Below are 72089 nucleotides of genomic sequence, written 5' to 3'. Positions count from 1 at the left end.
ACTAACGCAAAAGCACGGGACAAGCTAGCATATCCACTCGTAAGAGCAGGCGATGTAAACAGACACAAACGAAGGCTGGCATACTGTAACCCGTCCTTCACTGCAAAGCAGTCCGTTGTAGTCCGACATGCAGATGGTACAAATGCAGGTAGAAGCGCCGCCGGTCGAGCCGATTCCCTAATCGCATTGGGGCGCCCATTGCTTCTCCCTGGATTCTGGCCGCACTCCCCCTTCGTCGTTCGCTGCACCGGGAATCCGCAAAAGCCGCTTGTGTAGCGGGAAAATCGGATTCAACTGCACGAAGGCACGCGCACAAGAAGGAGGCCCAGACAGAGAGAGAATTTTATTCCCCAACGAATACTAATAAGGTTACTCCGCCCATGGGAAGACCAATAGAATGATGGTCTGGAAGGGAAGTGGGGCAGCTTTCGCATCGGGCCCTGGGTTATGCGTAGGTGCTCCCGAGATTCTCTCTGCTGGCGGCATGAAAGCTGTGGCGCACGCGCGTGCAGTGGTGTATAAGCCGTTGCCTCGCCCAACGCCACCCTTTCACGGCTAATGAGAGCTCATGGCTCGCGACGGGTCAGGATGTCGTGACAGTGCGACTGCTCGCAGCACGTAAACCCGCTGGGTGGTTCAACTATCCCATTTGTATTATGGGGAAATCAGCAAGTGACCACGGCAAACAACTGTGTTCATTGGTTTCCGGAGCATGCGATAGCTTTCCACGCACGACGTCAATTCTATAGCCATAGGTATAACCATACTCGGCGACAACTTTTCTTGACAGTGCTGTGGAAGGTACAGAACCGAAGCGCGTGTCTGCAACCGCGCCAAAAATAGTACTTAAGTGTACCCATAAGCCTTGCTGAAATAAATGCTGCTTTATTTATTATGATACTCAAACAGTTGCGGGAAGTCGTAAGTAAAACACAGTTATTGTTCACTTCGCAAGAATGCGTTCCTTTTCTTTCCATTTCTTAGACAGCAACAGCTTTTCAGCACGCCCGTTTTCAAAAAGTATACATGGCGTCCATGACGTAGTGGGTCAGTGTGCGGCCGCAAACACGCCATCTCCAAGAAAAATGTGCTCGTAATGTGACAATAAAACGCACACTGAACAATTGAAATGTATCGCCCATTCACATTTTCCTTGTATATAATTTTCTAAACGCGTTGACGATGCGAGCGAGCAAAACCGAAATCAGCCGCAAGCTGCCGTACTACTTGCGGAGCAACACAAATGTGTGGAAGCCCCGCCTCCGTAGCCTTCTCTCCACTGTCAAGATAAGTTGTCGCCGAGTAGAGACCGGATTTTAGGCAAATGCCTATTTTGTTCCTTGAGTTCCTATCGACCCATTTCGATATATGAGCATGACCTACAGGTTAAGCAGGGCTTTTATATTGCTTCTATAGTGCTTTTATAGTGCCTATAAATGCCTATTTTTAAAAATCGGCGCCTATATGAACACTATTTAACCTCAACTTTCACTTTCGAGTGCAGTTTGAGACCATTATTCATGTTACCTGGCAACATTTAGTGTTCAGAACTCTATGGAGTTTTAACCTTGTCCTCTATATAGTTCAACGAACTTCCTGAAAACAACCGCTAGCACCAGTCAAAATGGGACTTACGTGCCGCGAGCGGTTGGCGAATGCGAAACCGTGGAGAGCCGTCAGTGGAAAGGAGAGTGCAGAACAAAAGAAGAAAAATGTGATGTGCATGCGGCTTTTGTTTTCTTGTAATTGATTTCTTAAGGTGTTCACCGACAGGGGAGAAATTTACTCTACGCGATTAGGCCCGATACGAGGCATCCCTCCCTTCTGGTTTTTTAGCGATCTGGCTATCTACTCGTGCTGCCCTTCACAGTCATGCCAAAAAGAAAGAGACCCCGAAATGTGTTGATGCGATAGTGGACACTTGAATCACCTAGTTACAGAAAAACTTGGAGGACGCTTGAGCTTCGCATTCAAGAGCAGAACGCGATAGCGTAATCGAGCCCCGCAAGGAAAGGAACGTTCGTGCCCACCACTGGCTGTTTCAAACTATCCTAGTACGCCTACTGAATGTACAGTTGCTAATTGCGCACCACGCCATAATTATTCTATTTGCAAATTGGCGAAGTACCCATTACGCGTCCGTAAGATGCCACGCGCACCCGAACATTTTGAAATGGGTTGGCAGCTTCAAACCCCCGACACGTTGCGCAATTCACTTGTGTTGACGCCTGGTCCGATTCTGCCACGCAATACTACAAGCGTTAAGGAGACCTCATCCACTTCATCACATTTTTGTAGCGTTTTTTTCACCTAGCAGTCTCAAGCACTGTCGTGACTCCGTGGTAGAACACCTGCTTGCCACGAAGAGGGCACGAGTTCGATTCTCTCGCACACCAAACATTTTTATTATTTAATTATTTGCATCTTTCTCTATTTTTCGCTCACAGACAACGCTGATTTTTAGCGCACGGCAAACGGCGCCGGAATTTATGCAGAACGAGCTCTTTAACGCTATCGCGTCAATAAACGTAGACGCTGTATTCTGCGAACCGTGCACCAAAAAGTTTGTCTCTCGTTGGACCTTCACGTCGTGTCTGTGACTGTATAAGGGGTGCGAACATTTGGTTTCAGCGCGAGTTTCGGTCTATGGAGTTTGCACATTCGTGTCGTCTCTGAGTCTGTGTGCGGTTTAACTCGGACCTCTCTACGCTGAGAATCAAAGTAGAAACAATCTAGCATCACCTAGCTAAAGCATAGCAACGACCTAGAAGACCTACAAACAGCCCTCATCACCTAGCTAGACCTACAAACAACCTTGAAGCAACCACGTTAGTCTTCGGAATCCACCAGTTTCACTGTTTCAAGCTTACGCGGCTTAGTGCTTACTGCAAGCCTCACAATATTTTTTTTTGTCAAAAATGCACCCACAATCACTTTTATTGCATTTGGATTCAACTTGAAACAACCAAAAAACACAGGATTTCCAAAGGCAATTGGCTTACCTTTTTTTTTTCTCAGAACTGCGCCCGCGATCCATTTTATGGATTTAGATGCAACTTCAAAATACCAGACAACACAATATTTCCAGAGGTTATATCTATAGACTTACGTGTCTTGTCACAACTGCACCCACCATCAGTTTTATTAGATTTGGATGGAAAATAAAAAAAACGATAAACACAAGATTTCCAAAAGTTATGGATTATATTTTTCATCAAAAGGCGCCCACCATCAATTTTATTGGATTTGGATGGAACTTGGACAAACTGCAATACACAAGATTCCATAGGCTTACTTTTTTTTGTCAAAAAGGCGCCCACCATGAATTTTACGGGATTTGTATGGAACTTGAAAAAACCTATGAACACAAGATTTCTAAAAGCTATAGGCTTACGTTTTTTTGTCAAGAGGCGCCCACAATCAGTTTTAATGGATTTGGATGCAACTTGGAAAAACCGAAATACACAAGATTCCAAAGGCTATAGCCTTACCTTTTTTTCAAAAGGCGCCCACAATGAATATTATTGGATTTGGATGGAACTTGGAAAAACCAAAAAAAAAAAAAACACACAAGATTTCCAAAGGCTATAGGCTGACCTTTTCTGTCGAAACTGCGCCTGCAATCAATTTCATTGGATTTGGATGCAGCTTGAAGAAAACATGAAACGCAAGATTTCCAAAGGCTATAGGCTTGCCTTTTTGTCAAAAGGCGTCCACGGTGATCTTTATTGGATTTGGATGCAACTTGGAAAATCCGAAAAACACAAGATTTCCAAAGAAAAAAGGCTTACCTTTTTTGTCAGAATTGTGCCCACAATCAATTTCATTGGATTTGGGTGCAACATGAAAAAAAATCCAAAACAAAATCAAGATTTCCAAAGGCTATATGCCTCCCTTTTTTGTCAAAAGGCGTCCACAATCAATTTTATTGGATTTGGATGCAACTTGAAAAAAAAACCGAAAAACACAAGTTCCAAAGGCTATAGGCTTACCCTTTTTTTTTTCATAACTACGCCCACAAAAAAGTTTGTTGGATTTGGATGCAACTTGGAAAAGCCTTACCTTTTTCTCAGAATAGCACCCGCAATCTCAGGACAGCGCCCGCAACCAGGTGAGATGCAGAAAGCTTGCAATACTTCCGATCCCGGTGCAGAAAGCTTTAGGCGGCGGGGTTGGGGGGGGGGGGGGGGGGGATAGGGCAAGGATCAATACACTGAAGATGACGAAGATGGCTCGCAGTTAATCACAAGTTTACCAACACAGCCAGTGCAAGTGACACTTTCAGTACCCTAAGTCTTGCATTAGGTTTTCTTTACTTTTTTTACACATGTTTCAAAAAGGCCTCCTTACTGCGGTACGTTGAAGTAGGGTGCGAGTGTTTGCCAAAAGCTGTTGGAGTGTCGAACCTTTATTTTGAAACTGGAAGGCTCGGTCCCTCTACTTCCCGAAGGCTTTGATCCACATACGTCATATCACACGGACCTACTCGATGCAGCGCACAGCGCTTTATGATGTTAAAAAAACGAAAGAAAGCGTGCGGGCCTTTTTCTGAATACATACAACAGTGAGACATGTGAATGAAAGACGATTCGGATAAAGAATTGAATAATAGCTTTTGTAGAATACTGACAACCGGAATAGGTCAATATGGCTGCTACATTGAAGAAAATCAACGAAGCAGAGTATTAGGAATGGAATGAATGGGCGGACATTGAGAGGTCAAGAAGGACGCTTGTGTTAGCCTTGAAATAAAAAGCAAATGCGGAAATTTTTTTAAATTTGTTATTCCATTATTATGACTCAATTACAGTGGCTTCTCTAAGCTTATTTCGTTCAGTGTACGTTGCTGGATTGTAGAGACCTGAGAAGATCATAAGAAAATCGTGATGACTGAGAAATAACAAAAGGCGCCCAAAATCAATTTTTCAACGCGAGGAAGATATTTGTATAAGAAGATCAATTAATCGCGCGTTCTTCTCCTTTGGTTGTTTGAAAGAATAAAGCATAAATTATAAATGCATACCTTACGTGCTAAAAGTTTAAAAAGGCAATAAGAAAGCCAGAAGGTAAAGAAAAAACAACAATAGTACATGTTTGAAGCTCGAAAACAAAACCGAAACGAAAACCATTTTTGAATGGATGGGTGGATGCTATGAGCGTCCCCTTTATAACGGGGCGGTGACAAGTGCGCCACCAGGCTCGACAATTAAAAAAAACTTTTAAATGCGAAAGCATTTTTTAGTCGGGCTATGTGAGGCATCCGGCGTTGTCCGCGCGCCTCTCCGCTCTCACTCCCTCTCCCATAGCAACAGCTGCGGGCGCACGTGCTTATCCTCGCCCCTAGCAACCGGAGCAGGTGCAGTGCTTCGCCGCTCCTTCTCTCGCCGTTCGCTCTCTCTCCTCTCTGCTCCACCGCCTCAATGCTGTGCGTTTGAAACGCGTTTGTGCTGCCTTGGCACAGCCTGAAAACAGCGCGTTCTAAACGCGTTTGTGCTGCATTGAAGGCGGTGGCAACATCCCTGAGGTGATTACGAACGCACGTAGGAAGCGTTCGTTGAAAGAGGTGCCCAAAAGGGGGACACTTGAGCGCGTCGATTTGTCCAGCTTTACGCCATTAAAATTACTACGCCGTCTACTCTCGGCGCAAGAAATGCATTCGCATTTCCTCACGATTCCCTTCGGGGTGGTGGGGGCATTTTTTCCTTTTTTTTTATGTTGGCCTAATGCCTCTACTTCGATTAAATCTATCCTACTACAGAAAAAAAAGACCGTAAACCCACAGCCCAGTTATCTGCCCTTTACGGCAGAGTGTCCTTTTATTTTTTCTACTATTTATTTTTCTACTATCTCTCTCATTTTCTGCCACCAATACTCTCGCCGTCTCTTACTTGTTTCTATCGCGGGCTTGTTGGCTTTCCATTGTTGTCCCTAAAACCGTGCCCAAACATACACCCGGGTGGATATCTCCACATTCAATGAAAACATGCTCCTCCGTTTCTTTATTTTCCCCGCAGCACGTGCATTGTTCTTCTTTACTGAATCTCGCTTTATAACTGCGCGTTCTAAGGCAACCCGATCCCACCTCAAACAGTAAAGCACTTCCCCTTGAATTATCGTAAAATGCCTCCCTCCTTATTTCATTTTTGCCCTTTCGGAAGTTACTCAGAGCCGGTTTTTTCTCCATAGCTGCCGTCCAGTAAATCCTCTCCGCCTCTCTGACCTTTCGCTTAACACTCTTTGTTGCCATATTGCTTACACTGCCAGCCGTATATTTACTAGTGAGCCTCCTAGTTCTTTTTTTTTTTTTGTATACGGGGCAAGTTTTGAGGCGAGGGAAGCTCAGATTAAAATGAGTTTCGAAGAGGGTCTAAGGAATGTGAAAGAGAGTAGATGGGCAGAGAAGGTGTTCCGGTATTTGTATAGGAAAGAGCGTTGACACACAGTGGAGAAAAAGAACTAGGAGGCTCACTAGTCAATATATGGCTGGTAGTGTAAGCGATATGGCAACAGAGAGCATTAAGCGAAAAGTCAGAGTTTGTTTTGCTTCGGTGGCGACCTCTTGTGGGATGCTGTCGAACTAAGTCACAAGCGGCTGAAAAAAAGAAATGGCAGCTCCGGCGTAAGGAATCGAACCGATAACGGCACGATGACGCCGTTCAACCCACAATTGCCGAAGTCTTCATGATATTTTTTTTTTCTTCATTGTGAAGTCTTCGTGATACGCAAGAGTTTATCAGTATACCACATGCATTTGAAGGACCGTGTTTCAAAAAACGCGTCAGGGAACAATATTACGCCAATTGCGGCAAGTTGAGAATGGCTTAAATCTAAAGCTGAGTGTCAGGACTACATCTCATTTACTGAACATTAATATAACCATCTTAGTTTTATCACAGTGAGCCTTTTTGTCTCGAAAAAACAGGCCAAAATTTTCGTCGTTTTTATAGACTTCCATTGTACGATCTTTAACTGCTCTGGAACAAAACGGAGGTTTACTACAACATGATTGCTGCAGTCTTCTCGTGCGTTTCGGTTCCCCAAAGAGCTATGTGGTCTGCGTTTTTCAACATTCACCCTCTACGTTTAATTATTCGCCAAAACCTCGCTTGTTCCATTGAAAACGCGCTAGCGTCGCGCCGCGGCCGCCAGGGGCGCTGGTTGTTACGTGGCTGAGGAAAATGAAGAAGAGTAGATGGGCAGAGAAGGTTTTCAGGTATTTGTATAGAAAAAGCGTTGACACGCAGTGGAGAAAAAGAACCAGGAGGCTCACCAGGAAATATACGGCTAGCAGTGCGGGCGATATGGCAACAAGGAGCATTAAGCGGAAGGTCAGAGAGGCGGAGAGGACTTATTGGATGACAGCGATGGAAAAAGAAGCCGGCTCTGAGTAACTACCGAAAGGGAAAGAACGAAATAAGGAGGAAAAGGTTTTATGATAATTCAAGGGGAAGCGCTTTACTGTTTGAAGCAAGGTCGGGCTGCCTTAGAACGCGTAGTTATAAAGCGAGATTCAGTAACGAAGAAGAACAATGTACATGCTGCGGGGGAACTAAGGAAACGATGGAAGATGTACTGATTGAATGTGGCGATATTCACCCAGGTATACTTGTGGGCACGAGTCTACAGGAAGCCTTGGGTTTTAGGGACAACAATGGAAAGCTGAACACGTCCGCGATGGAAATAAGTAAGAGACGGTTAGAGTATTGGTGGCAGAAAAGTAGAGATAAAGTACAAAAATAAATAATGGGGAAAAATAAGGTCATTCTGCCTTAAGAGGCAGAGAGCTGGACCGTGAATTTATATTTTTTGGTACAATAACATAGATTTAATCAATGTAGATAAGGTATTAGGCCAACATGAAACAAGGAAGGTTTTTTTTTTCTCTTTTTTTTTTTCTTCGAGCCTGGTGGCAGACATGTCACCGCCCCGTTATAAAGGGGACGCTCATAGCATCCATCCATCCATCCATCCACAAAAGCTGCATATGGTGGGAGGAGTCTCCTTAACGCATGTAATATTGCGTGGATGAATCGTAGAATCGCACCAGGCGCCAAGAAAATGTGAACTGTGCAACGAGTGGATGGTTTAAAGCTGCCCACCCATTACAAAGTATGCAGGTGCGCGTGGCACCTTACGGAAGCGTAGTGGGTAGGGTGGACGCGTAGTGGGAAAGTGGGCTCAGTGCACTTTCCTTGCGTAGTGGTTACTTCGCAAATTCACAAAAGAAAGAATGATGGCGTAGTGGGCACTTGGCAACCGTACTTGCGGAAGGCATTCTAGGATAGTTTGAAACGGCCAATGTTACGCGCACAAACGTTCCTTTTCTTGCGGCACGGTTGAAGGCGATGCGCAAGGGGCACGATTACGCTATCGCGTTCTACATTTGAAGACGAAGCTCAAGCGTCCTCCAAGTTTCTTTTTAGCTATAAGGTCTGTCTGTTCAACTCTTAGCCTTTCAATGTGTCCTTTGGCGTACTTTTCTTTTGTGTGTATGCACCAGCAAAGCAGGCAATGTCGCTGTTAACGACAGCTGCACACTTTCGCGCAGTACATGGAGCTAAATATCTAAAGTACACAACTCTGAATAAAACTAAACCTCGAATACCTACTGCTAAGAAACCAGCAATCGGCCACATTACCCCTGAGTAAAATTTTTAATTTGAATGAAGAAAAGTGGCGGGAATACATTCCATGCACTATCTGCTAATGGGCATTGAGAAAAAAAAGGCAAGCTTAAGTTCACAATAAAAGTACCGTCCGCGCTTCTAGGAACTTCGTGAAGTTGATCTGAGCCGATCTCATTCCTGACCAAAGCTCGCGCACTGTCCGCACGGCTAACTAGGCACGAGAGGGCCTCATCTATCTTGTTAAATACGCACGGCCTCTGTTTTAATTGGCTCCCAATCCACTCGCCTAATTACGTTAACAAATTTCTAGAGCCGTCTCTAAACCAGTTCAGTCGAATTTGCCGAACGATTCATTTCTAGTGCATGTCTTGGTTCTCAGTACAATTCATTAGGAGCGCGCAGAGTTTCCACGGCCCTCTTTCTTTTTTTTTTCCTTTTTTGTCCCGTTCCATCTCATCTCACTTGGGAATGCGCACCGGAAAAGAAAGCGACCTATTCCCTTTGTCATTCGATTTTTTTTACCCTTCTTTCGTCCTCAACGTTTGATTCTAATACGTCTGTTCTTAAAGAAAAAAAGATATAGAAAGGTCTACGGATCGGAGGTTCTCAAACCGCTGCTCATGGCAAGCCTACAGAATCCAGGGAGGGACGGTAAGATTAATAAATTCCGCTTCTTGTTTTCCCAACCATATTTGTTTCAATGCAAATCGCAATTCCGCAATCAAACTCTACGCAGCACTTTGCAAGCGCTCTCCCATACACGGGTAATCTCATCTAATAAGCTCTTTAGCTGCTGTCGTCGTAATCCTCGGAAATCCCTAATTTATTATAATAAGGCTTAGACGTCTCAATGCGGGACTGTCGCCGACGTAGGGTAGACTATCCTCGGCAGTGCGTGGTGTGTGGGACGTCATTCGGGTTCGCTGTAATGCTTGCTGCTTCTAGAAAGTTTGCGAGAATTCGAAACGAAGCGGCTCCGAATAGTTCCTGCTTTTTTTTCGGTCTGAATCTAATGCGCGCGCAACTTCAAAACCCTAAAGAAGCAGTATCCGTGGAACGAACGCGGCATACGAAGTTTTTAAGTGATGAGTCAGAGAGTTCAGGTGAATGTTGAGTCCTAATGTTCCGATAAAACTGAAATAAAACTATACTGAAGCGTATACTTGAGTCAGTTATTTTTTTATATAAAGCTGAGTCATAGGAACGTGTTTCTGCGGTACTACTGTTTTTGTTATGTATTTTTAATGTTTTTATTTGTTAATTCCTGCTTCAGAACTTGTCGTCAACATCATCACCTTCGCATTCCCATTAAACTGAATGCTTTGGGACTGCTGCGGATGATAAGAGGAAAATAAGCTTATTTCACCAACCCTTCAAGGGAGCCGCTCCAACGACATATCGACACTCTCATGCAGCGCCTACGGCTCGGAACTGCTTACACAAAGCACTTTATATTCCGAATTCAGCGTGCGCCATCGCCAACATGTTCGTGCGGCCACGACGACGAGGGTGTGCATCATCTGTTGCTCGACTGTCCCAAGCACAGCACACATAGACAGCGACTCTAACAGGAACTCCCCTTGCTGGACACGGAGCGAACGTTCTCACTGACTAAAATAGTAAGACCATGGTCATCGCCGATAAATCAAAAAGCAATGAATGCGCTTCAACGTTTTTTTTTTTTTTTACACGAAAGTGTTTTATGCCGGGGTCCACCAACTACATCCGTCACGGATATGACGTTGATAAAATGGACGCCAACGGGTGAGAAAGAAAAAAACCAAGAAAAAGACACCCCACTGGGAATCGAACCCACGACGTTGCGGCCGCGACGGCAAGCGCCCGACGCCCTACCCACTAAGCTAACTCGGGAGCTTCTGGACGCAGCGCGAACGCGCCTTATATCTTTCACACATTTTCTTTCGCGGCGGGCGGAGCGGGGCGGTGCCGCCATCTGTGAGATGTGAAAAGAAGTAATGCTTCACGATCGACACTTACCAGCGCTTACTCCGAGATTGCACGTGATATCGGAGGTCATGGTTAAAGCGTCTCGATACCAGAGAGGTAGACTGGCCGCGCTGGCGTCGCCGAGGCACCCTTGATGCAGTTGCGTTCTTTGCCTTTGGCTTCGTGTTAGCGTGCGTCGGCTCATCGGAGTAGTGCAGCTTCCACGCGCACCAACGGGATTTCTCCGCCGCCGACTGCTTCAAAACCGACTGCTTCAACAAAACTGCTGCAATATGCGTTGCAGAAAGGACGCGATTTCGACGGGGAATGTCGTGCCTTGGTGGAGCGAGAGCAGCGCCTGCGAGACAGAGGCCAGCGGGACGCACGCGTTTGCGGCTCGGGCTACAAACATCTACCTCCGGTGTTGCTGAACTTAGTGTGTGTTCTGTATGCACAAGCATAGGCGTCGGCTACCCATTACTAGAAAGCGCACACCGTGCCGTTTCTCTCCTTAATTGACGATGCTTTGAAGAAGCGCATACTGGGTACCAGTGTTGATTATGAGCTTGTTGATGTCATCCTTACGCGGGATTCACGATTCGCTGTGTCCAAATATATGTTCACACCGTCAGCTACCACAGCGGTTTAATCATGATAATGGGCGTTAGTCGTCGCGATAGAGACATGCTGTCAACAGGGGTGCATCCACGTCAAACGGTGCTATAGCTGCCAAACACGAATAGACATTGTAGAAGCTCTCATAACTACACAATAAGCACTACTTCTGTGAAGACAAGTTTCACTTTCGTGTTATACCGATTCCTATGACGGAGGGATCAGCCATGTTTTTTGAAGAGGCGTATATTTGATATGAATATTGAGCGAACTACATCGAAAGTGCTCACCGCGATTGTATGTGCGCTGTGTTACAACGAGAACTTTTGAACTCACCAAATGCAGGACTGTATATATGGGTATATATTGTTTTTCTTTATTATATGTTTATCCTAACAACCAAGTGAAAAGGGGTAGCCGTCACCGATAACCGGTGACAACTCCTTCGTTTATTTTTTTTTGTTGTTGTTGTTTCAATAAAAACAAACGGCTCAGCCTAGTTCTGTTGGGAAGAGAATGTTGGAGGAAAATAGGGGAAAAGGTAGACAGAAGCAGGGATGGGGGAGCAGCGTCCCTAGTCCTGATTAAAGACACGTGACCCCTTCAACCGTCTGTCCGGCTTGGTGTCAGAGGTCATGACCTCCTTGAAGACCTGGCTGTGTCGGCGAGCAGGGAACAGAAGCTTCTTTTGTGTTGCCACTGGTGAAGTCCCTGGCGGCAAAGTGTGTCGACCATGGTTGCACGCTGTTAGCGTAGTGCTGAACAGCCACACAAGAGGTGCTCCAGTGCTTCTTCTGCCCCGCTGGGATCTAGCGCAGCAAGATGTTAAGGCCGCCGTCTTGGCGAGCACGCAGTTTGGTAACCAGGAGAGATGCGCTGATGGTGGCCCGCTGCTGTTGGTCCACTGCAAAAGGTAGGGCATTAGTGTAGCTGTACACAGCACGCTTGAAGGCGCCCTCCACCATCGAAATAGTGACGTTCGGTCACGTGATGCAAGATCATGTAAGAGGAATTAAATGCAGTGCATGGTCAGCTTAATGGCACTGTGAATTCACGGACAAAAGTAGTGAATATTCGCGAGACGAATTCTTTCTATTCGAGTGTATACAGTATGTGTAAATCTGAGATTAAGGCTGATATATCATTATCTCTCACAAAGCTTAGACGGCCTTCCAGGCTCTAACTGACGCAGTGCGTACGTCGCCACGTTTGATAACTGCGTTCTCGTGTACTGTTGATACAGATGCTTATAATTACCTGACAAATGCGAGTAAAAAAAATCGAAGAACCCCCTCAACTCGAACGTTTTCGTTGAACTTTACTGATCCCTTACCTGAACGCTTCTTCAATGCACGCTCTTTCTGTCATCACTTTCGTGTCTTCCTAACAAGTAAAATCATCCCTGTAACCAGATTACTTGTACCCAGCTCCGAAACCCTACTTCTTCATCGCGCTCGCGATAAGCTCTAGCGAGGAGATAACGAAAAGGAATCGCTCATTACAGCTGCTCGATCCTGTTCATTAGAGAAGCGCACATTCCAATCAACTATACGTCTTCGCAACTTGCATGCTCAATCCTTTCGGACGTATAAGGGGACTCCTCCGTGCTCCGGATAACGATTCTCCGATACTTTCTTTTTCCAGCCTTCTCGACACTTAGTCCTTCCGTAGCTACGGGTATATTAGCTCGAGGATTATGCACAAAAAAAAAGAAAAATAGCGCGTGTAATCTCGTCGGATTGCTCTCTTGTTATTGGACATACTTAATCCGCTGATCCTGATTTGGATGGAGAGAGATATCATTAGCGCGCCGTCTGAATCCGTGCTTTTTGGCGCGACCATACACGGCAGTGACGATAGTGAAAGGATTGTCGATGTGTCTCGCGAAGGAAAAGGAAAGCGACATAGTAGGATGTACGCTTCGAACAAATCTCGGAGTAACGAGAGCAAATTGCGACGAAGTAACGGGAGATGCTTGATTGTTTATCTTGGTGCTTTGCAAAGGCTCGCAATTATATTTGTTTTGTAACGAGAAAGTTCTGCTTCTGGGTCGTGTACCAGGCCTGATGTCTGCACTCGCGAACTTGTTATAGCCTGATTACAGGTTATAACAAGTTGGAGGAGTATGTAAGCTATGGTGCACGAGTTGCTTTGATTGGTATGTTCAGAGCATGCAGTCTGCATGCAGAAAGTACGCAACCTGTGAGCGCTATCGAGAGAGGAGGTGGAGAAAAAGGAGGTAGGAAGGTGGTACGGTGCTACAAGTACAAATGATAATCTCGGCTTACTGATTACCTAATTGTCTTCTTTTTCTTCATATTTTTGCTAAGCACACTGGCACAATGACCACTTCAAGTACAGTCTATCTCCTGAAGTTAACATTACGAATAAATAAACACTTTATTTTTTAAGTAGCACACACAGACCTCTTCACTGGATGGGTATATTAGTAAGTCACGCGATATCTTAGATCGATAGCAAATGTGTGAGACCGACTACAAGGTTTTCTTACCTAAAGAGCGTGTATCGCATGAAAGCTTCTCTTGATACGGTTTTGCCTATATCTAAAGTTGATGTAATAAAAACGTTCTCATTCGAATTATACACATCGTTACCACAGGAAACTTGCCCGCTTAAAAAAATAAGAAAGAAAGATGGTATTGTATGTGCAGCCCTCATGTCGTTCTTATTTCGCATGGAGGTAGCAAATACACGTACAGGTACTCGCTTGAAAGTCTGAAGTCATGAAATAGCGTTAACGAATTTGGCTTCGTTACCTAAAAGTGAAGAACAGCGGATCACCGCAACGCCGTTTTTCTCATTAGTTGATTGCTCGTCCCACACTTTTCTTCCGAACGTCAAGAGGAAAGAACAATGCAAGAGTACGAGAAACAAATGCTTCAGCAGATGATAGCATGTACATTCTTTGACAGTTTCTCTTGCTCAAAGTCCACAAGCCTTTTAAAGGCTGCAGCGAGAAGGCAATAAAGTGAATTAAACTCTTCACTAAACAAGAACAGCTCGTTCCCACACCGCCCAAGGACAATCGTTCAAATCAGCAAGAATTGAGGACCACGTGGGCGTATATGATGTTAAACACGAGAATGGAATCAGTGACATAGAGAGGGTAATTTTTTTTTTTCGCCCGTTGTATTACAAACCGGACGCACTTACTCAACCGACTCAACTGTAGCGTCAAACTATGTCCCGTAGAAGTGGGCTGCAAATCATGGACAAACCGCAGACGCGTGTGTCACCGACGTGGGCTTACACACATACACCCCTCTACGAGCTTGTAATTAACGGCCATCCCTACAGAAACGGGTTCTCTATTTTCTTTCCTGCTAAATGTGTCCAAAACTGAGAAAAACGAAACATAAACTAAAGATAGGGAGGTTGTAAGGCGTCGCAGGTATACACATAACGAGTGGCGAGCAAGAAGATGCAATCAAATCAATTAGAAGTAGGAGGCACCGAGGCAGCGTATGATGGATCTCTTCACTGATTGGACAAGCGCACGTAGGTTCAGCGGCGTCACGCACGAGTGATTTGGCAGTGACGTGTGTGGCGCGGACGACAGACGGCGCGGCCAGCCGCTGCCAACGCTTGTACGGTTGCGGCAGACGACTCGCGACGTGCCTCGCTACGGTGCAAGTGAGAGACCACGTCGTATATGTACCGCACGCGCTCTCGTTTGCAACAGACGCAAACGGACAGCGTGGTGCCGTTATGCCTTGTCACTTGCCAAAATGCTTCGCGTATTCGATCTCCTATAACTGATTATGGGTTGCGAAAGGCCCGTTAACTAATTGATGCGCTCCGTGTTGTCTTACTACACACGTAACGAGATATTTCGGAAGAATGCATTTAATCTGAACGCTTAATTCCCGTGCTTGTTTGGATCGCAGAAGGAGGAGGAGGGCTGTCTGCTTCAGGCAGATCTGTAGTCTTGCGAACATTGCCGGCTATTGCTTCGCTCGAGCGCCACTTGTCAAACGCAGTATACTCTATTCATCACATATATTGGAGCAACACCTTGCGCATTATCCAAAATGTACGTCGGCCCACATATTTCACTATTCACACTCTAACTCGGCCTCACGGAGGAATCTTTATAGCCATGTAATCTTAAGATACCATTGAAAATGTAGTGTCAACCTATATGATGTAGTGCCAGCCTACAGACACGCTTTATTTAATGAGCTCGTGTTTCGAGGGGTATTAGCCCCTGTATCCATCACCGAGCATCTTCTGGACGTTATATGAATCGGCATTTATGAATGCAGGGTAACGTCCCGTTGAATGGGTATATGACACACTGGGTTTTAATGAAGTTTCTCTACGAAATTCTGCGATGAGAAGTATATTTAGGCACTCTTCTGTGGCATACGATGCCTCTGAGCAGACGCAGAAATCGTGTAACGACGAAACGTATTCCTCGATGGCCACCATCGAATGTTACTGAAAAGGTGAGAACCCTTTTATTCAAGGGGTGACAGTGTTGTCAAATGCTGAGTAGTCGCAAAAGCTGAGGTGTATACTATTTAGTCGCTCTTTGTTTTATGAAAGCAGCATAAATTCCTTACATACGTTTGGCAGAAGTGGAAGAAACTTGACCGCTCATGTATATACGAACGACTACAGTTAATGCTTACTATCTAGCCCACCTTACTTTAGTTTTGCTTGTGAAACTTCCGCAATGTTGGCCATAGTTAACTAGATAAGGAGCATACAAGCCAATTCAACGTTTCACGAGAAAATTTATGACATGTTCGACTTGACTTCTTCTTAATTTCACACCATCAGTTAAGCCATTAGCGGCGCTGGGAACCACACTACGCCTCGACGGCCACGACCATTTCACTCATTAACCTCTGTTCTCCGGAGAGTACATTGGCCGCCCTCACTGTGGTCGAAGTTCACTAACGACGCAGACATAAAAAAAATGCTGCGGGCGGTTCCAGGTCGTATAATGTCCCGATAGCGGTTCTACAGCAGCCAGGGCGGCTCAGATTCAATAAACGTAACGCACGCACCCGCGCCTCGGTTCTGCGCGTATACGCAAAGCACGAACTCAAGGGACCAGAGAGACGATAACCGGCGCAGTATACTCGACCATACAGGTGATAAACCTTGTTGGTTAGGACAGCGTAGCACGCGTACGCGCTCTAGCCGTGCTTCAATTAGCCCTAATGGAGCCGGGCCACTGCGAGAGAAGGCGTGCAGCGCGAGAACCGCGCCGGTGCGCGCACCGAGATATCAGAGCGCGCGCGGACGCCCGCATGAGTATAGTTGGTGTGGCAGTGCAAAGCGCGCTCTGTCGCTCGCGCGCGCGTGTCCGAAGTGCATGGTTAAAACGGAGCTGATTAGTTCACTCTCGCAACATACTCGCAAAGTGGTTCCAGCCAGCCATATGCGGACATAGTGTTTATGAAAAGCTCTGTACGAATTATATCACTGGTGTTTGCGGAAAATATCGCATATAGAAACACTCCCGGTGTGGAAATCCCGGAGCAAGTGCAGCCGAAGGCACGTAGCAAGTATAATACCAGTGTGTGTCTTGGCAGGGGTTTAGTGCTATAGCGGTAGACAACCTATAAAGTGTTAGGCGGTAACGACTGTGTCGAAAAGTTTGCGTTTATGAAGATGATACACTAAATGGCGACGAGAATGACATTTGTTGCAGATGTCGTAACTCACTTGTTGGAGATGCCGTAACTCCTACAAACCATACGCTCTATTACGGTCCGGTGCTCTGCGGCTGACCTGATGGTAGCGGGTTAGATTCCGACCGCGGCGGTCTCATTTCCACGGAGGCGAAATGATAGAGGTCCGTGTATACTGTTCGATATCAGCGCACCTTAAAGAACACCAGACGGTCGAAATTTCCGGAGCCCTCCACGTGCTCCATAATCATATCGCGGTTTTGGCACGTTGAACTCCAGCTATTATTAAACTGTACGCCGTAACATCTGTTGCTGTAAAACCATTACTGCGTTAATTGTTATGAGATATAAGGTTAATGGTTAAAGACTGTAAGCCTAGAATTTGTGCAAGGAGGTACACTGCATCCAAAAGATAGCTTTATTATACAGTGTTTGTGACCGCGACTCCGGCAGGCACAGGGTCACGCGTTCCTGATGCTCAGGCGCATGCGTGTACGTTGCGCGCTGACGCGTGCATTTAGAGCGAGGGACGAAACACGCACGCATGCAGCTCTATAAACCCCGGCGCCGCTAATAACATCAGAGCCGCGTGCCGGGCGAGGAATAAAGGGTCACTAGGGGAACTGACCAACCACCTTGATTGCAGATAAACTTGCATGCACGCCTGCAGGAAAGGCTCACGAAAGCACGTACTGCACTTCTGCGCACTTGGCGTGCGCGTAGCCCAGAAACGGGGAGAGAAAAACGAGGGTACCAGAAGTCGGGAATAAAAGTTCGCGTGCGAGGGTTTGTAGGTTGAGAGAAATTACCTACGGTGCTCTTGAAGAGATAAAGCGCCGTACAACACGGGATGACCAGCCAGTTATACGGCTGCGTGCGGGCCCTATATACGCAAGAATTTTGGGGAGGTGTATATAGGAGGGGGCACTTTTGTTTTTTCGTTTTACGGCTGTCTCTGCATGCGGCCGGCTGGCTGGCCGCAATTTGCTAATTAGACCCGCAGCCCGTTGTTTGAACTGGTCGCAGAAAGCAGTGCTCTTTCGTGAAGGGTGCACATGTCGACGTGGACGTGCCTACACGCTTACAAACCCTCAGTAATTTATTTTATTACGCCGTTAGTGCGAGAGATTACGACATTTGGGATGTCTGCAGCGCGAGAGTCGCGTGAGGATTGATTCACTATCCTTTTTTTTGTTTAATTCTTAGTTGTTTTCTATCTGCCTTTCACTCCCCGGCAAGTTCGACGTTTCTTCGGTCCCCTTGTGTACACTTACATGCGGCGGACTTCGTGCGTAGAATAGGTATATATACGCGAAGTTTGCCGTGACAGTAGCTTGTCAAACTGAGCAGAGAAAACGCGGACAAAGTTAAAAGTAAAAGGCGAGTGCAAATATTGATTTGGTCACGACGTCACCTCATCAAAATCGCAATGCATGTGCATTGATTGTTTAGTTTCGTATATACTTCATATAGAACTTGAGAGAATAATGTGCACGGAAAAGTAAAGAAACATATGCACGCTTGTCAGCTAAAAGCTCATTTAACATTGAATCGGAAGCTCCATCACTAGTCAAGCAGGCAGCAGATTTCAATTTTCATTTAAGGGACGTGTCATGCTTCCCGTTTTTATCAATCAAAGCGAACACCTAATCAAGTTTTGGCCTCTGTTTGGTTACCTACGTGCAGATACAGTATAGTTTCTTTGCTTTATTAGACATCTTTGAACTTACGTGCCTTCAACTGCCTTGATATCATGAACATGCAGGCACTGAATTATACTAATATTCCTGCAGCAGACATAGTGTGGGCGTTTATTATACGCATCTTCCTTATCTGTATATTATCATCATCATATAGGTTTGCTGCATTCACATCGTCGCCGTGTGTAATCATCATCATCGTGTGCGTGCTGTGCCTGTTCGCTGCTGAGTCCACAAGCCAAATAAACGATTCCCACCTAATAGGTCATACGTAGTGGAGGTGCTTATAAAAGACGCAAACTTTACTCCTATCCATGTGCACCACCCAACTCTCCTGCTTGGCTTTCGTAAACAAATAATTATGAGGCCGAGTTCCTTACACACAAGTAGTTAGCTGAGAAGTGAAGTGTTTGAACGCGAGTTCGTTGGTATGAATTCATCGAAGAAAACAACGCTGAAAACGAAAAAGGAAAACGAGAAATGAAAAACAGGACGAGTCCTTTCCATATATGTATACTGTCTGGTAGTTGTATCGTCACTGCGTTCAAGTGTTTGTAGCGTCATACGACAGAATAAACTTTTTTTCTAAACCCAACCGAGCATTGTCAATCTATACTCTAAGATAAAACAACGTAAGACGATTATAGCATCAGAGTCATCTCTCAGCATAACGTGTTTTATATAGCTTAGTGGCTGCAGGTGGTGTGACAGTAGCGAGATTGAGGTCGCGGGTTTGATTCTTGCCACGGTGGCCTGCTAAAGTGCGCATTTAATCGCATTGTATTTAAGTGACCATGTCTCACCAGTGCCCATGTGTTGGTTCATGAGTGAAGCACATCTGTCAGATTAGAGAAGCCGATCCTTTTCTTCAGCGTAGTGCTCTTCCCACTTTTAAATCTTAGCGTAGCTAACGGGATGTTGCGCACATAGGTGTCACTTTGTGGTGCCGCGTAAGCGCACTGTGAAGACCGTCAGCGGACAGGTGCATTTGTTTAAGTTCACTCTTGTATAATTCGAATTTCTCATTGGCCCAGGCTAATACTCACCAGTAAAGATTTTAAATGCGCAAGCACCAGTCTGATTCAGTTGTCTAGATGTTCCTTCATTTCTGCCGCAAACCTCGCCTCCACGCAGGACGTTCCTACGAAGACAAAACACGTACAAGCGCAGAGACTCACAGAACACAACCTCAAAAATATTTCGCTTAAAACAAAAAGTAGCTTATTAAAACGTTCTCAGTCAGTAGACAATGAAGGCTGCCAGTAAATGAGCTATTTGAAATATTCACATTTTATTGTTAAGTTTACAACTAAACATTTGCAAAAATTATATTTCATGCGACTTTCTATATACGTCTCAAAATATTTTTGGCTAAAGTACAACTTCCTGACAATCACTTTTAATGTATAATATGACATTGCACTCATTGTCATCTTTCTGGCCAAAAATCCCCGAAGGGGATTATATGGGCGATATTTAGAATAGCATAAAAGCTTCGCACTAATGGTGCCAAGCCTGAAGGAAGTGCGGAGGTGGGCGGCCTTCTTTCTTTCTCTCTTTCTTTCTTTTTCTCTCCTCTCTCTATTTTTCTAAGTATTTTTGTCTCTCTTTATTTCTATTTCTTTCTTTCTCTCCCTATTTCTTTCTCTTTCTCGCTTTCATCCCTTTCATTCTCTATATCTCTTTCATTTTGTGATATGCCCTTTCTTTTTTTTATTTCCTCCCCTTCTTTCTCTTTCTGTCTTTCCTTATCTTTGTTCCTCTCTTTCTATTTCTCTCTATGCTATGCTTTACTCTATCCCCTCTTCCTTGCCCTCACTTCCCTTTCCCATCTCCTTGCTATGCTATACTATACTATACAAGGCTATGCTAAGCTGTGCTAGCGTGCCTGGATAGCCGACTGTCTAGTCTAGAACTTTTTCATATGCATTAGCGTATCACTGATGTATGTGTGTGTATCTAAACGTTTCTGTATTATTTTGCACCAGGCAATAAAGGGAAAAAAATCCTGGATAGCCGAGTGGTTACGACGCTCGCCTTCAGATCGTGGGTGCACGGGTTTGAATCCCGCCTCGCCAAGAAATTTCTTTTTCGCGACGAACTTCTCTCTCTCTCTGTACATTTTTCTCTCGCCCATCAGAGTTATTGCATCCCACGCCGGACAATCGGCGCCATTGTGCTGGGAGCGAAGCAGAAAATTCTTCAGAGGACGATGAGAGCGCGTGTCTGTGCATGATGATGATAGTTTTTTGTTCGCTCTGCACGGACTAACGGTAGGCTTAACCAGCTCCCTTACGAAAGCGTAAAAGTTCTTAAATCATTTTTATGTGAAAAGCTTCCGATCGTTCTGTAGGGAAAATCTTGTCTTAAGCTACGGTACGGACAATTAGACGGTTAAGTTAGGTCTAATTGTCCTAAGCGAATTTAGAAAGAATAGATTTTTTGACAACGGATTTCACCAGCCGTAATTACGAGCCTTCCTAAAAATTTTACATGCGCCATGCTTTACTGAAAAAAAAATTTTGCAGAACATATTTTGAGGTAAGATTTTATTTGCTTTATACAGATAGTACTCAATTTTTTAATTGTTTTTTCCATCAAATCGTGGATAGTTGGGCGCCGAGGTTGGGACAGTTGACGTGGAATGACCCATGTATGTATCTACATTTCGCCTGCGCGACATGAGGAACACAGTAACCCATCTCATCAATTTAAGACTTGCAAGTCATTCCGCACTACACAGCTCGGACACACTTTAAAACCGTTTTCGCTGCATGAACCAAGCCGCGTAATATAAAATTGCTACGCATTTCAATAAAGGAAAACAATCAAAACAACAAAAACAATCTATGCAGGTATACTCTCTCGTCTCCCTCCTAAGTCCCAAAAAGAAAAAAAAAAGTTATCTTATTTCTTCTTCGTGACAATCCAGCCGGGTGACGTGCGTTACAAAATAGACTTTACGCGCCTCCACTCTAATTAAGGAGATTGCCGCGCAGCAAGGACGCGAGAGAGTACATCGTTGTTTGTACCGGCGCGGTACACGTATACTACAGCGGGGGCGCGCTCGCGCGTACAGGCTTCTTCCAGCACGTCACGCGCCTGCGGCTCTTATTAATTTTGTCGTAGCGGGAGGTCGTCGTTTAATTGATAACGCTTTTCGAGGTGCGTGTGGTCGCCCTCCCCGGCCAACAAGCTGCTCGTTTTCGCCTCCGCCGCAGCCACTGCGCAAGCGCAGAAAGCAAACGATAGCGCAAAGTAAAGAAGAAGCAAGAAAAAGAAAGAATGAAAGAAAGGAAAGGAGGCAGCAACTGTCGTATACAGCATAGTGCGTCCCGATGAAGAAGAATGCAGCGAACGCAAAGCCTCAGCTCCCCCCCCCCCCTCCCTCTCATTTTCTCTCTACCTCTAACATTGAAACTCTCCTATCCCTTTCCCCAGCGTAGGATAGCATACCAGTTTTTCTAGACGGCTTAACATTCTTACATTTCCTCTCTCTCCTGTCCTTTCAACTTCGCTTGTTTCGCATGCGGGCTGGGCTCTATACCTTACACGTCAGAAGTGTGTCAAAGCATTAAATAGAAGAAAAAAAAAACGAAAGAAATGTGGGGCATCATTTGGGCAAAACGAGGGAAGTGTTGCTCAGACAGAGGTAACAGGGGGAGAGGGGAATGGGCTGTAGAGATTACACCATTCAAAGCGTTCCGCACAAACGCCCCGGCAAAGCGTTAAAGACAAACACCTGGGGTGGGAAAGAGCTCTGGTAGCGGAAAAGAAGGGACAAGGGTGGTGATCGGGAGCGACAGTTTGGGAGGAGTGCCGAACAAGAACAAAACGAGCGGAAAAGGAGAAGCGAAGTAGAAGAGAAGGAGGAGGAGGGAGGCAGGCCGAGATAATCTTGGTCCGTTTCATCCACCCTTCCGAGGGCTAAAACTCTCCTCTTCACTTGAGAAGACGGCGAAGCGCTTCAAATCAAACATCGCCTAAACGACTCCGGCAACGGCCGCGCACATTTGGGCCGCGATAGAGGGAGAAATGGATGGTGCGCTGCACACAACTGTTTCATCTCCACTCGCGCAAACAAACAAAGAAACAGTTAACATCGAAAGACAAATGTTAAATCTATTCAGTGTGCAGACAGCAACTGTAAAGGCAACGTAAAAATTAAACACTGAGGGACTACAAGAAAGACGCGCAAAAAAAATAATGAAAGTAAACAGTAATAGAGAAACGGGAAAGGCTAAACACGGTCGCATAGAGGGGGCTGCGCCCTGGGCATCTGGTACGAACGCACGCTCGCGCCCCTGACTCGATCGCGCGCGCCAGCGCCGAGGCGACCAGAGAACACCGCCGCGATCAAAGGGCGCGCCGGGAAAGCAAAAAGAGGCAAGGGACGCACCACGACGGCGCTGCATGGCGCCGCGGGAGCCCCGGCGTCCCCCGATCCACGACGCTCTGTGACGTCACGAGCCCCGTGCCCGCCGAGTGGCGAGGCCAGCGCGTCACGGGACGCCGCCGATTGGGCAATTACGTAGAACCAATGAGAGAGCGCGCTACCTTGGAGCGGGCACTTTGCTGTTCGACAATTTTCGCGCTTTTTTTTTCTTTTTTGGGATTCTCGGGCCCCTTCGCTCCAAAGCTGCGCTGGCTTCCCTCTCTCCCGAAAACGGGACGCGATAAGGGAGGAGGGTCCCGCGGCGGTGGCGGTGGTGGCGAGCAAAATCGCTCGGCCCGGCTCTCCACGACTTTGTGAACGGCGTCAAAAATCGACGACCGCGAGTTTCGGCGTTACGCGCGGGAGTTTCTAGCTTTTGTTTTTCTTCTTAACGTCGTTCGCCCGGTACGAGAGCAGTGAGAGAGCTTCTAAGTTTGAGCTGCGGCTGCTTCGGCTGCTGCTGTTGCCATTTTTTCCTCGTTGGTCCCGCCGTTTTACTGCCATCGGTGGTGGCACGGCGGCTACGACATCGCCATGCTGCACGAGGCTCCCGCGCGCGATACCGGTGGTTGTGGCGATGTCAAGGAGCCGGCGCCGTCGACCAAAGGAGTCGAACGTCGGCTCGTGCACGCCTACTCGATCGACGCGATCCTGGGACTTGACAGGTCGTCGACGTGCTCCGAGGAACGGCGCCGGGTGCCCGTGGTCTACCACGGCGGCACGCGTTGCACTTCGCCCACGGGCACGGACAGCGGATCCGACACAGCGAGCAACGGTAAGGGGCCCGTTTTACGACACGTGTTTTGCTTCTCAGTTCATGCATCAGCTGAGCTAACCAAGTTCCATGATGAGTACGCGAGAAGGAATAGCTGAGTCGCTGTTATCCGATCACACACGTATCGTTTAACGTTACGATGGCAATGACGGTGCTGTTTCAATGTTTCTAAGAACAAGAACTGTGATGTTCAACTTACAAGGCCCGGTGACCGACACCGAGAGAAATTAAGATAGCTTCTTCTTCTATATTTCTGGCCATGGAGAGCATACATTTTCAACTGTATGAATAAAATTTTGCTTGTGCGATGAGTTAATTCATATAATAATTATTCAGATAACCTATAACCAGCTTGCTGAAATATTCACACCACCATTCGCTCAGCGCTTGCCATGAATCGTGCTATAGGTTGTGCACTACGTTTGCAGATCTTAAATCGATATTTACAGTAATGAAATAATGCGTAGCAAAAATTTCGCGTTAGGCTTTGTGAAATAAGGAATGCTAAATAAAAATGACGTGAAGTAATTGAATTGGGGAATTAAAAAGAATGCATAATAATATCTGGGATTTTACGTGCCAAAACCCCGTTCTGATTATGAAGCACGCCGTAGTGGAGGGCTCCGAAAATTTCGGCTCTCTGGTGTTATTTAACGTGCACTGATATCACACAGTACACGGGCCTCTAGCATTACGTTTCCATCGAATTGCGACCGCCGCGGCCTGGATCGAACCCGCGTCCTTCGGGTCAGCAGGCGAGCATCGCAACCATGCACTGTGCCACGGCGGCGGCTGCTCCTTCTTCTGTACTGCTGGCCACAGATAGTACATTTTCACCCAGACGAATGAAATATTGTTTGTATAATAAGCTAATTAGTAATTTATAATCATTTTGCTGAAATATCCCCCAACTCCACTCGCTTACTATTGGCTCTGTGTTTGGTTGGCATCGCTTAAGTCGGCATTTCGAAGAAATAAACAAAGCGCACAGCAAAAGTTTCGCGTCGGACTTTCAGAAAATAAGGAATGCGAAATAAGGACAAAATAGAACAACTGAATTACAGGAGTCAAAGAAATTGCGTAGTAGGAGAACAAGACGATGCAACACGCTGTACGTGCCGTCGGGTTAAACACCGTGGCTGGTCTTATCCCGCCCACCTGTAGTCTCCTTGTGAAAAGCTCGCTAATATAAAGTGACAAATGCACCTCTTCATTTATTTAGAAATATGCATTATTCCAAGGTAATGCAAGATATGTACTATTTATTTTAAAATGTGCAATTTCTTATTTGGTGTACTATCGTCGCAATTGCTTGAAAAGGCCCTGAAATCTTGGCCTGAAAAAATAGTTTCGGCAGCATGGTAAACGTTTCAGCTACCGGTGGTGATTTTCTCAGGCTCAGCGGGCTTATACTGATCTTAAGTTTCGCGGTAACGATGTAATAAGTTAAGTCAATTAGGCAGACGATTTGACTCCATCGACAGGGTCGCAAGAATACTGAAGCATTGTGATCGAACACAAATTTACTGACAAAAACTGTGAATATCGTATAGAATCTGAACATCTTTTTAAAAGAAAGGTTAAAAAACAAATAAGTGTGAACGTAGTGTACTTTATTTTAGAGATATTTTGTCGATATTGATGTAACAAACATAAGCGACTCAGAAAAGGAGCATTCCCGACGAATACACTATAACTACAAGACAGCGACAAAACTGTGCTCCAACACCATATATGTGTCGTTTTTTTTTTTTTTCTGAAACAGCCAAATCCAGAAACTGAGACTGGCTAATTTTTACGGGAGCGTAAAGCACGCCTAAGTATCTTTCAGTTATAAAACAATTGTATGGGGAAATTCGTTATTTTAGCGTGAACTCAAACAGGCAGTTTCGAATAAAAAAATGAGCCAAATCCTGCATCTGTTGGAATCAAACTGAGCCAGATCCATTAACCAGCGCTGCGTCAACAATCGTGACCAAAACAACCAACATGTCTGCATCCAATCTGTTTCATTTGGGCCCGAGCGGCTTTCCTATCGTGCTTTTGTTCGACAATCAGTTTTTCTTGGGAGAGATGGTATTTACTGAAGGACATGATTTTGTAGGGCAAAACTCGAATATAAAGCGTAGAAGACCGCCTTTCCTGCTCATTTGTGCCTTTTAGTGTTTCTTTTCCAGTTTTGCGCTGCTGTACCATGTCCTTCGTTCGCTCCAATACGGTATATTTGAAATAGAAGACAATTGAAATGAAGATTTTGGGCACCGATCTATTCCTTGAAGAAGAGGAAGTGATCCGAAACGGTACGGCATAAAGCCAGCTAAGAAGAACAGCTGAAGCATTTTTGAAGGCCTCCAGTAGATGCCGGTTCTTGGTCCCCCAGCGTGGGTGTGTGCCACAGTTTAAAGGATATAGTATACTCTACTCTGCTCTAGATGCCAAGAACAAGAAAACACTGCCGACAGCTCAGAATGGTGCGCCTGTTGCCTGGAAGGACCACTCGCTCTACAAGACCAGTCATCACTATTATGCTCATGCAACAAAGGACGGCACCTACAAAAGCAAAGGATAGTGTTAATTTCGTCGCAAAATATCCGTGTATTGTTCATTCACTGCGATTTAGACTTCTAATACGAGTTAATTCAAGCCCGAATGAAATGTTCCAATCTGTAAGAGCCAATTAAATCCAAATTTTGTTCCTCAATACCGACGATAGTTAGCTATATAGATTTTAGCTCCAATATAGATTTGAGGTATTATGGGGAAAAAACACACTGGCAAAAAAACTTCGTTTTTTTCGCTTCAGTTAAAGTGGACTTGGCTCTTTTAGGAAAAAAAAAAAACGCCACATATACTTGCAGCTATAACACGGTGGATTCTGCAGCAGCAACAGTATAATACGAATAAACGAATAAATAGGTGTAATATCCATGCATTGTCGTTCAGTGTATGATCCAATGAATTTCCAAATACTTCGGACTTCTACCGCGGAGATCTAAAATCAGCATACTGAGTTATCATAGATAATTTATTTCTGAATGATCAAGATTTGTTTGTTTATTTATTTCAAGGAACATTTAAAAGCCCTCACTTAAAAAAATATTATATCTATGGGGGTGGCAAAAAACGTGACAAGAGAGAAGCCGTGAAAACGAAAAGGAAACAAGCATCAAAAAGTGGCAAAACAACAATATTGAATGAAACACATAAAGAAAAATAATTTTTAAAACGCGACGTAATAAACAGAACGGAAAGTAACAGTCAGATACATTACGGATAACAGAAAAGCACTAGAAGAAAGACTACCAATTGCTATCATTTTCAATAGGGTCATTGAATTATGACGTGTTCATTTCATTTGCAATTGAAGAATGCAGCCGGTTCCACTCACTAATGATTTGGGAAATGAACGATCTAAACGAAGTGTGGCAAGTGATGCGTTTGATCTTGAAAGGATGGTTCCGACTTGGTAAGACTGCTAAGGAAGAGTAAAATAAATTATGAAGTTACGAATATTTGTAAGCTTGTGTCAAAAAAGAGGCAAGCGAGCATAATAACCACAACTGCACTGGTTTATGCGTGAACTTACCGAACACGTGCGTTGCTGAGCAATATGACAGAATCAAGCTGCGATAACGTTGCAGTCTTTCCGGACTCTACACGTCATAACAAAGCTATCGTTTTTATTTATTTATTTTCTTCGTATAACGCTTTCCCCTTCCCACGGCGTAAAGACGTGAACTGTAGGTGCTTTTCTGGTTAACGTCCCTTCCTGATATTTTTTCCCCCTCTCTCTCTCTCTATCCATCTGTCTCGATGCAACTGCAAGAACATACCGAGTCCTGTGGTTGAGATTTATAATAAAGATGAACATGGACACAATTTTCCAAACTGAAATTTAATGATGTCGTATCCCTCATAGGTATACACTAAAATAGAGTATTCAAAATATTCAAATGTGTGCTCTGAAACCATAAAAATAATAGCAGTCGACGACACAATAAGCTTTTTTTTTTTCTTTAGATAGAAAGCTTCGTTGTACAACTCACTTCCTTATATTTTTCCTTCTCTCTCTCTCTATCCCTCTGTCTCGATACAACTGCAAGAATATGTTTGCCTCAACTTTAACCTTATCCAACAGGTAACCAGATGTTTGCCTCAACTTTAACCTTATCCAACAGGTAACCAAACCAACGCGCGTCACTAGTGAATCCTCAAACATTTTAGACCTAATACTAACAAATAGCCCCGAAAGCTTAAAATCTATTGCATACCTACGCGAAATCAGTGATCACAAAGTCATTCATGCCACATTTAACTTCACCCCAAAAACACGCCCCATCTTCCGCAAAACAATTCGCTTATATGATAAGGCTAATTATGGAATAATTAATCATGAATTAAGAGATTTACTGCCGTATTTCGAATTGAATCTCAGTTCCTGTTCTCTCAATGACAGCTGGCTAATGCTTAAGGACAAGATAACTGACTTGACTAATAAATTCATCCCCACGGTGAGCTTTATTTCCAATAAAATAGCGCTTGTGTGTGTCGCATTCTCCTGTCTTTCGTCCCTGAAGTTCGCGCTATTTAGATGTTCAAATGGAGTACCAGCTAGCCCAAACATGCACCTTGCTAAATAAAAATAAACCATGGTTTTCCAAAAGCTTGAAAACACTCGAAAATTAAAAAAAGCGCCTCTTCCGAGCTGCGAAACATGACGGAAATGCGTGCGCATGGGACAAGTGCTATACTGCGGAAGACGCTTATTATGCTGCAATTAGAAAAGCGAAACAGACATTCTATCACAACGATTTATCTAAAATTCTAAAATCTAAGCCCGGAAAATTCTGGGAAGTCATTAACCCGCAACTAACACAGGACATCACACTTACAAACGATAAAGATGAAGATGTAAGCGACGCTGATTGTGCCGATACCTTTAACATCGCGTTCTCATCCGTGTTCACTAAAGAAGCCAACGTACCGCTTCCTACGCCACCTACTATGACATTACCAGTGATGGCCCCTGTTGCATTTTCCGTTGGTGGCATTTCATCACTCATTGAGAAAATAAAACTTTCATCATCGGCTGGCGTAGACGATATTAACTCCAAATTGTTAAAAAATACTAAAGAAATTATTGCTGTGTATTTTTCGATGCTGTTCTCACTGTCACTCGAAACAGGAATTTTACCAGACGACTGGAAGGAGGGAAAGGGCATTCCAGTCCACAAATCAGGTAACAGACAGTCCCCCCTAAATTATCGACCCATTTCCCTAACAAGCGTCCCTTGCAAAATCATGGAACATGTCATTATACTCTCACATAATGCACTTCCTTGACACTAACAATTTTTTTCATTTCTCCCAGCACGGATTTCGTAAATCATTATCTTGTGAAACCCAACTTGCTATATTTGTTCATGATCTACATTCTAATCTCGACTCTCACTTTCAGACCGATGCAATCTTTCTCGACTTCGCAAAAGCCTTCGATAAAATGCCACATAAACGCTTGCCCAGTTGAACCTGCACCCGAACATTCTTGCATGGATCACTCAATTTCTTACAAACCGCTCCCAGTTTGTCTCAGTTAAAAATACCCGCTCTAGCTCCCTCCCAGTAACATCCGGCGTCCCCCAAGGATCTGTACTCGCACCCCTCTTGTTCCTAATATACATTAATGACCTTCCCGCCCACGTATCTTCCCATATCCGTTTATTTGCCGACGACTGCGTCATCTATCACAGTTACTAACATTTCTGATCAAGCTGCACTCCAACAGGATCTTAATCTCGTGCAACAGTGGTGCGATCTTTGGTTAATTAAGCTTAATTCCACTGAATGCAAACTCGTTTCATTTCAACGCCAGCGTAATCCTTTATTATTCTCATACCTAATCTCTAATTCCACTATTGAACATGTTCAATCATATAAATACCTAGGCGTCACCTTATCATCTGACCTTTCCTGGAACGCACACATCAACAACATCATATCATCCGCGAACAGATCCCTCGGTTTCCTAAAGCGTCATTTGCGTCACGCACCACTAGACATAGAACTTCTGGCGTACAAATCACTCATCAGACCCAAACTAGAATATGCAGCGCCCATCTGGAGCCCGCACCAGATATACTTAATAAACGAACTAGAATCTGTACAAAATTGTGCCACTAGGTTCTTTCATTCTTCATATACAAACGACATAAGCATATCATCCATAAAACGTGACAATGATGTCGCTAATCTTTCTGTGCGTCGCCGCATCGCCAGTCTGTGTTTGTTTCACAAATTTTTTCACAGTTCCCTCAATCAAGCACCTTACATCATCCCACCGACGCGCATATCTCACCGCACGACCCATCCTTATTCAATCGCACGCGCACGTGCTCGCACTACTACTTTTGCTGCCTCATTTTTTCTTCGCAAAGCAGTGGACTGGAATGGCCTTCCCCGTGACATTGCAGCCATCACGTGTTCATCATCTTTTGCGCACAACATAAACGCATATTGTTCGTCATGAAGATCACTCTCTGTAACCTCCATTTGTTAACCCACCCCTTATGTAATACCCCCTCACCGGGGTCTTTAAGGTAATAAAGTGAAGTGAAGTGAAGTGAACTAATACGATTGCAACAGCATGCTCACGTTTACCATTCTCTCCGTAAAATTTTCCAATAATTATCACTCGCAGCCACTTGCATGTGAAATAAAAGTTACTGCATGTAATAAAGTGTGTGTGTGTGTGTTTTAAACCACGTTTTAAACTGTTCCATTCCTCATGTAAGGTATATATAGTCAGCAGGCGACTGACGCAGCATGTCAATTGGATTGGTATGGCATATGAGCTGACGCATCTGCTCGCAAGAGTTCGTGCGTGTGGGTTTGTATTCACGATGGAAACAACCCCCGTCTCTTATTTTGTGTGAGCTCTGGAACAAGCTATGTCTCAAAGTAGAAATAGAAAGAGGCATATGAGGTCCCAGCAGGTTTTTAGGATTATAGACTCGCGTTCACAGCCGCAACCGCCTCCCTTCTCCCATCCCACCGTCACCCGCCGTCAGTGTCCTATCACGCAGACGACGCAGACTCGCGCAGGCTTGCAGGCGATTTTCTCGCGCGCCTGCCGGTTTTGGCTCCGTAAGCCGGACATAAGAAGAGCTGCGGCGTAATCCAAGCCAAGCCGCGCGCGCACCGCAGCCGACGGGCGACAGTGTTTTTCCGCGTTGCGCTCCGAACGGGAGCGCGTTAAGCCTAATCGTGAGTGACGTTTGAGAAGACAATACGGAAAGAAATCCGTGTCGGGGCTACCGCCGCTCTCTGCAGATTAATTTGAAGCGGTCCGGATTTAGAGACGTGGCTGGATATGCTTCTTCTAAGCCAATTACGCCTGTCAAACACTGCCGTGGAAGCAACAGTCTTTTCCGTTTATTTTGACAACTGGCTTCCTCGTGCTACTCCGACTGTGTGAGAAGGGTGAGCAAGGTTGTGAAGCCGCTGTTGCGCTGCAGTCAACGGTGAACGCATTGTTAGCACGATGATAACAATAATAACAACGCAATAATCACAACAATAACCTTAAGCGATGACAACAATATCGCACGTAATCACCAGGGCCTGTGTTAACAGTAAGTATGGTCGCTTTGGTTGGTCACTTTTGTATATGATATTCACAATCCTAGCATGAGAGCTTCTTCGGGAATATGAGCCCTGTTTCTGGGAAAATGACTGCATTCCATGCGTAATATTTCAATAAAGTACCTTTAATTTCAAATATGAGCCCCGTCCACCTCTGTGTATGAGCGCGCGAGCAGCTGGCTTTGCTCTGCGGGGAGACACCTCGCAGCGGTTGCCGGGTCTGACCTGTTGAGAGCATGCGGAGCCAATAGACATGCGTGACCTGCTTTGCACGAGTGGTAAGGTTGAAAATGCCCTTTTTTAACTGAATATGCATTCAGCCTCAGGTTGCTTGCTGCATCTCCATGCCAAGGAACGACGCGTTTGCGCTTATAACACGCGCCCGACTCTTTCGGAACAAACGTTGCGCTTTCTGGCTGCACCGAGATACGCGGTCCCATGAAAAATGGATAACCTCGGGTAATGCGCAGAGCCAGCAAAACAAGGCGCTTACCAACATCATTCCTGATTTAAGGCAACGTGCGCAGATCTGCACATCTATTAGGCCGCGCATACTCCTGAGCATGCCACGACAGGCCCCACAAGCGCCACCAGGTGTCGCTCCTCAGAGCAAAGCTGGCTGCTCGCGCGCTTTGCGCAGAGGTGGACCAGGCTGTTTAAATCGTCACATATAATAATAATATCCGGGGGTTAACGTCCCAGAACCACCATATGATTATGAGAGACGCCGTAGTGGAGGGCTCCGGAAATTTCGACCACCTGGGGTTCTTTAACGTGCACCTAAATCTAAGTACACGGGCCTCAAACATTTTCGCCTCCACCGAAAATGCAGCCGCCGCGGCCGGGATTCGATCCCGCGACCTTCGGGTCAGCAGTCGAGTGCCATAACCAGACCACCGTGGCGGGGCGTGGCAAGTTCGTCACAACCACGTAGTTTTATAAATTGTCGATGTGTCGAAAATCGAGGCCCCGTATCCACAAGAAGCCTTTACGCTGAAATTGTACTCAAGAAGAAATTGCGGATATTCGTAATTCAGGACGTATTATTTAACGAAGGCGACCTGTCAGTGGCAAAAAGCACTGACAAAAGAAACTTTACTGAACTCGGCACCTGGGTACATACTCGCAAGAAGCCTCTTACGTAAGAATATTGTATACAGGAGGAAAATTTAGCCATTTCTAATGTCTCACATGTCGTTAGCGAAGATAGGCGACCAGTTGCAAAAACCTCTATCGAAAGGAAAGCTTTGTGAATTCCACTCCAATGCTTTGAAGATCCCGCTCATATTTTCCGATAAGTAACTGCAAATCCCATGCCATAAAAATTCATTGACGGCTCAGTAAATCATACTTCATGATAAATCTTTCCTTGAAATCAAATGAGAACAGAGGCGGCCACAGAATTAGCTGCGATAATATAAGCAGATTGAAGAAATGGCCACCCCCAATATTGAAATTTTAAAAGCTGTAGCGGATACCATGAAGCTCACAAAGTACAAAAAAAGTTGCTACAAATTTTTCAATGTAAATTTAAAACATGGCTGTCTGAAAGTCGATCAAACTGCATAACTACAAAAAGTTTTTTTTTATAACAAAGACATGTAAGGGATATTTAAAGAACTTCTTCCACAAAAGGGCATTGAAACGTTTTAAATATATTCTGGGGTTGCGTGCCAGAACTACAATACCATTATGAGGCACGCCGTATGCATGCAGAAGCTGCTGGAACACTGTCTCCATTTATGAACTAACGTGCCTCTGAAAAACATTATTTTTTAAGTATAGCTGTAGCCTTTAGTGGATATTTTTGCCACCGTTTCGCACGTGATGTTCTCCGTTCTGTTTCACGTTTTCTCGACACCTTATCTTTCTCTATTCTATCTTCTTTTTTCACTCCGCCAAGTGTACAGTAAAAAATCGCAAGCCTCTCCAGTTATTATTGCTCGAACTTCAACTACTAACGCCAGCTCTCAGACCTTTATGTGTGTTATTACACCTCGCGTTTTCGAATTCCCTTTCCGGCGCAGCTCCTGTGGTTTCTATAGAGGGTCGCGGTCCCTGTAGAAAGCACAGGAGCCCGTATTTAGCGGAGCACAAATAAAGTTTCACATCAAGAAGCTTAATCAGGGAGAACTGTCCTGGATAATAAATTTGTGAAAGTGTACTCTCACATATTTGGTATACAGGACATTCGTTCATTCCTTGTATTGATTTCAAACTTCGTGGACGCTAGAATATAGGCTTTTTGTTAAAAACAAGATGGAACGTGACTTCGTCAACTTCGTTTGCAGCCAGCAAAAATAAGACGATATCAACTTTACCACTTGCGCGTTGATGACTTGGAGCTTAAATATATACAAGTTCACGCCAGCATCGATAAACTCTCCAGTCATCTCTTAACCTTATTTCGCCTTTTATATATATTCATGCACTAAGGCTAACACCGGCGTAGTTTTTTATCGTTACCTTAACGGCGTCGAATACTACTTGTACGTATATATCCTATAGTTTACAATAACGTCTGTATAATACCTTTATGAAGAACATGATTCTTCATTATTGCCCCCCCCCCTCCTTTTTACAGCGAAAGCTGTTATGAGATCATTTCAGCGGCCGTTTTGTCCGCCGCCGCCGCCACCGCCGGTGTCCTTAACCACTATCGCTCGAAATAAGAAAACAATTCCAGGATGGAACGAGGTTCGAACCTGGTCCCTCTGCGTGGGAGCCCAGTATTCAACCTCTGAGCCATGCCGGTGCTTGAAACTGCTTTGCAAAAAGGTCCTATACAGGCTTCATGTCGGGAAGGAACCACATTAACATATGCAATGTAAACGGGAATCTGGGCGAGTTTGTAAGAATTCATCGTAGAGCATGTAGCGCAAAAATTACAGACTCGCCCAGATTTCCGTTCTCGTAAGCTTAATTTCTAGTACACAGGGCTCTTTTTTATGTTCTCACTTACTTCTCTCGAATCCCGCCAATCTTTCTTCATTGATCGCAATCTACATTTTCCGCGCAAGAACGACATCTTGGTATGCGAAGGCATCGCTATGTCTGCCGGAAGTTCAAGTTAGCGCTCGTCTCGTGTTTATGTTGCTTTCTTGTGTCCCTGTAATTTTCGCGCTACATGCTCTACGATGAATATGCAATGTAGCGTGGTCGAAGAGTAAAATAAGCACCAAGCGTCGCACAACGCGAATTCTGTAACCAGCCGTCACACAATGCTAATTGTGCAACGAGTAGGTTGTTGAATGCTTCCAGCCCATTATAAAGGGCTCCGCCATAATTCTTCATCGTCATCAGGCGCAGCATCAACAAAGTGCGCATAATGCCTTACATGCGTTTAGCAGGTACCACGGCTCTCCTTAGAATGACGAAAAATGGCACAGTGCCTGCTGCCCTACTTCTCAAAAATTACAATGATTTATAGCGTAGTGGGTTCCTCGCAAGTGCACTTGTATTGGTTGCCAAGGAAGCCCATAAGCGCATGATCCATTTCCTCAGGGTCTCAGTAAAGTTCCTCGCCCCCCCCCCCCCTCTCTCTCTCTCTCCCACGTCAACGTATGTTATACAGCATGACGGGAGAGGGAAATAGCGACCGGGCGTCACCCAATGCAAATTACATAACTGGTGGGCCGTTTAAAGCTTCCAACCCATTACAAAGGGCTGAGCCATAATTCTTCATCGTCATCAGTCGTCGCGTCAACAAAGTGCTCATAATGCCTTACAGAGGTGTAGCTGGTGCCTTGCTTCCCCGCAGAATGACGAATAATGGCTTAATAAGTGCTTTCCAACTTCACAAAAATTGTGATTTATGGCGTATAGTGGGTACCTTGCTAGTGTACTTGTATTAGTAGCCCCAAGAGAGCTTACAACGGGCTCTAGAAACGCCGCTCTTCCAGCTTTCGCTGTGACTGTGCTGCGGTTTCGGTGCAGGCCTGGCGTTTTTTTTTTGTTTAATTGAATTATCCGCAGTCTTTATAACGTTGGCATAACTCGCCGATAAGAGGCCGCTTTACATTACGCAAGTAGCGCTAGAATCCAGGCTTATGCAAGTTCCAGAAATTAAAAAAAAAAAAAAAAACAGCAAAGTTCTTTGAGCTGCTTCGTTACACCACACAGCACAATCTCACGACCTAACCTGAAGTCGTTGACTGCATGCGGAGCGCGCGGGAAGAAATTTGGGTGCGCCGTGAAGGCGGCGGCATCTCTTTATCACTCCTCCAAGCCATTCTCGTGAAGGGAAGCTGACAGCCGGCCTAAACTCCGCATTGAACGCAATGATGTCCCCCACTCCTCGAGTATACTATTCAAACGACACGGACCAGAAATCAAATGGGGCTCCTTCTCTTTCATATTTATTTCACTTCTTCGTCACGATTGTTTGGTATACGCGTGATATAGAAATGACAGGGCCGACGCCCCTGTATACACTGTCATCCAGTTACGTACGCTATGGGCACGCCTGCCTTGCCTGATGCATAAGGGACCGCTTCGAAATGGCTCACTCGGAAAACTGCTTCGGGGCAATCAGTTTTTTCGTATTCTATGGAGCAGTCACGTGAGCAAACCGACGTCAGCCTGTACAATGACATTCGTAAAGCGGGAACTTGGGGCCCTCGGGCAGGTAAGAACGCGTGCGAGAGAAATAGGGGAGGACGCAAGTGCTGAAAAGCGAATGTTTAACTGCCGCTAGCACGCGTTCTTGTCGTATGTAGAAGGCTAATCTGAATGACATAGGTAAATATATATAGAGAGAGGCGCCTTCGACTCCGCTGAAACTTGAGGCACTTGGTTTGGGAAACGCCTGTAGCCTCACTATACTCGCTTTGAAGGGGAGGAGAAATAGATGACTAGATGTCTACCGTACATTGATTGAACCGAGGCGTGCGCGCGGTTGGGAGGGCACCCCCTCCTCCTTTTCATCTGAAGGGGGTGCCAATTCTGCCCCATGCATTTACGCAATCGGACCTTTCCCGTCGTTGTCCAATGTGCAGGGTTGTGACCATCCAGGTTTCTGACGATAATGGCGGCCGAGAAACCCCGATATCGCATTACAAGAACTGTTTCCTTCCCACCATTGGCCCTGGAAAGTCGGGGACCAAAGACAAGCGGTTGTGAGAAGCACTTAATCGCATTACTCTCATTTTTGTATGAATTGCAAAGCTTGTTTTATTTCGGACTCAACCGAACGGGGCGGTAGGGGGGGGGGGGGGACTTCATTGAGACTTTGTCCTGCCCCCCCCCCCCCGCCTCCCCTAATGGAGAACCCTGAACACGTCTATGACGTTAAATCAAGGGGATGGGGGTCACTAGTTACAAGGAGAATGAGATAGAGAGATGATGAAGATGTAGCCTTGTGGGCATGCAGGCGTAGCAGCGCCACGCAATTAGATTATATGTATATTATTTCACATAAACTTGCATACGAACGAGAAAACCTGCGAATTCAACACATTATTATGTTTTAGAGCGCAGATCATAGGCACTCGTTCCTGAGTTGAGCGGCGTCGCTGTCGGTGGTGTAACAGATAGACATGAAAAAATAAAATGAGAAAATACCCAGGATCGAATGGGATTTAAACCCGGGCCCTGTGCGTGGCAGTCGAGTATTCTACCACAGAGCCACGCTGGTGCTTGAAACTCATTTGCAAAAAGACCCTGTACAGGCGTCATGTCGGGTTAGGAATCGTGTTAAGCTATGTAATATAGCGTGACAGACAACCAGTCAGCACACAATGCTAACTGCGCCACGAGTGCATGGTTTAATGCTTCCCACCCGCTGTAAACTGCTCAGCCATATTTCTTCATCGTCATCAGTCACATGCAGCATCAACCAAGCGCACATAATACCTTACAGATGTGCAGCGGGTACCTCGCTTATCCGCAGAAAGACGAATAATGGCGTAGTGGGTGCTTCCCTACTACACAAAACTTATGATTTATGACGTAGTCGATACCTTGCGGAAAGCCAAAACTTCAAACACAGTTGGCCTTGCCCCAACACGAAGCTGCGCTCAGAATTCGCATTAGGTAGTATCGTAATCGTCGGCAAATTGTTTCGCCATCGCCTTAATTCTTTTTTTCGTCGTCGAACCTTCGTGTTAATCACTGCTGTCGTGAGGTACCTACCACTTTTTCGAGTGAGATTTGAAGTTATTACTTAAACCCGCAATTGTTGAGCAAGTGGCATCCCTCGGTGTATAGCCCTCGGTGTAGGCATTGCGATGGTAGAGCGGACTTAGTCCACATTGTTTGGAGCTGTCCTAACTTTGATGAGCCAGACAGATGCAGAGAGTCCTGGGAGTCCTTGCTACTCAACGAAGAGGAAAATGCTCAACGGCAAGTCATCGGTCTCGCCCTAACCGCCGCCACGTCCCAAGGGATCCCGGTCGACTGTTAGGGAGGATAAGTGTGGGTTTAGGCTGACGCCTCTACCCCGTCATCTATTTGACGGGTGCCAATGAAGTTACTTCTCTCTCTCTCTCAAGTGGACCTCCATAAAAATAAATTCAGGTAACGTGGAAGCTTGGCAGAGTTGGTACGAAGTATATATATATACATACTTGGGATTTAAAGCAGCTCAAACAACTGGAGAGAATGAAATAGGTCTTCCGCGATGTAATTCCGCGATGTAATTCCGCGATCTCTGCAATTGTCTTAGTTTTCTTTGTTCTTCTCCTTCCTTTTGCTCCAACGCCCGAATACGATATAAACCCGCATCGGCTTTGCGAACGTTCGCTCAAGCGTATACAACTTAAAAGTACACCATGTGTAGTGATCTAATAATCTGCTGTTATCTAGCCATTGCGTGCGGTTACTAAATTCGCTTGGAAAGCGCATTCTTAAGATTCATCCTTTTCTCTCAATCCTTGTTTAGTTAGCCGGCGATGACAATGGTTGCAACTCGCAGTTATCCAGACGTCTACACCTTTCACGTTTTCTTCCCTCGATTTTCTTCGCTCTTTATACATACGTGCATTTTACAAAGTCTATGTGCAGGAAAATGTTACTCATTCACGTATCCTATGCCATGTTTGTCCATCTGCAGTTCCCACTGACGTCATTCAGTCAATAGAGGGAGTAAAAAGACTGCAGTACTTGTTTAAACAGGGACGTATCACGTAAAAAGCAGTGACCTGCAGCGGTGCGCTGCCACTTACGACGTCGAGCGCAGGATAGTTGAAGAGACCACCTAAATGCGCGCACACTCACATCAACGCACACACCATTGGTGCGGGGAAGTTAAACAGGGGGGGCGGGGGGGGGGGGGGGGCGCTCGCGTCTGCACTCACGGAAGAGTCCGCTTACAGAGAGGAACCGCGCGCACTGTGTTCCCCTCCCTCTATTACGGCTTCCACGTGACAGCTAAGCCTCGTGGGGAGGTGTCGCGCCCGGCATGCGCTGCAACCGGGTCGTACGGAGCTTATAGTCTAAAAAAGCCCGAGGCATGTACGTATATAGTTCGGTGACGATGGAGGGGGAACTCATGAATACCCGGGCGTCAAAACAGGACGACTCTGTGCGCGCGCATCCCGCCGCCGCCCACGACTCGCCAGCCCTGCGGGGATGTCAAGGGCCATGGGAACGCAAACATTTCCACGAGTCTCGGCTCGGGGACGAACCCGAGTAAAGTTCGAGCTCGCAGGGCGCGCGCGCGCGCGGACCTTATAACGCGCTCCGCACTGTCGCCTGCCGGCCGCTTTGCTCTCCGCATCCACCTCCCTTCTGTGCGCGTTCATTGAAGGAGATCGTTGGTTCATATATGGCGCTTCCAGTCTCCCATCACCTCACGCGCTTCTATGTAAACACGCTTGGTTTCGTGCGTTTTGTGTATGTGTACAGTTTCAATCGTATACACGTGCCACCAGCCTTTTTTTTTTTTTTTGAGGGGTTAATTATTTCTGTCACTGGAGCTTTCCGATCCTGAAGGTTATTGAGATACCTTCCGGAGCAGTCGTAATATAAAATCGGCTCACTAAACTCCGTTGTGTCGCCAGCTTGATGACGCGAATTTGGAGCAAGTGACAGAAGCTTGCTTAGTTAGTTAGTTAGTTAGTTAGTTAGTTAGTTAGTTAGTTAGTTAGTTAGTTAGTTAGTTAGTTAGTTAGTTAGTTAGTTAGTTAGTTAGTTAGTTAGTTAGTTAGTCAGTCAGTCAGTCAGTCAGTCAGTCAGTCAGTCAGTCAGTCAGTCAGTCAGTCAGTCAGTTAGTTAGTTAGTTAGTTAGTTAGTTAGTTAGTTAGTTAGTTAGTTAGTTAGTTAGTTAGTTAGTTAGTTAGTTAGTTAGTTAGTTAGTTAGTTAGTTAGTTAGTTAGTTAGTTAGTTAGTTAGTTAACACTGTGTTGCCAGCTAACTTCGTCTATACCTTCGCAGGACTCCTGTCGTGCACTGACTGAAAAAATAAACATCCTGAATCACCTGCTCTAAGAAATAGGCACTCATACGTATTATCCAACCGCTTACTTCTTTCTCTCTCTCTCTCACGACTTGTAACTGCGCATCAAGGTCTTGGAATGAAGCGTAATGTGAGGTTTTATTCCCAGCAATAAAGAATTTCTTTTGTAAAATCTACAATCAGTATTCTCTTAAAGAAGATGATAAAGTAAGGTAACTCAGGTCCAACACCAGGAGTCCATCATACAATAATTTGCATCCAATGCCAGGAGTGCGACATAATGGACGCTAACAATTTCACTTTTGTACAACGAAACCACATTGTCAGGCATTCAACTTTTACCTTCTCTATGAAGTGCTTATTAAACAAACAAGGCCGTATCTAGCTGTAATTAACTAACTAAACAAATAAATAAGCAGCTTATGTTCGTCATGATCACTTCATAATGCGCTCTGGTGATGAGGACGCGGACGAAAAGCCCGTGCACTGAAGGTATACTATGCGCCCCTTTCTAATAGGATGGATATGGAACACAGCAGACGCTGTAAGTATAATACAAGTTCTAATATAAAATACAGAAATTTAACAAAAAGAAGCGCCATCTAAGTACACGCAATTTAGCACGATAAGTGCTGAAAACTTATCGAAGGAGCACTAAAATGAGGATAAGTCTACATATAAAATAATGCATAGCAGCAGAAGGACGATGATGCTGCATGCAGGGAGCTGCGACAAAAGGAAGAGAGCGACGTCGGGAGCTCTGGGCGGACGCAATTAAGTCACGAGGCTGCGGAAACGGTGCGCCATCGGCGCACGACGTCTACATAGTAGTTTGCCTCGGAGCTTAACCTCCCACTACCCCGACGAACACGTGAACCACGTCGGGGGTCCTCTCTTGCAGCACGTGCGCTAGCTTTCATGAGCCCACGACCCCTGCCTGCGCAGACACACCAGCTTCTTTCATGGTTGCTCGCAGTGAAAGGAGATTACACTTGCACTTTACGGAAGTATGTCTCTGGTTTTCTTTCTTCAACCTCTACTCCTCCTCTGAAATTTTTCGTGGAGTAATCCTTTCGGTCACGGTGTCTCTGCGGCATGAGGCGAGTACAAGTGGAGCCACGCGCGTTCCACGAATTTCAAGAGATTCGCTGGCGGTCTGGCCTGCGTTGCTAACTGAGCATGACATTCCAAGCCTGTTGTAAAAGACAGGCGTGAAAGAATGTAACGGACGTACTTGTTTGGGTGCACCTCAGTGGGTGGTCTCGCGAAAAACAGTCTTAACAGCGCCTCTGTTTTTTTAATTTACTTTAAGTGAACCGCATTTCTCGCTTTCAGACCAGAAAAAACAGCATTATTCGTGCACAGTACGCTGAAAGAATTCAAGGTGATACGACAGAGCGTACACTAATCCGAGTGTGGTGTGGTGGATAAGACTACTTCAGAAAAATGTATCTGAAAGATGTTTCTCCAAATAAGGAACATATGCTTCAAAAAAGCCTTTTTTTTTTGTCTGAAAGATTCTTTAAAGCCCGATTTTCTAATCGCTGCTCTGCACAAGACTTCCTCAAAGGCGCAGTGGAACAAACACCCTTATGAATGTCCATCAGTGTATATATCATAATCATCACCCAGCAGCTGGAGTAGCATGTCAGGCGAATAGCCAGGCTCGCAACTCTACCATTTCATTAAAGCATTTCTATCCCTCTCTGTCCCCCTCTTTCTCTCTAATGAATGTCCTGCGTGCAAGTCAGCGCGTTGAAGCGCTTTCACAACGCCGACGGAGTGTCGTCGAAACGCTGTTATGCTATTTGCATTGGCAATGATAAGTGACACCAATCATTTTCTGTTGTATTTTTTTGTTTTGCTGTTCTGTCGATGTTTCTTTATGATCCCTCAGCTCCTGTACATTGGTAGCTTTAACTGTTTTAATAACACGGCTAATCTCTATGTTACGCAGTCGGTAACTGAATAAACTCAAGCATAAAAACGGCTTCGATAAGTAGTCAGCCATGAAAACTCGGTACATTCTGATACCGCAATGATGCAGCGACAGAAATTAAATTGAGTGCCACCATAGAGACAGTATAAGCGGCAGTGATTTTCGCCTTCTGTTTCTAGTGAGACATTTAAGCAGCAATCACATTCCTCGTGAGACAAAAGATATACAGACAACAACTCTGTTTTTGTTTCTGTTTTTTTTTTTTTATTCGATTAAGTGAAACATGGGAGCAGTTGCTATGAATATGACGCTGATGTCTATCTTTGATCATTGATTTAAATTGAAATGCATTAAGCGAATCCAACGGGAAAGCGTCAGATCCCCTATACAAAGCGGACAAAGCGGCGCCACGCGCCCAGTCCTTCCACGGTCGAAACGCCAGCACGTGTCGCATGGAAGGGCCCGTGGTCACACTGAATTTCGGGGGTTAATCCGGCTTGATTAGCCCGGCGTGCGTACATGTGGGACCTCGGCGTTGTACCCTGCACCTACCCCCCCCCCCCCCCCAAACCTCCCCGCCCACCCACTCCCGTCTTTCTTTCTGTCTCCCCGTACCCATAGCGAATTCCGTGATTAAGTGGCGCGCATCGGCTCGGACAGCAGCTGTTGTCCGCCGACAGCCTTCAGAAATGTGGACCCGGAATCATATTTCCACCTAATTCGCGCGAGGAAGTGGTCGTGTCAAGGTTGAGCGTGCGGACGCGCAAAGTAATGTACGTGGTATCGCGACGTAAACAGCTTATGCCGAAGCGTTTTTGATTTGTAATGTCTGTGCTATCATAAACATCAGAAAGTCGATTGAAGTAATTTAGAAGGGAGGGAGGGTTGAACATAGTGAGTGTGCGCGTGTTGATATTGAGAAAAAAAAATTGGCTTGGGCAGGTCCGTCATGACAAGGACAGATAACGAATGGTCCGTTAGAGAGACGGAATGAATACCAAGAGATGGCATCTATAATGGAATCAGCTCGCGCAGGACAGTGTGGGTTGGAGATCACTTTGAGAGGCCTTCTGATGATGACGACGATGATATATAAGAAGTTCGGAGTCTACACCGTATAGTGTACTGTACACCTCACAATACATTATAATTATGTCTATGTCTGAAAAAAAAAGCGCATACCCCCTCTCTCATTTTATGTAGCCGTAATTAACAACGTCATGCAGATTAAATCTCGCGGTTTGGATAGAGAAATTGAGAAGGAGAGGAAATGCGGTGGCTGGTGATGGTGGAGGAGGGCAAATTCAGAAATACTGGCCCATATCGCAATATCCAAAAATAGATATGACCCTTCCAGCGGTTAAGCGAAGGCCGGGATAACATAATGGTTCTACTTCAGTCCTTTCGGCTCCCCCATGCTTCGCCAGCGGCGAGAATGATGCTCCTTCGACGTTATAACCAGAAACTGACCCGCCTGTGATCGGGACAATGATAAGAAGGAATATTGACATCGAGGCGAAAGAATCGCTAAATTGTACCGGCCTTGCCCTCCCTGTAGGAAACAAGCGTCACGTTAGCACACTATTCAATGCATTATACGGGCTACACATTACAGGTCACGGTGGCTCATGCATAGTGAACAGACCCACGTTTCCCAACACGATAAGTGCCTGCTTAGGCAAGCAGGCATCTATCAGTTAATGGCTGCATCTTCTATTTCCCCCTTTTGCATATCGTCATAGGTTAAAGGGTCCCGTGATTGCCCCGTCGATTCGGGCTCGGACAAACGCTCGCTGATGCGGGCTACTGCAGCGCCTGTTCACCGTCGCGGGTCTAGTCTAGTCTTTTCATGTCCTCGCGCATCGGCAACCCGAGCTCCGATGATTGGTTCCACTTATCTCATCCTGCTGCCAAAGCAAATAAAAACACGAAAAAATCGCCTGCTTTTCTATGAACAGTCGCGTCCTTGCTCCCTCCGCTTTTTAACGGATAAGCGAGCGACAAACGGGGCACCCATAGATTCCCGCAGAGCCGAACACCGCGCTGAGGGAGGCAGGGCTAATTTTTATGCGTGTACGAGCTTGTTCTGCTCCTTTACTTACGTTTCTTTGCGTACAACATGCAGGTTTTTTTTTTTTTTTTTAATACCCCGTGGTACACATAGTGAGTGCTTTACGTTTCCTCCTGCCGCCGCAGCTCACCACCGTCGGTCGTGTATTCTATGGCCGTCTAATCTCTTTGAGCAGTGCCTATCAGGGGGTCCCATTGTTGGACCACGCTCTCCCGCTCACGTCCCCGCGCTCGCAGTTATGAGCGAATACAAAAACACTGCCATTGTGATCGGAGTTTCCTGACAAAAGTGCAGAAGGGGGGCAGCTCGCAAGAAGGGGGCCATAAGCGACGCACGGAGGCTGCAAAAGAGGGTTATGCTGTTGTGTGTATACACGAAAGCACTACACTGCCACTACTGCTGTCGCCGCCACCGCCACTTTGTGTCTTTGTCCGGAGACCGTTCGCGACAAGCTGGAGCCAGACGGGACATCTAAGCGTGCCTACCCAGTCTGGACCCTACCCCCTCCTTGGCCCCTGCGTCTCCGCTATTGCCGGCCACCTAACTTCTAGGAAGGAGCAGTAAATTACGGATAAATGCTGCGTGGTGACCCGTGTATGCAGATACGTGCGGATAATCATGTTCTTAGTATGGTTAAGCAGGCTGCTGCGGGCTTAAGATGGTTGTGGCGCTCTGTCGACAGGTGCGCACTATTGAACAGTAAGGTATTTGCTGTTCGCGTGTCGCAGGGATGGGCAACTAGAGTAGTGTGACGGAACTACTCTACTGCCTCTCTACATGACGTGAAAAGGATTGATGGAAAGCATGGTAGGATTACTGAGCCTCATATTCGTTTGTGTACGTGAGGACACAAATGGGAAGACAGACTAGTTGGAGGAGAGCTCTTTGCACTCTGCATTTTCCATTTGAAGATGAACATATCACCCCACAAAGACGTTCGTGCGTGGCCTGGCTTTGCCAACAGGGCCGTATTACTGACCACCACTGATACTCTCGGGCTCTACTCACATCGCTGCATCACAAAGGAAAAGAAGAGAGAAGGGGGGAGGGGGGGTCGCAGAGGTAGTGGTGGTGCACTCATTGATCCTTGTATTCGCTCGTGCGTAAGTAAACAAGCAAGGAGACCGGGTAAGGCTATAGTAATTGTATTCGGCTTGAATACGCTTTGAAGCGATACAACACATTTCGCACAATGCAGATATATGTCCGCATGTGGCCTGTTACATGCCCGTCAATTTGGCTGTTTTGAAGACGGCAGAGCTTGAGCTCCCCCTTGGGGGATGTGTCCAGCGCCAGCATACGGCAGTGTGCCTGACATATCTGGTTGTGTCCTTCGGGATTCGACCCTCGCACCTTTCAATCATTCCTCAGGTGAAGCAGTCCGTCGTCGACGTCGTGCAAGAGCAGAAAAGTCCAGCGCCGTAATACTGATTTCATGAGGGATAAGAAATCATCGAACAGGCCATGTGGCTGAATTCAACCTTTCGAGAAGGGCAACTGTCTTCGTCAGCACATTTCTTCGAAATGTTGGCTCCAGCGACACTACCTGTTCGAAGGTTTTTCAACACTTGAGGCCTCCAGCTCTTGCTGAACTTCCGGCTTGCTTCGATGTAACGGTTATTTTTTCCCCCGACAAATGCAGCCTTTATAAAGCTATCCTCGAAAACTATACAGAAACTGTGACCGGTAGCTTTGCGATCAGATCAGTGTGTGCCTGGCTCCCCCGTCTTTTGTTTTACAAAAGAACGCTGTCTCCGGGGTTCCAAAGGGCTCTTTCATGAACATCTACCGTCATTTTAAGCTTCAGCTTGAAAACTAGAGTCTTTGCCTTAACTCCCTCTGTGCACACAAAATCGCCTGTCAGAGTGTATGTCACTAACTGTTCAAGACAAAAGAAAGGTAGTTTTATTTCTCTAACTGCGCAGAAAAAAGAAAATTCCAATAGTTAAGTATCGAGCGAACCATTGTGACTTAGAGCCGTTCTAGCCTCACTTCGCTGAAACCACAAATATTTCTTTTTCATCGCTTTGAAATGTTTATACAGACACTTGATACGACAAGGTCATTATCATTTTTATCGGCAGACCTAATTATTTTACTTCGGCGAGTGGGCGTCCACATAAAAGTAAAAGCACGAAGAATCGGAACAAACCATATGTCGCGGCACAACTAAGAATCGACCGGCCCGCGCGGCCCACATTCACTCGCTCGTGCTTACAGACCACTGGACCGTAGCTAACGCCACTCGACCCGCCGCACTTACAAACGGGCACAATTAAGTGAAAAGCAGCGCCATCTGCAGACATTCACACGAATCAAATTGTCCGACGACCCGATATACGCGGCGCACACCGATCACCAGCCAAGCCTCCTCCATCGCGTCGCATGCCTGTCCCCCTCGGATGTGCCGCGTCCCGCCTGGACCTTTTGTCGGGGTGTCCTTTGAAAAAAAAAAAAAAAAGGACTCCCTCTCTATCGTATGCGCGCGGGGTTAATTTAGCTCCCCAAAGGGCTATTTAGCACAAAACGGGAGCACGAGAGGGGCGGGAGAAGGGGCGCGCACGTCGAAGAAAGGGGCACTGCGAAATTAGCGGTTGTGGAAACCCCCCACTCCCCCTCCCCCCCTTCCTTTATGCACCGTGAACGGACTGTGGTGTGAACACGGGTGCTGGAGCTAGCTGGGGACAAACCGTGGCCGTTTAGCAGACAACGACGGCAGACATCCCGACGCCGTCTGGCCGGCGAGTCGCCTGCATCAGAGAGCAGAGGACAAGTCGGTAAGGGAACTACAAAGTGAGCGTGGATGCGTGAGGAGGGGGGGGGGGGGTGGAGATGCTAGAGTTGTTGGGAGGAGGCGGATAGCTGCCGAGCACCGGGCTGTGAGCCCCGCACAACGCCCCGCTTCCACAAACATTTGTGTAGCGCAGAATTCTGAGCCAGCCTCCTTTTCTTCTCCCGGTGTTCGCCGCTTTATTTCTTTTCCTGGGCTTCTTTCTCGGCCTCTTGCGAGCTTCAGGCCGCTTTTTCCTTCGCTCTCTCTCTCTCTCTCTCTACCTCTCCCGAGTCCTCCTCCTCCTTCGTGGTCCGTGCATCTTTTCACGGTGAATATAGTGCGAGGCAAAAGATAACACACACGTACGCACGCCTATAGTGTGAGACGCAAGCAAACCGATAGAGAGACTGGCGACGTCGCGCCAGGCCCTGAAGGAAGGAGCACGAAAGACGACGGCGGGGCTCGTACATATTTTTTTTTTTTCCTCAGAGCTCCGGGCCGCCGTGCCACCTTTAGGTGCGCCCGCCCCGGACATCTCCCATCGCTCCCGTGCTGCCTGCTGGCTCGTGCGTTTTCATGCGAACACGGCGCGTCCCTGTGTGTACGTATGTACCACCAGTGTGTACCGTATATACACAGTATAAAAGCACAATGAAGAAAGGAAGTAAGAGAAATATAAGAGAGTCTAGTGGCAGGTATTGGAGACACGCGCTAGTGTGCTTTCGGAAGCCTCACTGACGCACAGCCGCCGTTCTCCCACTTCTGCGGCCGCACTGTGGCCCATTGTGGGCATGTTCAATGCGCTCCCGACAAAGGGAGGTTGTTTTTAAAGTAGCCATTTTGAAGTGGGGTTTAAGCCTTTGAGAGGAGCCGTTCGAACACGATGGAAAACGATAGAGAGCGTGGCGAGGGAGGAGCTAATCTGAGCGTATTCCCGCGACATCGCGGCGCTCCTCGCCCTGTGGTGACAGGGAGGCGCCGACAGGACGCATCGTGTCTCAGAGCTGTCGTTGACATGTAAAGACGATGTTTCGGTTACTGCTTTATTTATTTTATTTTATCGCTTGCCGTGCGACTTTCGGCTGCGCAACTCGTTAGAACTGTTGCGTTTGGCTACTGACTGCCAATAGTTCCAGTATTAGGACGTCATTAAGTGAAGCATTACGCGGTTTGGTACAGTTATTAGGGCGAAATGTACGTATGTTTCGCTAATCGGTCTACCTCAAAAAAAAAAAAAAAAGACTGCAACGGCGTCAACACGAATGGTACAAAAAAAAAGTCATGCAACCTCCGTGTGGCTCGAGAAACGCGAGCAGTGCGCCCACTTTGTCTTTGGGAAAGCTTGAATTCGAGGCGATAAAGGAGCGTCAGGAATACTTCAAAAAATAAAAACAGTCTAATTTAAAAATGGATTAGTCTGTAAAGTTGCGTGAATCTTAATGAGTTTCGAGACTTGCCACATTCGTTCTAACGGGACATCGAAGCATGCAGAACAGGCAGTGATGTTAACAAAATACTTTGAAAGGTTTTGGCACGTAAAACTGCAGATTATTAAAATACTTTGAAAGCGATGTCAACGAACATACATTAATGAATATCTAATAGCTTTCGTCTTGAGTCGTCTTAGCGTTAGTTAAGGAACCACAGAAATTATTCAGCTTTATTACCTGCCCCTATCTCTATGCTTCAGTCGACCCGCGAAGGGTGGCGCTTTCAAAAGTTCAAAAAAATATATATACACAAAATGTGGAGGGTCATAGTCTTCCGGAGAAATCTGTTCATTTGGTGCACGCGATACATTCAAAGCATTCGCGATGTTTTCGTTGTACATACGCCTTAATATTTCCTTGCAACCTTGAACGTGCAAGGAGGAGGGAGGAAGGAAAGGCAGGAAAGTCAACCAGACGCACGTCTGGTTTGCTACACTACTGGGGGAAGGGATGAAGGGATTAAAAGAAAGGAGAGGGAAGAAAGCACTGTCAGGGTACATGAGCGCCTGTCGATTACACGCCTACAAGCGATCGCTTAACGGTCGGTCGATTTGAAAAACAGTAGCAATGCTCGCGTCGTGGCCTGCGACGCGAAGAGCCACGATTCGAGGGTCTTCTCTTCGGTAAATGGCCTGTCGTCTAGCTTGTTCAGCGCATTGCGTAGAGCGTTGTGTTCGTTCACAAAACGATTACGGAAACACAGTAGATGTTCCATGGTTTCGTCACTGTCGCACGAGTCGCACCTGGAGGTGTCTGCCATTCCTATGCGAAAAGAGTACGCCTTCGTGAAAGCTGCTTCTAACCACAGGCGGCACAGTATAAAGTTGCATCACGGCAGGAGAGGTGCGATGGAACTTGGAGCTTCCTCGATGGGTCTAGTTGCATGTAGGCGACGGTTCCAGACACTGGGGTCACTCAACCAAGTCTGCGACATTGTGCCAGCGAACGAGCGAAGGAACGAGAATATATATAGTTATTCTGGTTATCTTGTTTCTTTTGTTATTCCCTTACTCTTTCCTCTTTTTCTTGTTTTGCGAGCAACTTAAATATTAATATCATGATGATGGTATAGCCGGCTCTAGCGCAGCCTACCATCCCATGTTTTTCGTATGTAAATAAAAAAACAAGAAGTATCACGAGTGGCAAAACGTCAATGACGTCACCTTTGATTTCCTCACTATTGTATTTCTGTCTTTCTCGGACGCTATCCATTCTAATTCGCGAAAATATGGCAACCTGTTTCTTGCTTGTTTGTTTCACGTTCCTTTTGTTCTTTTCTTTTTTTCGACCTTGTAAACGTTCAGATGCAGCCTATAACAGACACTCATCCGCCGCGATAGGTATATACTATATAGTGGAAGACCTGATGCAAGTGATTTCCCGTCACTGACGTCACTTAAATATCTTTTTTCACAGCGAGCTTTGTCTCGTTTGGCGATTATGTTTCCAATAAGACGCAAATCTGGCCATCCTCTTCTCGTTTGTTGTACATTGTTCATTTTGTTTTCTTGGTTTTAAGAGAAGCAGTGGCGCTCGCTTTCTATGCACAGCCGGGCTGGAAGTGTCGAGCGGGCCCGAGCTGTCACCCGGAACCGGAAGTCGCGGAAGTCCCGGCCCGGAAGGCGCGACGACGCAGCTGCCGGCCGAAGGGACGTCGCCTGCGCCGGGTGGCTCCGGATCTTCTTCCTCGTTGTCTCCGGCGGGAGCTGGGGCAGCGAGCTCCAAGAAGAAGCACCGGCGCAACCGCACCACCTTCACCACGTTCCAGCTGCACGAGCTGGAGAGGGCGTTCGAGAAGTCACACTACCCGGACGTGTACAGCCGAGAGGAGCTGGCCATGAAGGTCAACCTACCGGAAGTCAGGGTGCAGGTAAATACTATATACGTCTATTTTGACCACGCGGGTGTACTTCATGGCTCGTGCATGCGTAAGACGGCTTTATGTTCTCATTGTGAATACCGCTATCCTGATCTGGTGCGTGGATAAAAGGAAATCCATTTAATTTTGCGCAGAACACCTGTGTTGTGTGTATCATTGTTCGTTTGTCCGTGTTATTTTAAACATTGCGCTGCTCTTCTCGATACCATATAGTGCCAATTAGACCGGCACTTCCGCCTAAGCGTATTTCAATCATTCTTCCCTCTTCTTTCTTTCTTTTAATCTCTTCACCCCTTCCTCCAGTGTAGGGTAGCAAACCGGACGCGCGTCTGGTTAACCTCGCTGCCTTTCTTTCATTTCCTTCCTCCTCCTCCTTGAATTCGTACGAGCAACAGGCGGCTGTTTGTAGTACATGAAGCCTATGAATATAATAGCGGGAGCATTCGTGTACTATATAGGGCCTCCTCTGTTATATACGACAAATTCTTATCGCTAGCTTCGAATACATCGGTTAACCGTAGTGCTCGAAAACCTCTTCCGTTTAAATTCTGGAAACGCACGCGTTCGGCAATCGTATAGCGTCATGCAGATCAACGATCACCATGTTCTGTGAACAGTGACACCAACTATAAGCCGTGAATGTTATATGAATGTGCCCAGATGTAAATAATAACGGCGACATCACGCGGAAAATACAAGCAGTGCTTGTGCGATTAGAAGCGATCTAATCATAGGTATGCAGCGCAGCGCTAAATAACGAAAACACTGCTCGAACGACAATCATAAGAATCAGGCAGCTCGGGCGACGCCCAACGTTTGAAAGCAATGAAGGGGCGTCCGCAACATTGCACGTATACGTCACTACGCTTAAATTTCGCATGTATACCCACAAAAGCGTTATTATTTTCGCAGCTTATGCCTATTGGTCACGCAGGAATGCAGTGGAGAAAGAAAAAACCGTGAATATTTTGGTGCTTTGAGGCATCAGTGCGTCGCATAAAAAAAAGTTACATGACAAAAGAATTACCAGTTGCCGTAAACACAGAGGGAGCCATGAACCAAAGCTAAAGCAGTGTTATATACTATAGGCGCAGCAGCAGGGATGTTTTTTTAATTGGACGCGTGCTCGGTCCGGTACGCGTTCACGTATGACGCGAACGCGGCACTCTTTCGTGACCCGTCGAGCGAAGTTGCGAATTCTCTCCGGTTAAATGCGTGCAACGCCGTTAACCGCCGTTAAGTTATAGCGCTGTATGGTCGTGGGCCTATAAAGCGCATAACAGCGGCGTGTTTCCAGCGTATATAAATCAGTTCACCGCTTCGAATACTTAAATTTTTATGCCCTAGTACGTCTCAGGCAATACTTGACGGTTCCTTCACGTATTTTTCGCAGAACTGCCGAGTTCACGCTCCAAAGTAGAGAACGATACAGGAAGCAGCATGCAGCTCTTCCTCCTCACTGGTCGACACCGTCGCATGTAGTGTACACAGCGTTGCACGCTACCACTGCGACAGAGCGTATTGTGCCTCACGGTCGCAATTAACTCCAGTACGGGGCCACTTTTTCACTCGGTTGATTTCCAATTCGCCTCTCGCGCGGCCACGGAATAACCGGAGTGAAGGAGCGAGGCAGCCTCTGGCTGCCGCTACGGGGCAGCGTTAATTAGAATTCTTTTTCTTTTTTGCAGTCCCGAAAGGGAAGTGTGTCCCTAAACTCCCGCTGCAGCGACACCTGACGGCGGGCGCGGACATCACGTGTTGTGCGTGCGTGTGTGTGTGTGTGGTGTTTCGCTGCGTCGTGAGCACTGCTGTTTCGTTGCTGCTGTTATATATATAGCGGCTCGGTAGGTGGGCGTTCTCACGGCTGCCGTGCTGAGCTGAGTGGCTTCCGGACGTGGTTCGTTCACGGGAGAAGGAAGAATAAAGGAAAACGACCCGCGACAGATTCATTTTACGCTCGGCTGCGTTTGTGCTCTCAACGCGACACGCGCGTGCGGTGGACAGCCTGTTCATTTCCTTTAGCGCACCTCGGTTTTGTTGTTGTCGTTGTTTTCTTTCTCCTATAAGGCCACTTTTTCGGGTATATGGCTTGAACGCTTTAATCCGTTTTTGTGTGGCTCGCTGCTTTCGCGCTTATGGACATTAATTTCGGCCGTGTACAACCACGAATTCAGTGAGTGCCGCAACGTAGAGTGATCGACGAGCGCCACATGTGGTCAAAACAAGCAGCCTCTCGAAAAGGTCGTCTCCTGTCACTTTGGGTTTGGGTTTTTTTTTTTTTTTCGTTTTGTTTTTTGCATGTGCTTGTTATTATATAGCTGCCACATCGTAGCAGAGATTTGATGGTGTCGTAGTGAATATCTCTCTTGGTGTCACGCCAATATAGACATGTGACCACGAATGAATAAGCCACATTGCTGCAGAATTTATGCCGTATCATATTATTACATATACAAAAAACACAGATCTCTTATTATGCATCGGAATATACGCAAACAAATACCGCTGAAAGTTTTGTCCCCGAGAATGCAAACCGCGCTACATACAGAACAGCAATACGGCCCCAATCATTTCTTCAAAATAGATTGAAAAGTGGATAATGTTATCGAAACAATAGTCATTCGAGAAAGCGTGAAAGCTGCCGAAATCAAAGCCAATATTCAGGTAAGGAGATTGGTGGTATATTTTAATGATTCCTAGTCATGGTCCTGACTTGGTTTGTATAACAATGCGGGGCCATTTTGAGATTGGAACCACTGAGAGGCTATGCAGAGGTGAACGCTAAGCTAATCGGAAAGTTATCAGAGGAAACACATGTTATCGAAATTTGGTTTGACTTCGGTTGGCGCTCCCTTGCTGTATACACAGACCACATACCACGCAGATTATTGGCGAGAGTTTTACTAAGGGCTCCGAGCTGAGGTATATAACGCGGCGCCATTCTGAAATTATCATGCGAACACGTATACTCTGAGTGTTCGTCTTGATGGATATGATGCGCGCGACGAAAGCGCGAGCAATAGAATAGCTTCGGGCTGCGTAATGAGGCGAGATTTACATCAGTCAAATATGACATTGGTAATATTGGTTCTTCTTATATGATAAAACGTTTTAGTAGAGTATGCCCTAATGCCAAAAATTTAAGATCTAATAGTTAATTTACAGAGAAAAGTAGAGATAATAAAGATAGCCTATTTAAAACTTCAAGGCCTTCTACATTACAAACGTTAATAAAAAAACAAAGTTTGACACAACTGTTTAACGACATATATCGTGCCCTGTAGCTCTATTTCATGCTGCTGATACGGGTAAAGTGTCACTCCTGTGCGGCAGATGCGTGAATTTATAGAGATTTCAGGGAAATTGCGTACTCGTCGTCATACTCATCACTGCATACAACTATAAACCTCTCAGGTGAAGTTCGAGTTAAAAACACGTGTCTCTTGTTTACAGAGAACATAGGTATCATGCAAACTTTAAAAAATATATAAAGAACTGTGAGACAGAAGCCTCAATAACAAAGCACGCTGTATACACTGGCAGTGGACGATGCACGTAGGTGTCCACCATGGCATCAGACTGGGATATTGGCTTCAACTGCGCCGCGGGATTATGCGTGTCTTGATTCGCTCACTTACTTTTACTGTCATTGCCTTTCCCCATTTGTCTGAAGCTCCTTCGTTATAAAGCTCTGACCAGCGAAAATGGAGTAGCAAGCAATCCACATCTTTCTCTCACTCCAACGAGTTGTTTTTCTCTCTTTTCGTTTCTTTTCCCCCTCTTCGTTACTGTTTCGAGTTCCATGCACATAACAGTACTTCGTGGCAGCTGTTAAATATACCATGCCCTGTACAATAATTAAAATATATTGTCTATAATGTAGTATATTAGTTTGTAAATTGCTCTAAATGCTGATTTTGCGTATAAATCCAAACAAGACCGAACTTTAGAGAAAGCAGGTGCTTGCAGTGATGAGAATTCGTTGAGCAGGAAACGTCGCTGATGACTCGTCTTCGTCTGGGTAGTCGCGTTACGTATATGTGATAGACAGTTCAGCGGACTCACATATATTTTGCGGTGCTTCCTATGAAGTTTAAAGGTGTTGGCAGCAAGTACAGTGGGTGCCGTTAATTTAACAGTGTTAACGGATAAAACCATTACATCTAAATAACTGAATAAACCGTTAGTCTGTTGTTGAAGCAAGAAAAAAAAAGTAAAACATGCAATAACACAATGCCGCATAAAAACCTCTATAGGAAGGCGAATTAGAATACGTCACAGCGAATAGAAGAAAAGCAGTTCACTTTTGTGAGAGCCGAATCACAGGGCTTCCTTTCAAGTTTCCCCTCATAAAAGGAGGCAATTCGAAACAATTACAGGTCAGAATCGCACCACCGCACCTCGCAAACCGCTCCCCATTCTAGGCCCAAATGGGGTTCTGTATACCCCTCCATCACCTCCAACTCACACCTTCCGCCCCCCCCCCCCCTGGTTTCTCTCTTTCCCTGATTAACCCAGGGGTTCTTCATCTACTTAGCTTCCTCCCTACCAACTCTGTTTTCGCGCGCCGCATCGGAGCGTTTATAGGCCGCGTACAGTATCAAAAGCACGACGCTAGGCTTGTGTGAGTGGGGCCAGAACCGAGCCAGGTAATCTCATATTCCGGTCACTGAAAACCGCGGCCATCCCCGAGGCCTCGTTAGCATATTCATAGCTTTATTATCGGTTCCACAAGTCCCCCCTCACCTCACCCCTTGTCGGCTCCGGCTTGGCGTTCACGCGTTCGCTCGGCGTATGTGTACACCGCGATCGTGTCATGCGCAAACAGTGCGCGGCTAAACGCGTTTTGCTTCGCCCTCGGGACATGCACTCCGAGAGCAAAAGAGGGGGGATAGGGGAGGAGGGGGACAAAGTATAGCGTCGATACAGTCACTACGCGTACCGCAGCTTCTAGCCATGCTTCAGTGTTGGGTCCCACCGGTGGATACCATGCGGAGCCTAAACGGCCTAATAAAATGCCCCGGTTCACCACTGCTCTCACCTTCCTTTTCCTTCTAACATTCTCTCTTTCCCTTCGTTCCCACTCGTCCATCCCAGTAGCACGTGTATACGCTCGATAAAGTATATAACGCACTCACGGGGCCTTGCTCGTGGTATTGTATGCGTTTGCGCGCTTGGAATAACCAGCGGGGCGCGGCGACCCCACGTCGGCGAAGAAGCGCCGGCTGTCGAAGGTATGCGCGTGTATATGTGCAGAACAGCGCATGCGTAGGAGCTGAGAACGAAGGCTGCGAAGCCATGGCTCTCGCGTGCGTTGTTCCGCGCTGAAAGAGTGAAAATGAGAGAGAGAGATAGAGAGAGAGCGTGACGCGAACTGGTGTCGAGGACAGAGCGAACTCATCAGCTATGCGTGTCACTGTCGCTCTCGCTGAGATATCACACAACGACGCTCCGCGCCGGGTGGGCGGGCGTGCCGAGATTTGTTATGCCCTCGACACGAGCGTTGTCGTCGTGCTAGGCTTGTTTTGTTTTGTTTTTCGTGGCCGCTTATATACGTGTCTTTGTTTTCTATATTACCCTCATACACGCTGCTCTGACTACGTGAAGCTACAGTTCATCTTATTTCTATACCCAAAACGGGTTCGCCACGTCGGTGCCATGTATAGTGCAACCGGCTCCTTAAGTTGATTAGCTCTAATGCGCTTTTCGGGCTTTCTTGATCATGTCAATCTTAAACTGAAACATGATTTCTAAGTGATCTTGTGTATACTATACAATACTTGTTCTCTTCATAATAACTGCTTGATGTGTTACGTTCCAAAGCAACGATATGATTATGAGTCACGCCGTAGTGGCGGGCTCTGGATTAATTTAAACCACGAGGGATTCTTTAACATACACCTAAATTGAGTACGCGAGCGTTCTTCCATTTCGCCTCCTAGAAATGCTGCCTCGAATCGAACCCGCGTCCTCGGGCTTACTAGCGCGACACTTTAACTTCTAAGCGACCATAGTGGTTTATACTTGTTCCCTTGAGACGCAGAGAAATAGTTGGCAGGTGGCTTACACCAGCAGATACGTAGCAAGCCGTTGACTAAACTCGCACTTTCTAAAAATGGCAATCCTGTTTCTGGCGTGTATGACAAAAAAAAAAGAAAAGCAAAGCAAATTGGGCCAATATAGAAACTTATTTCACTTCATTCTATTTCTTTTTCGTTATTCACTGTTCGGGAGCGGCTGATCCCGCTTATGACCTAGGAGAATCACTGCTCAGAACACGTCAGAAAGGAAAATAATTGGAATGCAATCGTTACTTTGTTTCGGCAGTGTCCTCAGTACAAAGATAATTCACGGAATCCACTGCTCCTGTGGAAAAGGTGCTCCGGTGCAGCGGCCGAAAGCAGCCACCACCAATTAGGTATAATGGCGAAAAATAGTCTTAAAGGGGCACTGACATCATTTTTCGAAGGCGAGTTTACTCTGACATGCAAATCTCCTGTATGCAGAGTCGGCTCTGAGCAAGTGTGAAGCTCAGCAAATGCTGATAAGATATTTTATTTTGATATTAAAGTCAATTTTTCTGTGGCGCACCTACCAACATCGGCACTAGCTTGACGTCAGGCTACAGTTCTAATTCTGGTGACTTCATGCAGCAGTCCGGCTAGTTGTGATGACGTCAGGTACCAAAACTTCCAAGTTGCCCGCTTGTGCGTCACCAAAACATTCAAAATGGCCGCTTGTGCGCCACCAACGGAGACACGGTGCAGAGCGGCCGTGGAAACGTCGCTATATATTGTGCGAGCACGTGACGAGAAGCTCATGCCGTGTTGTGACGTCAGGGTACAGTAGAAATCAAAACTACCTTTTAAAAGCATACTGTAATTACTTTTTCAGGGTGCACTCGCGATTAGCACTACATATGCTAGGCTCTTGAAGGTTTGGCCTGTCATTTGACGCAAAAAAAAAAAATGACAACTGAACATTTTCGTGTCACTATCCCTTTAACTATTGCCAAACATGAGCCTAGCTTTATGTCACTTTCGTCATATTTGGCCCTTGCGCCGCAAACACCAAATCGTCATTATAATCACGAGGTAATAAGAAGTTCGAATTTGGCCGACGCACTATAATGTCAAATCTCCGTGGTTCGTATCGCGTAATATAGTTCATATTAATAATGAACGCGGAAATTCATAATAACTATAAGGAAAGAACGAGAAGAGCATTATAGTTGATAGTTATAAAGATAGTTGGTATCTGTTCTAGTCGTTGCTCTTCTTTTTTTTTTCATTCTTGATGTTAATTTCTGCGCTGATCCATTATATGGCTTCGTGATTCCAACTTGCCTAGCCTATACGGACCTCTTATCAGGTCGCATTTCTTTCAAACCAAGATCCCTTCTGAACGCCATCGTCCTTCGGTTCGGTGCAGGTGTGGTTCCAGAATCGGCGCGCAAAGTGGCGTCGCCAGGAGAAGATGGAGTCGCAGAGTGCGCTGCAGCACAGGCTCGCTGGAGGAGGGTCCTCCCCCGGTCCCGGAGTGACGGGTGCGGGAGCCGGTTGCCTGGGCGCGCCGCCCGCACTGCCGCTCGACCCCTGGTTGGCGCCACCGCTCCTGTCGGGCGCACCTTTCCTGGCCGCGGCGGCTGCTGCAGCGGCGGCCACGCAGCAACCTCCCCACCACCACCATCACCACTTCTACGCGGCGACAACGGCGCCCTTTCATCTGCAAGGGTGCGTGAGCTCCTCAACGCGTTTGTCATGCGCGATAGGGCACTTAGACCACTGGCGTAAATCACGTGGTGGTCAAGACCTTGTGTTCAGGTTGGCGGTGGGGGGAGGGGGACACCCCTCCCCAGATCAGCGCTTGTGATGAACAGCTATGTGTTGCTATTAAGTTTTATTTATTTGTCTCAGTACCTTCAGCGCCATTGAGGATCTAGAGGGCGGGGGGGGGGGGGGTGCAACAGTAAATAATTGGTAATAATGACATATTGTCACGTGGTCGTGACGTTGAGGAAGGCAGCAGTCGGCATGTTCCAGACTAGTTTTATTTGGGCGAACCTGTGCCCGAAAAATGAAAAGACAAGGGGCGCTATTCTGGACACTGTAAAATTCCTCCATCTTGTCAAATATCGTAATGGCGGCATTTTAAGCCAATCGGAGAGGGCGTAGCAGCCCTCCGGGCCAATCAGACTTGACCAATGGCGCAACTCAACAACATGGCGGAATTTGACAATGTCCAGAATAGGGGGGGAAGGTGCAAGCAATTCACTCTGTACACTGATAGCGGCGAACAGAGCGTCGGCCGTCAGTAATCTGATATGCGGTTAGGCACGCTGGCATTTATACATGTGGCATCGAACATTCGAGTCTTATCGCTGGTGGCCGCGATAGTTCCCAGAATAAACTCAACTGTTCGCGTCTTGCGCTGCGCTCAAGCCTATCAGAAGATTCTAAAATAATCTGGAAGCTTCCAAGACATTCGGGCGCGGTTTGCGAAAGACAGTGTCCATACGTGTAACAGACCGGTTACATAGAAATACAAAAAGGAGCGCGCGTGGCATTATTTACAGGTATCGATTGCAATAATGATATAGCAATTGCAGTTGCTATATACGAAATGATATGTTCGTCCGTATACTGTGGGTAGACTTGGATATAAATGTGTGTGTGTGTGTGTGTGTGTGTGTGTGTGTGTGTGTGTGTGTGTGTGTGTGTGTGTGTGTGTGTGTGTGTGTGTGTGTGTGTGTGTGTGTGTGTGTGTGTGTGTGTGTGTGTGTGTGTGTTCGATTGCAATGTGAACCTCTGCAAGCGAACTGTACATCTGCAGCGGTTGCAGAGCCTATAGAAATCGAGTAGCTGAGGTGATATAAACCTGAACCTCTCCACAGCAGACCAGGTAGAACAAGAGAGAACAGATCTTTCAAACATCATATATTCGGATGACATGGCAGTTAAGTAAAGCACATTCAACTTTTTTTTTAAATGCCTGTTTATTTTGTAGTGTATGCATGTGTCCCATATACCTCTCAGCTGTGTGAGACTAATTGAAATCGCAACTGCCGCTCGACCGGTTTTAGAGAATACTCAATAGAACAATGTAATTAGTGGCCGGGAACCAAGACAGTAGCAAGGGGGGGGGCTAGCCCCCCCCCCCCCTTGCGCGCTTTGGGATTTTTATGGAGAGGCGTGTTTTACCGAAAATAAATAATAAAAATAGGTGTTTCTCTCAAATAGTCAGGCTCTTCAGCCCGACTTTATATTTTATATAAATGTAATTTTTATATAAATAAAAATTAAACATATTTATAAAAACAAAATGGTCACCATGGCAAAATGCCTGTTCCCCTTTGTGATTTTTCTGGATTGATGCCACTGACTCGACAGACAGAGAGAAAGAGAGAAGGGAGGGGTGAGAGGGGGATCAGGAAGGTATAAAAAATGTTGCAGTGGCTTAGCTCGGCTATGCCAAAATAACGTAGCGTTATCAAAGGTTCAGCTCTTTATTCTTAGCTTTCCTCATTGTCTAGGACTAGCTTGATTATCATGCTTACTGCTGCTCCAATGGCACACACATGGTATACGTATTATGTGGCACATGTATATTTATTTTGCCAGGCAACTACCTCGGGATCCGATGAGTTAAGCCTCTCCGCTCTTCTGCACCGTTGAGCAGCGTTTGCGCGCTCTCCTTCTCCATGGCTATACTACACTGGCTAACGCCAGTCAGAGGCGCTATCAAGCGGCTTCAGCGCAGTGTCAGACGGCGACTGCACAGCGAAGGCGAGTAGGTGTGCGCGCGGCGGCGCCAGTACGTCTGCCATGGCTACGACGTCACTCCTCTGGAAAGCGCAGACCGGCGGCGGCGAGTCGCGCGCGGCGGCGGCGAATTGCGCGGGAGGTGCCGGCTCCGGTGCGCCAGCAGTGTGACATCACTGATCCTCGCGGATGCGCAGCGCGGCTCTTGAGGAGGCACGCGAAACTGGCTCGGCTAGGCCAGTGTAGCTAACGCTACAAAATTAGTCCTTGGGAAGATTATCAGTGAGTGTGAATTTGAATATGAGGACCGAATACGAGGGGAGAGAGCGGCGAATGCGCTACTGCATAATCTGTTTTGAAGCTATCGAGTTGTTGGCGGTTAATGCTATTGCGCTATTTACTCGTTTCACTGTGACCTTCGTCTTTGCATTCGCGCTTGCTCATCATAATCAGTACAGTGTCAGCCAAGTAGCGCAAGAACATGTAATCTTTAGTATAGGAAGAAAGCAGGTTAAAACACTGATAATCCTAGTTGGCAACCCTGAGAGAATAGTTCATTCTGTATTCCGTAGTCTGTTATTGTTTCTGTTGTGCTATCGTTCTAGGATAATGTAAACTAAATCAAACTTGATGAACTTAACATAAAACTTGCATTATCCAAAAAAAAAATTGCACGAACACGATTCAGTAACGTGAAGAAATAGAGGAAGTTGGGTGAAACATGGAAGCAATGAAAGAAAATTGCCGCAAACTTTGTTGTTATTTGCGAAAATTGGCGATGAATACCTATTACTTAAGACAAATGCTCTGGAGGCTTCCTCCATCAGCAGTCCTATGTTATTTAATACTTGACAGCGGCTCATCTCTCTTCGGCTGAGAGAGAATTAGCAGATAGTTTTTGTTTCAGGCAAGTTTTCATATTGTGTAGAGAAAACAAGTGAAAAAAGGTTTTAGGATATTGTTTTAGAGTATTCGGAGGATAACGCGTATTTGTCATGTATCTTGGCGGTTACGGCAGGTTTCAGTTGCATACTTTTGCAGGCAAAACTTTATGAGATCTTAAAAGTAATGTTAAATGTATATTTGAAGTTGTACCGTAATAACAAAGCTTTTAGTCTGGTGTTTTTGGTGTGACATGCACCTACACTGCTAGAATGTCCAGCATCACTGTTGACTGGTGAAAGCTTTTAAAACATATTCTGAGGCTTTACGTGTCAGAAACACGATATTACTGTGACGCAGGCCGTAGTGTAGGGCTCCGAAATATTTTGGACCACCTGTGGTTCTTTCACAAGCCCGTATATTTAAGCACACGGGTGTTATTGCATATCACACCCACCGAAATGCGGCCATGGTGGCCGGGGATCGAACCCGCGTCCACAAAGCTTAGGAACGCATCACTTAGCCGCTATACCACCACGGCAGAAGGCACCACCTCTTATGCACAGTTCCAGTGCAAAAACTTTCTCGTGTGCATAAAAACGAGTCCTACTAAATGTAGCGCAATTCCTAGTTCATAGTACTTGGCTTCAGTTTGAGCTCTCATTTACGATCATTTTGGTTAATTATTTTACCGTGCCTGCGATAATTTGCTATTGCGGCTTCATGGTAACATGGTAAGCGTATTTGACGGCTTATTTCAATCGCAACGCATTTCACACACTATCGTCAGCTCCTTCAACCGAGAAATTTTCTTTGCCATATTAAGGGTCTTTGTGCAGTGAAGTATGCTCTTCAGGCTTACAAAAAGCGCTCAATTTTTTTATTATTTTATTTATTTTCAACATACTGTTAACCTTTTGCAAGTTTTTTACAGGAGTGGGAGAAAAAAAGAAATAAAAGAAACACAAGAACATTAACATCAGCAGCAATAATAAACTTTGGCCGGAGCACATTGCTGAAAGAGTTCACATTAAGAAGAAGGAGACACCATGCACGAAATAAAGTGGTAGTCGATGCATTATTCATATTATACAAGCGTTAAAAAAACATGGTTGATCCCTCTGTCATAGGAATCGGTACAACACGAAAGTAAAACGTGTCTTCACAGACGTAGTTGAGCGTTTGTTGTGCATTGTTTCGCCCCGAGGGCAAAGGAATGAAAGCTATAGCAACAAGTTGTAATGTCACGCGAAGAACGGCAAGCAGCTCGAAACATGCAAGGACGCACGGAACGAACATACACAGAATGAGCGCGTACTAACAACTGTCACAGCTCGATAGTTAAAGCGCGCTGGTTAAATACAAAGGAGGACGCACGAAACGAACGACAAGTATACACAGGATGAGCGCTAACTGTGACAGTTGTAACTTTTTTTTTTTTGTGAGCAGCGCGCTCCTTTCGCAAAAGCGGCCGCTGCAGTGAGCGAAGTGACCTTTGTGGTCTCTGTAACTTCAACGCAAACTGGCGGTGGGAGCGCAAGACGTACAAGATAAGCGCGCGCGCACGAGCGACCACGCCCTGCAGAGAGGCGCACGCTCATCTCAACGCGTGGGGCGACGACCTTTAAAGCGCGCCCTTCGAGCCATCTCGCTAGTGATAACGAAAACAGCCGATCTCTGAGTACCGCCACCGGCAAATGGTGTATATAAATAGCACGCCGTTAGTATGACGAAGAACGTGCCGTCTGTGGCGGAGTCGTTTCGCGCTGCGCGGGTGATCGAGAAGTCATAAGTTCGACTCCCGAGGACGGAACTTTTTCTTCTAGTTTTTTCTTTGCCATATGTTAGTCTTTATATTTTTCTACGTCATATCCGTGACGGAAATCCGTCAGTGGAGCCGTGGTGGACCTCAGCATAGAACACTTTCGTGTTAAAAAGGAAAGATGATAAATCACAGTTGTAACAGTCTGTGTAAATACAAATGTGGGCAAGCAAGCCAATACAAGGAAGTAATCAAAGAAATGAAAATACAGTACACACTATGTTATCAGCGTTATGATTAATGTATGTGTATTTTGCAACATTTCTAGAAAGTCATCAACCGCACGCTGTTCGGCTATAAGTCGGTCAAGAGCATTCCAGTCACGAATGCATCTAGGAAAAAAAGAATAATAGAACGTGTTATTGTTGCACGAGTATTCTTGGAGTGTGTGATCATGTGTGTGACGTGTTTCCCTTGTTGTCTTGGTTTCTACATATCTTGCGCGGTCTACCTTAAAACAATTGGGCAATAACAAATATAAGAACTTCAGGCGATGAAGTTTCGCTCGACTTTCGAGTGTGGACAAACCTGCGTGGCGTAGTAATTGAATTGGAGAGTCGAGGTGGCGATATCGGTTAAAAATAAATCTATTCGCTTTACGCTGTACATTTTCAAGCGCGCTGATACCGCTACCTGTGAAGGGGAACCAGGTTATGTTCGCATACTCCAAGATGGGTTTAACAAGTGTGACGCATGCTAGAAGCTTAGTGTCACGGTCAGTGTGTCGCAGCGTCCGCTTAAGGAAAAATAATTTCTTTAAGGCTTCATCGGCTATGGTTTCTAGGTGCACTGTCCAAGTGCACCTAGAAAGTCATAATCACGCCAAGATATTTGTACTGGCTTACATTCTGCCAGTTAGAACACCATCGCACAACGTCATTCAGGGCATGTTTCAGTTCGATTTGGTCACTGCAGCTTTTAACCTGTTTGTAAAATATGCAGCCATCTGCAAAAAGCCTAATGTTTGCGTTAATGTTGACTGCTAGATCATTTATAAATAAAATAAATAATATCGGTGCTAAGACGGATCCCTGAGGAACACCGGACGTAACGTTCAATGTGTCAGAGACGTGATCATTGCATTGCACAAATTGTTGATGACCGGACAAATAGATATCCGACGGGTCACTGGCCCATCCCCGAGTTTGCAAACCAGCTGAAAAACTACACTCTTAAAAAAAATGGAGTGACCCTCTCTCCTTTAAGGGAGAAACGGCGATGTCCCCAATGTTCGTCTTCAAATGGAGAAACCGTTCCTCCCTTCTCAATGGAGAAACCGTCAAAATCAAGATGGCTGACGCCAAGCCAGTGAAGCGAGCAATAGATTTAGGCCTAGCGAGCGCATCGATTCTCGACTGATAAAGAGTATGCGGCACTGGCAGTCACAAAAAACGGTCCCGCTGAGCTTAATATCGAACGCTATGACAATAAAATCAAGCAGACAAACCTGTAGTGATGAAAACCTCGCGAAACGGAACGACGGAACTCGTACGTTTCGCTCGGCCAGCGAGACGGCGTTCACTTTAAAAGAGACGGATACTGCAAAGGGGCTCTCACCCGGAGACTGTACGTTAGGCTTGCTGTCTTTATTTGTCGAAGCGTCACACGGTGTAGCGACGTTATCCACGCGTTTGTGCCTCCAAAATGTACATTCTGTCGCATCAAAACAATCCCGGCGCAGCAGAGCATAGTTTTCGATAGAGTGTACTAGAACTGTCGAGTGGCGTGAACGCGCCTCGCCGCCTGATGCCTTCCGCGTCGACCGTAGCGGCGGCGCTGCAGTCGCACGGTACTGAAGGCGCGCGGCGCCGCGCGCAAGAACTGCTGGGCGCGTCGGCGGCTCCCGGCTAATCGGTAGTATTACTGATGCGGCTTTCGTTGCGTGTCTGTCATTATTAAGCGTAGGACTTGTCGTCGTAAGCCTTGATGGACGAAACTTCAGAGCTTTTAATGGATACTTGCTTCATAAATGCCTTTGAGAGATACTGCAAATCAGTTCTCGTGGCCGAAGTGACTGCTGGAAGGTATGCAAAATATAAAAATGAAAACGGGCTGATACCGACCGTGAAGATTCACGATCTCGGTGTAATTGAGCCGAACTCATTGCTGGGCTAGTTAGTACATTACTCCCAATTAACTAGACGCCGAACGACCGCCACAAGAAAGAGACAGAGGAAACAGAAAGGGCGCATGCTTTATTCTGATTTCTTCTGTTTTAATGCTTTCTTCTGGTGGTGATTCGGAGTCTAGTTTATTCAGAGTAACTGAGCTGCTCTATTAGAATTTACCTGTGCTCATAAAGCTGCGTGCTGATCATAGGCGTGCGCACAAGGGGGGCAGGGGGGGCGGCCGCCCCCCCCTAATCACCTAAGAGGGGGGTGCTGCCCCATACAATGCCCCATACATTGACTTAGAAGGGTGGGGGGGGTAGCTGCGACGACCCTTTGTCCCCCCCCCCTAATGGGGAATCCTGCGCACGCCTATGGTGCTGATATTCTGCCGAAAGCATTTACCGCGCGTTGGCGAAGCTGTGTGTACGGTGCGTATCTTTACAAATGCGCTGCGTAAATGTGACCTTTTCAACATTACGAGGGCTCAAAGGTATTGGAAGTCAAAGGTAACCCGACCGGTACAAATAACGGTCGTCCTCAAGGGCGTTGCATGGATATTGTTATTGGCGCCGGGTGGGGAGGTGAGACTTTACTACCAGTATTTGTGCGTGTAAATATATATGCACATACATATAAAAACATAATATAGCAAAGCGTAGAGCACCACCGCCCCCCCCCCTGGCTTCGCTTTTGACACTTTACAGATAAAGCAATGAAATTATAATACAAAACATTGTCAAAAAGACGTTTTTGTGATGGCATCGATAGGTCAGGAAAAGTGCAATATAAGCTGTCCATTGAAAAGGAGAACTGGGTGTAGTGAATTTAGGCAGAATAACCGACGGGCTATATATTTATATCTGGGCATTTTAGGATGCTTGAGATAAGCCCTGATGCATGAAGTTTGTGCCTCGCGGAGGTGTACGTGCGCCTTCGGCTCGGCTCCCTGGCTCGGCTTCCTTTTATTTTAAGCACTCAGAGGTCGCATAACCGATGCATAGTAACCGCGGAAGCACGCTGTTGAAACAAGATAGCCTTTCGGCATTAAAGAAACAGAGCAAAACTGGCAGAACTCAGCCGTCACTAATATAAATGTTGCGATAGAGTTATTTGTACTCAGGTTACTCATGAAACAGTCGAGCGCAATGGAGCTCATATAAGGATCAATGCTCTGGATATCGTAGAGACTGCCGGCAGAAGAATGGTAGGCTTTCGTCCATGGTTTGTTATTTCTTCGTAGTCAGTGTTCGAAATCACTTATCGTGTAGCACGGCTCGAAGTGTTGGTTACAAACCGCACAGAAATCAGTGAGCAGCTAGGTGCAAAATCCGATTGTCGCCTTCTTTGGGGGCCGGCAGGCTCCAAAAACAGGGAATATCTCGGCGCAGTTTTGGCACGCCTGCATATTCACTCGTGCACAACAGCGCGTAGCAGGCGTTGAGACACCGATCAAAGCTCAGTAATGCACTAAACGCGCTCAAAACGCGCATTTACACGCTGTCGTATGCTGCGACGCGCGCGCGCCAAATGCAGACGCTCTCCACAACTTCAGTACAAAGTGACTACAGCGCCGCCGCTACGATCGCCCGTCGGAGCATCACCCGAGATGCGGCGCAGCCGCTTCGTTCGTTCCACTGCCCCCCTTCTAGTACACTGTAGTTTCGATAGATAGATTATAGTGAGGCACTATAGATAGATGTTCAACTTCATATAAGTAGGTGGAGCTATGAGAGCGCCACGGCCGCGAAGTAGGTGGTAGATGGCGCCATCTAGAGGGATTAAACAATACTAAAAAAAAGTTGTTTCTGACTGAGCCGGCGTACGTTGATACTGCACACGGCATTTCGGGGAGGTAGGCCCATTCATGGATTACTCAAGGACAAGTTGATACGCACACGTTCACTAGGCAGACACATAGTACGCACATTCATTCAATACATACACAATTCATTCGCACGTATAAAACCTACAACACAAACAATTCACTACAGACGCATACGTACAGACGTTTACACATGCCTCTCTAAGAAGCGCTGGTCCTTATATAGTCACTGAATTACAGTGGACCATGGTGGCACAAAGATGCGTCATTTTTCTTCAACTCTTTACGATTTCATGGCTGCGTCACAATATACGCCGACATTATTAAATAGTAGCTATGGCTTAGCCAAGCGCACCAGTTAATCTAAAGCCGCATGATAATGAACAATATAATTACAAAGAGCTGATTAATTTAGTGCGAAAACGACCATATCGAGAACCGTTCATACCATTCCGACGACATTTTGAAGTAGCGCCATCTTCCGACAGCGGCCACAGATGAAATTTCTCTCTGTGATTTCTTTATTTACTGTGTGAGGGCGCAACATCGGCAACATAGTTCAGGGTTCAGGTTCCGTCGCCTTCGTCGCGTCGACTTCGTTGAGTGGTTTGGCTAGTTTGGCGTTAACATCTGTTCACATTCTGTTCATGCGTTGACCACAAGTATGACGATGGGCCATGGATTCTTTCAACTACTAGCCCTTCAGTGACAATGCTTCTGATGCGGTACGGCCGTCTCATTTGTGTATACGTACGTTACAACGCGGGTCGTGCGAAGAAACAAGACAAGATGGCCTCGCACCGGACGGTGGTCTTTCTAGAGCGATGTCAGTGGCTCTTGGCGTCGCGGCAGCTCGATTACTTGAGTAGAGAAACTGGCGCTACACCGCGCGAATCATGGAAAAGAACGCTACCCACACTACGTGTTCTGTAATATTTCAGTACGCTGTACCTATATGCTGCTCTGCTACTCTTACGTCACGGTATTCGCCTGGCGTGTGAAATTGTGGTCATTGTGCGACAACTGTGTAGTTGTCGTGGCGGTGATTTGTCTTGCGTTAGATTTGGAATACTCTTTTCACAAAGGTGAGTGAGAGTGTTAGTGATTACCCACTGTGCACAGCTGTCATTAGAAGCGCATTTTGTGTTGAGTTTCGCACGCCAAAGCAAAATCCTGAGAACGAGAGATACATACTGCACGCGTGCATAAGTCGGTCCTAATTCTCAGTGATGGCATGCGTATTCCAAAACGCATGTGATTGAGAATTTTGGCTTAATTGACAGAAGTCATTGACTTATTTTTCAGGTATGTGCAATTATGATGCAGGTTAATGTTAAAATGCGGCCACGGCGGCCACATTTCAATGGGGGCGAAAGGCAAAGAACACCCATGTGCTTATGTTCGGGTGCACGTTAAGGAACCCCAGTTGATCGAAATTAATCCGTAGTCCCACACTACGGCGTGCCTCATAATCATACGGTGGTTTCGACACGTCAAACTCCAGCAATTATATGTTATCGTACTTTCACGCATGCACTGTCCAGTGGTATCACGTTTGCTAAAATGTAAAAATTAACCTTCATGCTTTATATTGCTTGTTGTATTGATAAGTGCTATAAGTGCTGTGTCAAACTAAAAACGCGTGCTCTAGCCAAGTATGTTAACGCTGAAAAAAGTTGAATTATTGGTGTACAGTCTAAGGTGTTCATTAAAACAAGACTGTTTTGTGAAGCGGGACTTACTGTATTTATGACAAGCAGATCGTGCGCAAACGTATACAAACAACACGAGACACACGGAAGTATGCGGCGCATCGCGCACATGCCGAGCCTATAAAAAAAAAAGAAAAAGAAAACCGCCACACACGTTACTCAACACATAGAACAAAAACAATGAACGTCACTCGTGTGTTGCTCGCATCAATCCTAGGTACAAGTAATTGCACGCGACTGGCCGAGATCGGTAGCACTGGATAGTCTGGTCTGAGGCTGCCGAGTGAGCGCGAAAGGGCAGCCGCTCTCCGCAGCACGGAATCACGATTTAACTCGGCGAGCGCATACGCGCGCGCGCAAGTCACGTGGTTGAGGAGAAAAGTTTCTCCCTTGGCGCTTGCCGCAAGAGGGCGCGACGAGTAAATCGTCCGCAAAGGAGAAAGTCGCTGCTCCGAAGGAGGAACGGAGCCCGTTGCTCCCTTCTCGCTCCCTTTTTTTTTAGAGTGTAGCTTTTGATGGAAAACGTGGTCAAACGCCTTTGAGAAATCCATAAAGATTATATCAATTTCGGAGTGTTGATTGATGGCTTCGGCCAGATAGTGGATTGTTTCGGCTAGTTGCGTTACAAGGTCGATAGGCCTCTCCGAAAGCCGTGCTAGTTGGGGTGTAAAAGATCATTGTCTTCGACAAACTTTGTAATGAAATTGACGATAATATGCTCGAGTAGTTTACAGCTAGTGCAAATTAAGGAAATTGGCCTGTAGTTTGATGGAGTTCATTTGTCACCAGATTTATGCACTGGGATTATTTTTGCAAGTTTCCATTCGGAAGGAATCTGCAAATTATGGATAGATTTTGTAAATATTAAGCGCAGGTACTTAATAATCGGTTCCGCATACCGTTTGAGAAAAGCGTTCGGTATCCCATCTGGTCCACAGCTCTTTTTATCATCAAGATTTTATAGTAGACACAGTATACCGCTTCCAGTTATTTCCGAAGTTTCTGATAACTTGTTTCAATGCAGTTTCAATGCAGTAAGCGCTTCATTACCTAACCGCACCACTTTCCGCTCCATGCAGAATGGCCGCTCCGAGTAGCAGCTCCCCGCTCAACCTGACGCTATCTAACGAGCCGAAGCCACAGCCACAGTCAGCCGAAGAGGAAGACGAGTCGGCCAGTTCCGGCCGCACTTCGAGCATCGTGACTCTCAGGCTACGCGCTAGGGAGCACGTGCAGCTGCTTTGCAAAGGGGTGTGACGTCGGCTACGTCCGGACAGCTGTGAAAGGCGAACAGCTCCCCACTGCACGCATCTAGACAAACAGAAAACGACGTGTACATACAGCAACGATTTCAAATTACGCGTTCCTTCGCGCACCTCTCGCTATGGGAAAGATGAAGCCAGACTGCCTTTTCGTAATAGATCTTTGCTTGGCGAATATAAATTTCAGTAGTTCAAAGCTTGCAAGTAACGACAACAATGCATCACCCGAAGTTTGTTTTATTAAACTGTCATCTGGGTTGTAGGTGCAGCCAACAGACTATACACGATTGTTACTAGGGTCGCATACAGATAAGACGTACGACGTTGGCGCCTTGTCAGTAAATTCCGAATAAGCTGTTCGTCCCGTTCTTCTGTATATGAGCGGATGTAAACGTAAGCATCCATATAAATAAACAAAGATTAGACTCCCCTCTTTTTTTTTACATTTTGAAGTAGTGCACTTAGGAGGGTTATCACAATTTATGTTGCAATGTTGCTACGCGACTACATAAAAGCGCCACGAATTGTGCATATCGTTGAAAGATATCGTTTTAAGAAACAAATTCAGGTCACAGTTACCAATATGAGAGCAGGGCCTGCTGTCGTCAATCATTTTTGAGTAGGAAGCAAAATTTCTGGGAACAAGTAGCGCAATACAAATGCACACTGATGATTAAATCTTCTTTTTTGGTGATATCGAATTACATAAAAAAATAATAGCAATTATTTTTGATGTATTGGGCTTTGTTCTCACCCGCTGGTTGTCTGTCTGTATATACTGTAGAGCGACAAGTTTGATTTCTAGTTCTCTGCAATATAAATATGTATAAAGCTAGAAGTTAATAAAAACGCTATAAATAAATCCTGGGGCGTTGCATCAATTTCTGTTTTTTTTTTTTTTTTTTTGCACGAGCTCTCATCAGGAATACTTTCTCGTTGCTGTGATGAGCTTTCTTTTTTTCACCTGACATCTCTTTGTTCTTTATTTATTCTTCTCATCTTCCATTTCTAGGTATCTGTGCCCTCTTATTGAAGCCTGTGAACGCGTTTAACTTCTATACAAGAATGCCGCAATGCCGCAAATCTCTGTCCGAACATTTAGGCGCGAAGCACCTTAGGATCTCGGCGTGTCGGCGTGCATCGTCGTCTGCTGTGGTGACGGTCCATTTGCTTGCGCGTAAGAGAGAGCACCACCGCCTCAGCGCTCGCCGTGTGGCGAGAGAGAGCGAGCGGCGCGCATTGACTATGTAAACGCTCTTTCTGCGATGAAAGCTGAACTACCAGCTCGAAAGGAACGAGAACGCTACCTCGCCCGCGAGAGAAAACGCCGACGCAGGCAGCGTCTGCTAGCGAATTTCTTGATTGCAAAAACCGACTGCTTGTGCTGCACGACCGTTCACCGGCCACCGCGTATATATAGGCACTGGATCTTGACCTGCAATGTAGTGCCGGTGGGAGATTTCTCTTGTGCGTAGTTTAACAATAAAGATTCGCAGCGTGCACGTTAACTAAAGCGGACTGCGGGTCTCTGTGTCTAATCTTTCTTCTGTCTCTCACTGCCCATTAGCAGTGATTTTTTTTGTGGAAACGCCGGCGCACACTGCATGCTTCGCCCCTCCACAGGTTTCACGTCAGTGGAGCTGAAACACCCTTCCCAACGTGCTTGGCCCCTCCCCAATTTTTGAATGCCCCACACTTTTTCCACACCGATCGCTCAAAGTCAGGAAATGCAATTCGGAGGCGGAAACTGCCAGGAGACATAGTCCGAAAGAGCAACGCATTCGACACTCTTGCCGTCCGAAGAACCGGTTGCAAGAAAGAAAGAAAGAAAGAAAGAAAGAAAGAAAGAAAGAAAGAAAGAAAGAAAGAAAGAAAGAAAGAAAGAAAGAAAGAAAGAAAGAAAGAAAGAAAGAAAGAAAGAAAGAAAGAAAGAAAGAAAGAAAGAAAGAAAGAAAGAAAGAAAGAAAGAAAGAAGTGCATCTCGTTCGCCCACCATTTGTTTTTGACAAGTGGTTGCCAGCGCAAACAAATAGAGAAAAGGCGACGTGCTTTTGCAACCACGTTGAAAAAGGGACAGCGCCGCGGATGCCAGTATAGTCAAATGTGTGTTTAAAAAAGGATCAAACAAAAGGCTAGCTTCATGCTGAAATGAGTAATCTCGATTCGAAAGCAACGGCAGAGCTGAATTTTAACTCAATCATAGGAAGCGCTTTAGAGACAAGGAGTCGAGCCCAGATTGGGGGTCGCAATATACTTTCCAGGCTGCAAACTTGCCAGAAGGGACAAGCCCCCACAAAATCAATTTTTAAAACTGAATTCCGTACTTTATTGGCAATTTACGGAAGCTTGATTCAATATTGTGCCTACCATTTACGGTAAAAAATAAATAAATATATAAATAAATAAAAGAACGCGAACCATTTCTTGGAGAATTCTTTCGCCAAGCTTGGTATATAGCGCCAATAAAATTTGGCAGAAGCCACACGTCGCTAATGCACGCAGCTCCTAGAAATGATATCCACCCTGTACCTCCGAAATTATATTTGCCTTGTACCAAATGGCAGGGTGAAAAGTAATTTATTGAATTTCACGTGAGAAACAATTAGTAGTATAAATTGAGGTTGGAGATGAAATGCAAAGTATAGGCCCTTAAAAAGCCTAATAAAAATATCACGGGGGATTTCGAAACAAATTGGTGAAACAAAACTAAGAAATAACTTGATCAAAACCCTGCTCTTGTCCCGCCTGAGCGCATAATTCTGGT

The 72089-nt window shown here is 46.0% G+C and overlaps 1 protein-coding gene across 1 annotated transcript; it reads left to right on the top strand.

Moving 5' to 3' along the window:
• The first annotated feature begins 23524 nt into the window (after positions 1–23524).
• LOC119385980 (retinal homeobox protein Rx1) lies at positions 23525–69964 on the top strand. The gene is made up of 4 exons (XM_049414185.1): positions 23525–23765; positions 49625–49944; positions 57385–57686; positions 69143–69964. Exons 1-4 carry the CDS (start codon positions 23525–23527, stop codon positions 69318–69320), a joined length of 1041 nt encoding a protein of 346 aa, XP_049270142.1. The 3' UTR covers positions 69321–69964.
• The last annotated feature ends 2125 nt before the right edge of the window (positions 69965–72089 follow it).

The sequence above is a fragment of the Rhipicephalus sanguineus genome, chromosome 3 (genome assembly GCF_013339695.2).
Source record: "Rhipicephalus sanguineus isolate Rsan-2018 chromosome 3, BIME_Rsan_1.4, whole genome shotgun sequence".
NCBI classification, from domain to species: domain Eukaryota; kingdom Metazoa; phylum Arthropoda; class Arachnida; order Ixodida; family Ixodidae; genus Rhipicephalus; species Rhipicephalus sanguineus.
Note: the sequence above shows the minus strand (reverse complement) of the source record. Positions and strands in the feature narration are given on the sequence as shown.

What these genes read in the sequence shown, in the direction of transcription:
- LOC119385980 (XM_049414185.1), top strand. Translation starts at nt 23,525, where the DNA reads ATGCTGCACGAGGCTCCCGCGCGCGATACCGGTGGTTGTGGCGATGTC. An exon ending in ATCCGACACAGCGAGCAACG is followed by an intron (nt 23,766 to 49,624) that starts GTAAGGGGCCCG and finishes TTCTATGCACAG; the next exon opens with CCGGGCTGGAAGTGTCGAGC. An exon ending in TACCGGAAGTCAGGGTGCAG is followed by an intron (nt 49,945 to 57,384) that starts GTAAATACTATA and finishes GGTTCGGTGCAG; the next exon opens with GTGTGGTTCCAGAATCGGCG.